Below are 66481 nucleotides of genomic sequence, written 5' to 3'. Positions count from 1 at the left end.
GCCGGCCACGCTCGGCTGGAGACGGTTGAGAGACAGAGAGGGGGGGGGGAGAAAGAGAGAGGGAGAGCCCTGGTGGTGTCGCCACAAGAAAGACCAGCGTCGAGTCCGCGGCGTGGAGGTCACCCTGGGGAAGCCCCTGGCACCTCCAGGGCCTCCAGGGCCTCCAGGGCCTCCAGGGCCTCCAGGGCCTCCGGGCCCTCCAGCGGTTTTTCTTTCAATTTTACCAATACTGCCCTACAAAAACACAATCAAAACCAACAAAATTTCACTTTTAAAGATATGTGTGCGGTTTTGCACGGTATGGTCAGAGTTTGGTATGCGACACTGTGCTAGTAAAAGTAACGAACTCAAACTACACTGAGAAAAAATACGCAGCCTCGTTTTTTATCCGTCATTTGTTTATTTCCACCCCCTGGCCAGGCCGTCTGTTCGTCTGTCGGCCCGCATCTGCCAGGCGACCCGCCGCCCCCGCCGTGCCCCGCGGCCGGGACACCGCGACACCGCCCCGCGTGTATCGGAGACGAGGTACGATCCGATGCCGACGCGACGCCGCGCCTCGACGCCGTGCCCTGGCAGCACTGTTGCCACCGCCACCGCCGCGCCGCTGCCCTGGCTGTTCGGCGGCAGTTGCAACGCACTTCACGCTCGTTTGCCACGCCTATTACTTACAAGCTACCCGGCACACTGCAGCGCCGCGCGCTGCGCAGCCGCCCCGACCGGCGTCCCGCGACGCCTAGCCGCCAGCCGCCCTCGCCGTCACGTCGCCCTGCATATGCACGTCCGCGGCGCAGCGGCGCAGCGCTCCACAGTGGGCCAGAAGACCGGCGGAGGCCGCGTTGGCTGCAGTGCAAACTGATTCCGAGAGTCGTTTTCGTCGCTCTGGCCTTCTCTCGCACCCACACGGGACGGCCCATGAGTGCGTGAGAGACAGAGCGACGGAAAGGACTCTCGGAATGAGTCTGCCGGATGGAGAGGGCCAGGGGGCCGAGCCTCGGCCGAGCCGGACTTGCCTCGTCGCTCGAAAGAGAAATGGAGTCGCCAGCACAACACCTTTTCGGCGGCTCCGTTCACTCCGTTCCACTCGGCCGCCGCCAGCGCGCAGCGCGCCGGGCCTCTCGGAGGGTGGGGGACTCTGGCTCGAAAATGTAGATCGGGAAAACAGAAATGATGCCTTTCGCAGGGTGGGGGATTCTGGCTCGAAAATGTAGATCGAGAAAACAGAAATGATGCCTGGTATTGTGTTAGAATGTACAAGATTTATGGCGTTTTTTCCACACATCTTGCCTACTTACAGGCGTTAAGCTGTTTCCCCCTCGAGTTCCGGCTTGTTCCTAACAAACTATTTTCCAGTATCACACTCTCTTCTGCGCGAACCCGGCCGGCCAGCAGCCAGCAGCATCGCGCTAATTGGGGGAGAAATTTGGCAGCGCGGAGGGAAAGAAGGGGGTTTCATTCCACTCCCTCGGCGTTTGCCGCGTTGCTCGAACAAATGAGACGTCTCCTGCAATTGCTTTGGCACTGCTTGGCGGCCGCGCCGCTGGGCCAGTGAGTCGCGGCGATGGCACTTTCCTTTTTTCTGCGGTCACCCCCTTCCCCCTTCCCTCCCCTCCCCCTTCCCCTCCAATACGCCCTTCGACGGCGGCGCCATCGCGTCGAGAACGGCGTCGTCGTCCTCCACCGGGTGGTCTCGGCGGCGGCGGCGGCGGCGTGGTCCAAATAGACGCCACACTTTCCACCTTTGTGGTCAACGTGACATCAAAGGCCGACTGATCTGTCGGATCGGCGCTTTTTTGGTAATGTTTCCTGGGCGTCTCTTATATGAGAGTTGAACAGAAAAATCGTGCCAACGGGTTGGTTGGTTGGTTGGAGTGGTAAATCATTTTTCAGAGTTCTTGTTTCGCGCATTGGCAACCCTTTTCTCCTCACTTTTTTTACGGGATTTGTTTTCCGCGGCTTTTCACTCGACGGTCCTGGACGGTCCTGGACGCGCCTCCAGGAGTTAGTGTCCCTCCCGCGGGGCCTTCTGCAGGACCGTGATTTCCAGCAGTCATTGTTTCTTCCGAATAATGGGGGAAACACAAAACACCATCAAGGAGCAGAAGGAGTAGCGCCTCGGCCAGCCCAGTGGGCCCTGCCTGCAGTGCCTTACAGTGCCTTCGCCCTGCCGCTCTCTCTGTCTCTCTCGCACTGCCGGGGCCTTCCGCAGGGGTGCGAGAGAGACGGAGCGACGGAGGCGCTCGGAATGAACTGCAGCGCCCTGGGGGGCGCTCTGCCGCTCTGCCGCTCTGTCGGCGAGCTCCTCCTCTCCCTCATCCCGGCGGGGATGAGCGGCCGGGCGACTCCGAAGATCGGTTTGTCGCTCCGTCTCTCTCGCACCCTTACGGAGAGTCCCTCGAGTGCGACAGAGACAGAGCGACGAAAACGACTCTTCTGAATCGCGACGTCGTTGTCTTCTGAAATCCTGGAAACCTCGTTCGGCGGGAGGCGTGAGTCAGCAGCGCAGCGCTGCGGCAACGTACTGCAGCACCCTTGCGCCAACGAAAACAAAAACAACAACAACAAAATGGGACGCCGTCGCCGCCGCAGTGCAACAACGCCGACAACGCTCTCATCGTGATGGTCCCATTTCTGTGCTTCACACGTGTGGGGCTTTCTGAGCCAGTGGCACGCCGATTAGAGTCCATTTCCGGGGCGCGGGGCGGCGCGGGGCGGGGCGGGGTGGGGCGGGGTGGGGTGGGGCGGGGTGGGGTGGGCAGCTGCCTCAGCACCTCTCGTCTCGTCAATGGGCTACTTCGATACCCGATCGGCGTCATTTCTAAAGATCATCCTCAAAGCGCCGCCAGTGTCAGGAAAAAAAATACATCAAAAAGGAAAAAAACTCCTCCCCTTTTTTTTCAGAGTAGGACGTATCGTTGGACGCGGCGGCCGCGGGGCGTCACGTACCACACGGCGGCGGCCCCACAGTGCGACCTGCACGATGGCGGTCGCGGACGCGGGGGACCGTCCGGACAGGCTGCTTGTCCAGTGACAGGCGGTGCAGCGCCCCGCCCCGCCCCGCCCCGCCCCGCCCCGCCTCGTCGACTCGTTCGCGGCGTGGCCTGTGGTGACGGCCCCGCCCCGCCCCACCGCGCCCCGCCCCGCCCCGCCCCGCCCGCGGTCCGTGCACCGCCATTTTCCGAACGCACGGACTGTGACGGGCCGCGCCGCGCCACGCCGCGCCGCGGAGGGCGTGGGGCGGTCGAAGGTTGTTGTGCAAGAATGTGTCAAGTCGCCAGGGCTGTTGCGCAGGGCTCGATCTTGTCTTTCCCTCGTCGAGGCTATCGATCCATCGACCCGCGGCGCCAGCGGTTCGATCCCCGGGACCCAGGACCAGGACCGACCGCGTGCCGCGTGCCGACGCGAGCGCGAAGTCCAAGCGCAGCATCGGCCGGCCGGAGCCCCTGCGAGGTAGGCAGCGCAGACGCACGCACCGCCAGCGTGTTGCCTGCGCCGCCCCTTGCTCGCCGCTCGCCGCGCGGAGAGAGTGAGAGGGTGAGAGAGTGCAGAGCAGGGCGGCGATGGAAAGAAAAAAGAAAAAACACAGCAAAATGGCCGCGGTGATGGAAACGAGTTTCGACGTCCGCGGAACGCCACGCCACGCCACGCCACGCCACGCCACGCCACGCCGCGCCGCCGCCTGGTAGGCGGTCTGCTTGATGGCGGCGAGGCGGCGGGGCGGCGCCACTTACAGTGCTCACTCCCCGTCGCTTCCTCCGCGCCGACAAGCAGTGCAGCGAGCAGCCCGAGCAGCGCGGCTTGCAGCAGGGCGGACTCGCCTGGCCCAGATTTCCCGAGGCGTTTCGACAACACCGACCGAGCTGCATTTGAGCGCATTTGAGCGGACTGGGCAGTGTGGCGTCCGGGGCGCCGCGGCCGGCGCTGGAAATGGGGCTTCCCTCGCGGGGTCCGCGGTACAGTGCGGGTACCTGGCACGGGCGGTGACGAAGCCCCACAGCCGCTGAGGCGGCACGTCCTTGGCTGCGTTGGCGAGGCCCGGGGCCCGGGGCCCGGGCAGGGCGGCCGGGCCAGGCCATCGGCGTGGCGCAGCACAGCCCGTGTTATGAAACCCGTCACACACCAATACGCCCGTCCCGGAGCCCCGGCCGTCCCCGGCCGTCCCCGCCGTCCGCGGGGGCGACGGGCGAAGTGGGTACGGGACGCCGCGCCTTGCTTCGCCTTGCGGTGTGCAGGACAACGACGCTTTTTTTTGCGCACGCCGAGTAAAGGCTGCCAACTTGACTGGAAATCCCCCGCGCGGCCGCGAGACGTCGTCAAATCCTCTCGAAAACAATAACAACGCGTTCGTTCGAACGCGCGGCCGCGGGGAGGACCTGGCGGCACCGCCATTGATGCCACGTCGGCGTCGTCCGGGACGCGCGCTCCGGACCGTGACGGCCGTGTATTGGTTTCCAGCGCCGCGGAGCCACGCGGAGCGCTATCACACCTCGTCGCCACCAATGATTAACAATTGTTGTTTTATTGTTCCATCGGAGCGGTGGTGCGCCCTGGCTTCGCGGACACGCCACACAAAACAAATTTTATTATTTTTTTTTTGAACGTCTTCTGCGCAACACTGGTGGAAAAATAGTCCAAGAAAAAGTACGGAATACTTTTCATGAGAACCACCATGAGATTCTGAGGTGCTACGGTGAACCAATACAGAAGATCCATGTACTTTTTCCGTGTGTGACCCCTTTTCTGTACTTTTACCGTACTAAACTAACCGAATTTTTTTGCAGTGTAGGAGGGGGTCGCGCAGTGTAGTAAAGTGGCCTAGACGGGCTTGGCGCTTGCTGCGCTTGCGTCCGGCCCGCCTAAACGGCTGCAATCGGCACATCCCGCAATACATCCTGTCTGGCGGGGCGGGGCGGGGCTGGGCTGGGCTGGGCAGGGGCCTACAGGACGGGGAGGGGGCGGTGGGCGCCGCGCCCGCACCGCGGCCACCCCGAACAACGCAACCCAGCAGCGCAATGTTGACAAGCACGAAACACCGAGAAACACCTTGGCGAGCTGACCGACTCGGCCCGTGCACGGCTAAAGAAAAGTAACGGCGGTGTAATCGGTTTGGAATTACGTACTGCAGAGCGTCAACCACAAAACGAAATCAAAGTCACACGTTGCGTGTTTCTGTTGGCGGCGGTCAAACGGGGCCCGGTGACTCACATGAGGTCGTCGTCACCGCTTCCTGGAGCCGACTCCCTAATTGTGGGAACCGCTACCTCCCCGGCCACGCCAAGACGGCCAAGACCCCCCGAAGGCTGCCGGGCTGCTGCCCCCGCGCGTTGAACGGCCGCGTCCAGGGCCACGGGGTGGCGCGCCAGCAGCAGGCTCATTCCGAGCACTTCTCTCCTCGTTCTGTCTCTCTCGCACTCATGGGGCGCCCCGTGTGGGTGCGAGAGAGACAGAGCGCTAAGTATTGTCCACTGCCGCACTGCCAAGCGTCGCGGGGGGCTATTATCGAGTGTCCGGGGTGCGTTCCAGAAAGCCATCCACCTGCGGGCTCATATTTTGCCTACCTACAGGGGCTGTGATGCTGGTTGCCTACCAGCAGGCGTTTAGGGAATATCACCGGGGGGAGGCGATCGCCCCCCCCCCCTCTTAAACCGCGCCTGCTCGTCGCTCCCCTCCAGGACGCCCTAGCAGTGCGATAAAGACAGCAGCTGACGAAGCGCGTATCGTGCAAGCACGGAGTGGACTCATTCCGCACATTCCGCACGGCGTTTCCGCCGCCTTGTCGCCGGCTGCTGCACACTGAATATCCGAGTCGTCGTCGCTCTGTCTCTGTCGCACTCATGGGGCGTACCGCACAGGTGCGAGACAGTCAGAGCGACGAAAGCGACTCTCGGACGGAATCAGTCCGCTGGCGACTCGACCCATGGTTGCGGTGCGGGGGTCGCGGGGCCGGGGAATGGTGGCAAGGGAAGGGGGTAGGGGGAATGGGAGGGAGAGATGAGACCCAACTGGACCCAACAACCACCCCACCCAACAACGCAAACGAACGCCGCGCAACAAGGCTTCGCGTTTTTACACGCCGTACAGCGTTATCCACACACGCCGCCATGAACCCAATCTATCTGCCCTGTATCTGCAACAGCCCATTCCATCCCGACGCTTCAACGCACGCCGCGGTAAAGCATGTAAGTTATAACATGGGCGCAGCCTAACCTCTCATCCGCTTGTCCATGTCCTCTCGTGCTACTGTGTGCTCTGTGTTTGCAGAGGCTGAACTCCGACCTGGAAGGCACCGGACTCGTGGCAAAGTCGCTTTACTGCAGTGTTTACCGCCAGGGCCAGGGGTCCATCCCGACGTACTGCGTGTGGAGTGCAATGCTGGCAAGTGAAGGGGCAAAACCAGAAGCCATCAATGATGTGGTTAAAAGAACCAAGGTTCGTGCAGTGTTTGCAATGTTCATTGTTGCATCGGTCTAGTTATTGGGGACTAACTGGCCGAGCAAGGGAAAGAGAAAAAAATGTGAAGTGATGTATCATTTTCCAAAATAACTCTGGTATCATGATTGTCTTTTGGTTTCTTGTTGCTCACCGTAAGATGAACTTTCAAACCCAAAGTTATGGCACCCACTGGTTCCTGAGTTATTGAAGTTTATAAATTGTCGCAAAGAACCAGAAAGTTGTCGAGACCTGAATTTTTTTTACAAGTTCTTAATTGATGTGCCTATCCTGTGGCAAAGCCAGATTGCCAATTTTTCTAAATTAAACAAGAGTCTATCTCAAAAAACAAAAAATTTAACCAAAATTTATTTCAAAATAGTAAAAAACAAAAAACATATTTTTGAAAACATTTTGCTAGCTATTAATTTATGTGTATTCTCAAATTTGGCTTTGCTAGTCTGTTTGCATGTCCACTGGGCTTTTAGATAAAAAATCACACACCCCCTAACTTTTTGGTTCATGGCGAGGAGAATATTTAGTGAACGACTAAAATCATACTTAAACCTCCATAACTTTAAAACGAATGGGGTTTGGGAGTCGTTAGGACCTTTAGGACACGTCTGCGGTTGTAAAATTTTTTCATAGTAAGCAACTAAATATCAAAAAACCAAAGCACTGCCACCAATACCTTGGATAGTTTTTTCACCATCCATATAGGAACCTTTATTTTGAGTGTTTGTTTGATGCAGGGACGGGGCTTGGTGATGCAGATGGGCACAATCACTATCCTACGAGTCAAGTGCCAAGCGACCTCTCCGTTAGCTGCCCCCTCTCAAGGGCTCTACTTTCATTAATATTGAAGATTACTTCAACTGCACCCGTCAAGTGATCTAGTGTATTTGTGAGTGCATCCCTTTAATTGGTGTTTAAATACAATGACAAATTATTGTTAATTTTGGTCTAGGTTCAAACCACTTTGAGGAGTTGATGAGCGGTCTATTGTGCCAACATACATAAATGCTTTCAATATTGTAATTATCCCGTTGCCCACTGCATTGTAGTGGCTGCGATTTTCATTCTTCTTGACAACGTGCCTCTCATACAGCTCTTGTGTGTTTTTATTTTATAACAAACACTTTTTTTGTGGTGTTAGAGATACTCTTTTTATTACCTCATTTATAATACACGTGAATCTAATTATACAAATTTACTTTCTGAAAATAATTATATGAATTAATTGTTTACTGCATTTCCAAAATTGGTTGTGCTTTCTGTACAGAAATTAATTATGCTAGCTAGAGGGACCGACGCACAGTCGGCCAGAAGACCGGTGGAGGCGGCCAAAATTCTAGACGCGTTTTGAGCTCCAGAGTCGCCAAGTGGGACCCGAACTCGTGTGACCCCACCGATAGATTCCTCGTTCGGAGAGCAATCCATTGGTGGGGTCATACGTTCGATTCGAGCCCCATTTGGCGACTCTGTAGTTCAAAACATGTCTAGAATTTTGGCCGCTTCTACCGGTCCTCTGGCCCACTGTGCGACATCGACGAGTGCGGGTTGAATCTGCCGGTCCAACCGCGGCCGGGTGCCTCGGCGTGCCTCGGCGCGTGCCGCCGTGTCTTCGACCTCCGCCTGCACGTCACGCCACGCGTCACGGCGTCACCCCGAGGCGGCGGCGTAGTGCCCTGTGCCTACGCCTCTTCGCGCCGCTTTGCGCCGCGTCACGAGGAGAGCTCCAGGATGCCGACGGCGCCACGGATGAGCTGCCGCCCCGCTGCAGAGTCGCTTTCGTCGCTCCGCCTCTCTCGCACTCATGGGGCGTCCCGTTGAGGCGCGAGAGAGACAGGGAGACGAAAACGACTCTCGGAACCAGTCTGCTCGATTCGATAGGTCGATGCTCGGCGGCTTGCGTAAGCGTGTGACTGACCCCACGCGTGCCTTGGTGCCATCCTGGAAGCGCACCAACCGGGGACGAGGACCGTGGTCACCTTGAAGGCGGACAAGACGCTGCCACGGGGCGTTCACCCTCGCCGTTGCGCTGCCCCGCTGCCTCGCGGCCTTGGGCTGTCCATCGCTAAGGGGATGCTGTTGCGAGGGGAGGGGGGCGGTCGCCGACCTGGTGCGGGGGAGGGGGTGGGGGTGGGGTTTATGGCCGTTTCGTCAACGCGTCGTCGTCCCAGGACATAATGCATGAAATGGGGACGCGGACCGCGCGGTGATGCGGCCGTGATGGGGCGCATTGTGCTGCGAGTACCGTCTGTCTCTCTCGCACTCGTGTGTAATCAGCCAGCAAGCCACGGCACGCAAGTCTCTCGATGGACCTGAGGGGCCAGGCCAGGTCAGGCACACCGTGGAAGCACATGTAGTTTGAATGTTATCCAACTCTGCAAACTCTCGTCCCGTGTCATCGCAATGCCTTGAAAAGCGAACTGCAACGTCTCTCTTCTTTTCCCTCCAATGGCGTTTTCGGCCAGAATCTCGGATCGCGTTCCTTTGGTTCCTTTCACTTTCGTCCAGGATTTCTCCTCCTTGGCTGGCCCGCCTGTCAAAGGCCGCGCGCTGCGTCGCGCTGCGTCGCGCTGCGGACTGAATGCTTTACAACCCCCGTTGTCTGGCCGTTGTCTCACCGTCACCAGGTCACCAGCGAGGCTGCTAACTAGCCAATGACGAGGTACACAGCCACGTACTACACAGCATTTGGCGCGACTTGCAGCATTCAGAGTGACTTTTCGCGGCAGAGTCGAATCTGCTCCCTGCACTGCAGCCCGATGACGTCACATAGTGTGTCAATGGCTCGATAAGCATCGCGGGGTGTGAAGGGTGTTTACAACAGGAAGGGTGCGAGACGCTGCGAGGCGCGATGAAGGCTGCGAAACAATGCCTCATTATCGCGCTGCTGTAAAATCGGCCGGCCACCCTTCTATCTATCAACCTTGGACGCCCCCAGCCCCACCACTACACCTGAAAAGGTGACTTCTTCGCCTCGCAGGGAGCCACCGGGCCGCGCGGGGCCCGCGTCGAAAAAAAATGGCTACAAAAAAAGGGAAACTCGTCGTCCTTTTGAGCCTTTTCATGAGGGCCCCGGCCCTGCCCGTTATATTGCCGATATTATGGGCCATCATTATGGAGGAAATTGCTTTTCAATCACGCTGCTCGCCCCCGAGTCCTCCGTAAACAATGGCCAGAAAGTTAAAACTTTTGAGAAAGGGGCTCCGTGGCACGCGGGGAGGAGGGGGTCGGGGAGAGGCCCTATTTGTTCTCTTGCGTGAATGAATGGTGCATGCTGCTTTGTATTAGTTCTACTGCACGTCCAGGCCAGGTCTGCCCAGTCCCTTTTCGATGTTAAACACCTTGCATTGTGCAGCGCGTCGCGTCGTCCAGGACGTCGTCCAGGGGTCCCCGGGGGCTGTCACTGTGTCCTCCTCGTTTTTGTGCCCCTCGATGAGGTTGTTCGGGAGGCTGCTGGTTGACAAGTTGCCGTTTTGTTCCGACTGGAGCACACTGGAGCGGCATTCCGCGATGTGTGCGTGGACTCCGTGGACTGCGTGGACGCGGGGGTCTTCGCCCTGGCGTGGCCTCGTTTCGCCCGGGCCTTTTATATCGCGCTGCATCATCGCGTGAGGAGAGGAGTCACTGTCCGACAAAATCAGTCGAATTTCAGATAAATGAACTCCCTGTTTTAATTTTGTTTCGCCCCTTGTCTCTAGTTCGATCCGTAGATCCGTTACAAATAGAAAGAAGTTATGACTATTTTTGCAATCTGGTTTAAAGATATTTTTTTTTAATTTAAAGGTTCAAATGATAAAAATTTATTTAATTCATGCTTTAATTGGCGAGCTCGTCCTAATGAGCGAAGGAGGCGGAGGGGTGGGTCCAGAGGCGGGCTCAGGGGGGACAGAAGTCGCAAGAGTCGACTTGGTGCAAGAGCGACTTTTTGCCTACCTCTCAGGTGGCTTCTTCGGGGGGAGGGGGGGGGGGGAGGGGCTCGTCCGGAGTCGCGCACACCGACGCAGCGGCCTGTCGGCTCGCGCCGCGGGGCGCCGTCGGCACCCCATCCAGCGGCGTGACTTGACTGCGTGCCGGGCTTCTTGCCTGTATATCTGCCGCCGCTGCCGCCGAGCCCGGGCTACCTGTTACACTCTGATGCACTGTGAAGCAGCTGTCCAAATCGAGATGCAAATTGAAGAGGATTTTGACTAGCGACTGAAACTACCGAGCACTCAGTCTGCTGCGGTGATAAACGGGTCATGTTGGATTGTGCCCGGCAATACCTTAAAAATGAAATCAGGAAAATTTAGGTTTTTGTGAAGTCTAAGAGCCGGTATTCCAACCCACGTCCGCTTCAAAATGCACGGGTCTGCTCGGAAAACACGCGCGTGGCCGCGAGGCGGGCAGGACGCCGTCAGGCCGTGGATCGTGTTTCTGGCGTCGCGACGCCCCGGCAGCCCGGGCAGACGAGCGCCATTCGCTCCGCTTGTCCGCGCGTCTCTCTGCCGCCCGAATCCGCAGGATCGCCTGTCTCTCTCGCACCCCGACGAGGCGTCGCATGAGTGCGACGGAGACGGAGCGGCGAGGCGGTCCGTCGGAATGGGGCGGCCGACGTCGCGACGCCCCGCGCCGCGTGTCCCGCGGCGGCGACGGCGATTTTGAGGCGCTTGGCGGGGACGGTGAAGCGCCGAGGGTCATCAGGGTGACGGGGCAGCCCGGGGGCAGCCGCACTGCGCACAGTGGACCAGAAGACCGGCGGAGGCGGCCAAAACTCTAGACGCGTTTTGAGCTCCAGAGTCGCTAAACAGGACTCGAACCGAACGTGTGACCCCACCAATGGATTCCTCGTTCAGAGAGCTATCCGCTATCCATTGGTGGGATCAAACGTTCGGTTCGAGTCCCATTTAGCGACTCTGGAGCTCAACGCACGTCTAGAGTTTTGGCCGCCTCCGCCGTCCTTCTGGCCCACTGTGGTGCGCGCGCAAATTGGACCACTACACCGTATTTAGGAGGCTGGAGCGCTGCTGGAGACTTGAATGCGGCGTCCGTTCCCACATCGAGGGTGCAGTGCTCTGCAGCGAGGGTCGCCGTCCGAGCCGCCCCGGCGGAAGCAGCAGAGCCCCGCCAGCGCCCCGCGGCCAGGTGCCCCACAACAGGCAGGGCGCTGCTGCAGGCCCAGCGCGGGGTGAGCCACCCCGCCAACCCCGTCGAGGCCCTCATGGCCTGCATCCCTTCGGTCCCTTCGGCCCGGACTTCCTTCCGATACCGACACGTACTTTTTTCCCTTCCCGCCCTTCCTCGTGCCGTCTCTCTCGCACCCAACAGTGTGCACCCCGCGGCACGGCGCGGCACGGCGGGGCCCGGCGGCACTTCAAAAGGCTGGCGGCGGCGCGGCGCTGTTTTTTACCACCCCTTGCGCCCCCTCCCCCTCCCCCTCCCCGTGCCCTCGCCCTCCGCCGCCGGGGAATCAAGAGTCGCTTGACATAGAGGACCGTGGCGAACCGGGCCTGCCTGTGGTGACATGTGTACGTTTTGGTGCCCCGGCCAAGATAACTTGCGGCGTGCGCCGCGCGCGCGTGTGTGCGTGTTTGTGAAATAATAATAGCGCATGGTTAGTGCAGTATATTTTTAACCCAACCCTCCTGTTTCCCTGTTTATTCGGATTCTGTGAAACAATTTGCAAAGCAGCTTGAGGTGCGCGTGGTCGCAGCCCCGCCTGACAGGTGTTGCCTCGTTCGGCTTTGGTGGCCGCGGGTCTTTTGGTCCAGCCCGTTGAGCCGGGTGCCCCTGGTGGCCGAGGAGGGGGTGGATCCTACCCCACTGCAGTATGGCCACTCTGGCGTTGCAACCGGCCCAACTGGCGCGACGAATGCGTTTGGCGTGACATCGGGCCAACGGGTGCAGCTCTGCCGAGCTCTGCTGCCGCGCGCCCCGGCGTTCCAGCTTCTGCGGGTCGCGCTCGGGCTCCGGTGTCCTTTTAGAACAGCAGGCAATAATTACACTGCAATTCAATTGCTGCACACTCTTCGTTCATGCAAAGTTCCAAACTCGCGGCCGCGACGCGCAGGTACGTACTGGATTGGCTGACGTCACCTACACTCCACGCCACCATTTTTATTTGTCATCCTCACGCTCACACACGCGCGTTCACACACACGGAAAGCACCCGCGCATACGGTAGCGACATGACCGGTAGCTCTGCCGCCCCCGCCCGCCCCTCCCCCGCGGGCCGCCCCCACCCCCGGCGCGTCGGGCACTGGCGCGCCGTGGTTGGCCGCGCGCCGCTGGAGGCGGAGCAGGCCGTGCCGCCATTGGCTGGCTGCGCGTCGCTGCGCCGCCGTGGCGGTGCGGTGGCGGTGCGGGTGGAGGGGCGGCGGCGAGGAGGAGCCCCGGCCGCTCGGCCAGGACGCCGACGCCGAGGACTCGCCAGTCGATCGCAGCCCCGCGACCCTCGAGGACGTGTCGGAGTGCCCCGTCTTGGACCTTGGTGCCCTGTGCCGCCTGTGCCGCCGGTGCCGCGCGACGGAGAAAGTGACCCGCGACGTGCTAGTGACCGCCACCATGCACCGCAGCGCCGCGTGAAGGCCAAGGATTACCGTGCACTGCTGCAGCAACCGCAACCAACCCCAACCTCTATCCGTGCGACGCCAGCATCGCCGCGTGTGGACGCAGTTGGAAGGACGGAAAGTGAAAGAAAATGACAGTGACCAATTTCGGCATGATGAGGCCGTGTTTCACAGGATACCCCTTCCAAGGTGAGTGTAAGTGTACTTGACATTTTCTAAGCACGCGGGTGGAGGGAGGGACCGGGGCGTCCTGGGATCGGAGCGGCTGATTAGTTCGGCGCCTTTCTGAGCTTGCTTTTGCGTGAATATTGTCTCATTCCTAACGCAAAAGTGGACAAGTTTGTCACACGAACTGTTGTTATTTTGTGCAAACGCAATGCGTACCAAATTGGATCCTTCTTGTCGAATTTATGTCCCCATTGCGTACAAAATACCAACAGTCTGATGAGCAAAATTGTGGTTTGCTGCTACTTGCACATGGGATTCGCTTTGTACGTAGTTGTCTATTTGACGTGCTTTGTTTCATTCATTTCTTGACGTAGTGCCATTGTTCTTGAATTTCTTTGACGCGATTCGATTGCGGAAAAACGTTAGAAATTTACTTTAGGATAAAGTTTACCACGTGCCACGAGTAACACTACCAGTAGTGCATGCTTTTCAAATTTTCAAACAAACAAATTGTGACATTGCTCGTTATCTGTAGTATTCCGGATTATCATCTTCATTGCGTTACGCGGTGGTCACAACATCATGGAGTATGGATATATGGGACGTGATAAACCTGGATGCCACGGAGGGGGTGGGGGTCGCACTCTGCCCACTTGTCTCCATTGACGAACGTCAATATGCTAAACTTTATAGCTCGTTTGAATAGGTAATGTTGACAGGTCAACGAGGGGCGAGGGGTGGTGGAAAGGGGGGGGGGGGGGGGCTCCTTTCAGGGCGAAGGCACGATGAGGGTCGGAGGCACAAAGACGGCCTGCCCGATAGACAGCAATGCATGGAATTAGTGATTTGTAAACGCGTGCTACACTGTCTGCCCGCGCACCAATGGGATGAGAGCCTAGTCCTGAAATTGAGGTTGAATCAAAATCGGGAAGACCGAAGACGAATGAAAAACGAGACTGCTATGCGTCCGTCGCGTGAAATTCGAAATTCGTTAATGTTGTGTCGTGTCTTACATTTAGTTGGTCCCCTGTCCGCTGCGCTGAACCGACTCGAAATATTCAATTCCCTCGTGTCACGATATCCGAGATCACACACACGGATACACTCTCTCAAACTCACACACTCACACCTGTTGCGACGACAGCCGCGCCACATGCGCAGCAGCGCAGCCCCCCTTCCAATTCATCTTCCCGATTCGAAAGGCGGGTCCGTTCCAGTGTCTCGACGGTTCCGCCGCGCTGCCCGCCGTAAGTGACCATGTCTGACCGGCAGGCCCGGCAGGCCCGGCACCATACACTACCTGGAGTCCTCGGTGAACGCGCACGCACTCGAGGGACACGGCGAGACATGATAGGTGCTGGGACCCCTCGCGAGCGTCCCGAGGGGGCTGTAGACCGTGGCGGCCGGGCGCGGCGCGGCACGGCACTGCGTAGCGGTACGCATGTCACTTCACATGTCTGCGGCGCGACAACCGAGCTGACGTTTATGATGGATTGCTGTGACAGCAGTTGTAAACAACACGCCTGCCGTGCCCTGCCGTGCCTTGCCGTGCCGTGCAGAAGCCCCTGCCATATACACCGCAGTGTCCCGCTCAGTCCACCTCAGTCCGAGGAACTGCTTCTGTGCTTCGACAAGTCCGTCACTTTGTCCTGATTCCGGCCCAGCCAGTGTGCCGTTGCCTCCGCGTGGAAACTTTGACTCAGCAAGGCAAAAAGAAGAGGCACAAATTTTTCATAACTGGCAAGTCGATAATTTACCTCGCGGCGCGCGCGGCGCGTTTGCCCACGGTAGTCACGACCGCGTTGTCGTCGTCCGGACTCGACTGTCGGCGAATTGTTTTTCTGGTGGCGCGGGGAGCGGGCGGCGCACGACGGGAGCCTCGCGAAGGCGGAGCAAAGACGAGCAAGACGAGCCCCCCGTGGGGCTGGCGGGCCTGGCGGCGGGGGGCGCGAGTGACTCATCGGTGCTAAACGGTAGCCTGATCGGGGGCACTGCCAGGCACGGCGACGACGGCACCCCCGCGGCCTGCACGGCCTGCTCGGCCACCTGCGGGGGAGAAAGTCGCGCCCCGGCCGCGTCGCTCCGTCTCTCTCGCACCCACACGCAGCGCCCCACGAGAGAGACGGAGCGACGAAAGAGCGCGCGCTGAAAAGAGGCGTGGAATCTCTGCGCGAGGAAGACTGCAGAGCGAACATCGTCGCTCTGTCTCTCTCGCACTCATGAGGCGGGCCTTCCAGGTGCGAGAGAGACAGAGCGACGAAACGCTACGCTGTGCGGAGTCAGTCAGAGAACCGCGCCAAGGCGGCGCGTCGGCGCGCGGGGAGCAGCGCGGGGAGCAGGCCAAGCAGTACCAGGAACACGACGCCCGCGCGCCTACTGTCGCAGTGCAATTAGCTTTCTCAATTAGTCAATGTCCAGTCTGCGACGACGACAACGACGACGAGGTGGAAGGTGCATTTCTTCGCGATCGGGCCGCCAGCCGCACTCAATGTTGTACCGTTAGCTTCACTGCAAAAAATCTGCAGTGCAACTTCCAATAACCGAACGTTGTAACCCTACCATAAGGATTGCTCTCCGGATGAGGAATCCATCGGCGGGGTCACACGTTCAGTCCGAGTCCTGTTTAGCGACTCTGGCGCTCTAAACGCGTCTAGAGTTTTGGCCGCCGCCACCGGTCTTCTGGCCCACTGTGCGCCGCAGAGAATCACTTTGGGCGGGGCGTGCGGCGTGCGCGGCGGGGGCAGGACGCGCGCCTACACTGACTACACAGACTTACACGCACGCGCGCCGCCTTCTTCGTTTTTGTCGCGCACCGCGTCGCACCGCCACGTACTAGATTAGACGCCTAATGAAGGCGCGTGACGGCATGGCTGCCGGCTGGCGCCGAACAGTGGCTCTGCGCGTCTCTGTCGCACTCATGGGGCGTCCCGCGGCGGTGCGAGAGAGACAGACAGAGCGACGAAGCGCACTTCGGGAGCATCGCTCTCCGCGGCGCGGGGCGCGGCGGGGCGCGGCGGGCAGGGCATGGCGGCAGCGTCAATGGCGCCCCTTCACCGCGCGTGCCGCCGCCGGGCCCAACGCCCCGCCCGTGAAATAGTGCACACTGGAAAAAAAGGCTCTCGCCGATGACGCGTTTTCGTGACGATTTTGAAATACTAACCATCCCGAGTGGCACGGATCACAATGCATGTTCAACGGGCAGGTCTGTGTCTTGTTGCGCTTTGCTTCCGCTGGCATGTATTGCATGTTCGAGGGGCAGGTCATGTCTTGACCTGTGCTCTGCCTCGGTTATGCTGTAGTTTGTCAGAGATCTGCTAGGACGCACATTGGGCCAGAAGACGGGCGCCGGCGGCTCTAGACGCGTTTTGAGCTCCAGAGTCGCTAAACAGGACTCGAACCGAAGCGTGTGACCCCAACCAATGGATTCCTCGTTAAGAAAGCTATCCATTGGTGGGGTCACACGTTCGGTTCGAGTCCCATTTAGCGACTCTGGAGCTCAAAACGCGTCTAGAGTTTTGGCCGCCTCCACCGGTCTTCTGGCCCACTGTGCGCCGGTCCATGTTCATTGCGCTAACACTCGGCGACTCCTGTTGCAGGCCAGGGGCGCGTGAACCAGCTCGGCGGGGTCTTCATCAACGGGCGGCCGCTGCCCAACCACATCCGCCTCAAGATCGTGGAGATGGCGGCGGCCGGCGTGCGGCCCTGCGTCATCTCGCGCCAGCTGCGCGTGTCGCACGGCTGCGTGTCCAAGATCCTGAACCGCTACCAGGAGACGGGCTCCATCCGGCCGGGCGTCATCGGCGGCTCCAAGCCGCGCATCGCCACGCCCGACGTGGAGCAGCGCATCGAGGACTACCGCCGCGCCAACCCGGGCATCTTCAGCTGGGAGATCAGGGACAGGTGAGAACAGGCACTGTGAAAGCATCGCCACTCTTTGAAACGCGGAGGTGTGGAGGATTTTGTTTGTTTGTTTACTGTTTCACGGAGCTTAAATTTCTACTCCGCCGTCGGCCGCGCGGCAGTGTGGGTGACTCCGGGTGCCGTGTGCGTTTAAATCTCCGAACTCCAATGGGGGAAAAGTGTTTCGGTTTTGAGACCCGTGCTGCCAAAAGGTCCCTCTAATGCACCGGTGGCGACAGGGTTGCCAACCTCCGCCTGTCTACCGAGCTTCGCTCTCGAGAAGTTTGACCACGCGCTGAAGTTGGCAACCCTTTCGACACTGGTGCGTCGTGGGTCCACCTGAGCAGGCCGTACTGTAACACTGTTCGTGTCTTCTCTGCCATCGCCGCATTACAATCAGCTGTGCTGTCCTTGGAGGTCAGTGTGTTGTCAGTGACTCGTCACCGAGATGCAACACAGACAAACGGACACAGGAGGAATGCCTGGGAGAGGGGAAGAAGGGAGGCAGCGAAAGAAAAAAGGCAGTCAGTGGACCACCGCTGACCTCCTGTACCAAGGTTGAGTCGTAGTGTGTTCATTTATGGCAGTTTATGCGTTTACTGCCGGTCGCGTCCGAGACTCCGAGGCTGTTCGGAGACTCGTCGGAGACACGGCGGAGACACGTCGGAGACAGGGGTCATTGTGAGGCGAGGCTGGTTGGAGTATGATTTACAGGGGCCATCGTCCAGCCAGTCAGGGTCTCATTGTGCGCGGGCACGGTCCCAGCAGTGTACCAGCAGTCCCGGTGGGGTGACTCTATTTCAATTGCTTTTCACCTGTTTAGTTAGCAGTGTTCGCGGTAAACGCGAGCGGAGTGTCGTCCAAAGAGGAAGAATTTCGGTCCGTGAAACGCGCGCGTCTCAAATTTCAGGCGCTCACCGAAATTTGGCGGGAAATTGTTTAGGCGATGGTGATTCCGAGGAGTGGTTGGTTTCGTGGCCCTGTCTCCCTCACACCTTTACAGGACGCCTCACGAGTGCGACAGAGTCACATCGGAGTCTGCTGAATCCGTTGCTGACAGCGGCAAGGGCTTGGATCGACGGCAGTGACGTTGTCGGCCGGGCAATAAAGGCCGCAAAGGACACTTTACGAGAGCATGAGCGCTGTGCAGGGCGTGGCGGGGCGGGGCGGGGCGGGGTGGGGCGGGGCGGGGTGGGGTGGGGTGGGCGGCGAGGCGCGGCGAGGCGCGCTCAAAGGCCGGCCGCGCAGGATAAGCCACGTCGGCGGTCCCCTTGGACTCCAAATAATCCTTGCGTTCTTTTCCAGGCTCATCAAGGACGGGCTGTGCGACCGGACGTCGGCGCCGTCCGTGTCGGCCATCTCCAGGCTCGTCCGCGGGGGCTCCGAGGACGGCGACAGGAAGCCCGGACTCAGCGATCTCGACTACTGTAAGTATTGCCTTTCCTTTTTGCCGCGTTCGGCTCGGAGAGTAATCAATGGCGGGCTGGACGGCGCGATCGGAATCGCCCCGAAGGCGGACTCCTTTTTCGGTCGATGAGACGAACATGCGCCGCGCCGCCATGTTCGGGGCGCCGCCATGCCGTGGCCATCCAGGCCGTTCCCCACGATGATGGGGCTATAATAACTGCGGCCGCCGAGCGCGCCGCGCGCCGAGCCAACCAGGACGACCAGGCGAGGGAGGGGGAAGGGGGGCGGCTGGCTTCTGGCGCGGCCTATGCCGCGGCGCCGCTAAACCCGCCAGGTGGGCTGCCTGGCTGGCTGGACGGGTTGTATCCATCTCGAGGGATATCCGGCACAGCCGGGCCCGGCGTGCCGTGCCGTGCCGTTGCCTGCATCCCATTGGCCGGGGGGCGTATCCTCACCTGCGCGTCTTTCCGCCCGGCCGCGCCGCCGCCAACGAGACCCTGTCCGCGGACTGGTTCTGCGCTCGTCGCTCTGTCTCTCTCGCACCTGTACGGCAGGCCCCATGAGTGCGAGAGAGACAGATCGGCGACGTGCGCTACCGTTCTCACCCCGCGGCCAGGTGGCAGCCACCCTCCGCGACCGGAAACAGAACGGACAGCGATTCGTCGCGAGGGTGGCGCGACCCACTCCGGACTCCGAGTGTGGGGCACGGAGCACAGGCCGGCCCGCCCTTCCCAGACTTGTTACCCCGCCGCACAGCAGGCTGAGTCGTGGCTCTGCCTCTCTCGCACTCATGGGGCGTCCCGTACAGGCGCGAGAGAGACAGAGCGACGAAAACGACTCTCGGAATCAGTCTGCATAGACGACTATTGCGCTCATGTGTGGCGAAAGGCGCGGGGAAAAAACGGGATCCAGTCCAGGGAGACTGGGCCGGGCTGGGCCGGGCTGCCGTCGCGCCATGTGCTGCGCAAGGCAGGGCAAGGCAAGGCTAGATAGAGCATGCTAGAGCCGAGGGCGAGGCGCCGCCCCCCATATGCCGGCCTGCGCCCCGCGGCCCTCCCCGGCCCTGCGGCGCCGTGCCGGCTGCTGCCCTTTCGTTCTGCTGCTGCAGACTGATTCCGAGAGTCGTCGCTCTGTCTCTCTCGCACCTCGACGGCACGCCCCATGAGTGCGAGAGAGACAGAGCGACGACTCTCGGACAGTGTGCTGCCGACGACGTCGCGGCAGAGGCCTGGCGCTGGCGGGCCGCGTCCCGCATCCCCCGGCGACTTCCCTTCGCGCTCTGAAAGCTGCCGCGCCGCTGGCCTCGGCTCGGCCCGCCGCGCGGCCCTGCAGGTCTCTCTCGCGCCCCAGCGCAAAAGCCGCGTGAGTGCGAGAGCGACGGACCGTCGAAAGCGCGACTCTTCGAAAGCAAGCTTGCTGGCCGGCGGGCTGGGGGGTAATTTGGTCGCCCAGTGATGCGCGTCCTATTGGTATACACCGCCCCCGCCGCCTCCCCGCCGCCCCCGCCGACTCTCCCTGTGGCCACGCACCGCCGATGCAGCGCGCTGCTGTTGTTGTTGCTGCCGCACACACACCGATACCGCCTCGTCGTTACAGCGGCTGTCATAAAGGTTTTTAATGCTGCTTCCGCCGCCGTGAGACCCGCACACTCACGTCTCAGCGCGCAGGCAGGCCGACTCGCAGTGCCGCACCAAGCACTCGCGGCAACGTTTCAAATTTCTCGATGGCCAGCAGTTTTGCACTGCAGCCGCACCTGCGCCGGTCTATTTTCGTTGCGTGTCGGGCAGACAAATGAGTTCGCGGCCGAGGCGAGTGTGCTTTTTCGTGTGCTTTGCGGCTGCGCCACTGGCAGTGGCCACTGCCTCGCCGACAAAAGAGATGAGAAAGGCCGCTAAAGGCGGCCAGCTAAATTGTTTGGGGGATGCAGCGTGCAGGGCGCGCAGGGCGCTACGAGGCGTTTGCCCCGTCCGAGCCGAGGACGCCCCGCTGCGCGCCGATCTCGCCCTCTCGCTCGCACTCGTGGCCGAGGCCGCTGGGACGGCGGCGGTGCGCTCTCTCTCTCTCTCTCTCTCTCCCCTGGGAGCGCCGAGGACGAAGATTAATGAACGGCTCGCCCCCGCCCCGACACTGCAGCCACGCCGCCGCGCTGCCGGGCCAATTTGTGTGTGGATACTCGTCTTCTGGAAACGGTGGAGAGATAGATGCTAACTCACTGTATTAAGAGCGATCCGGCCGCTGGGATGCGCTCCCATTAGTGCGAGAGGCGATCAAGACGGCCTGCACGGCGGCGAGGCGGCGAGCGCGCACCCCGCTGCAGTGTAGCTGCAGTGCCGCGGCCCCAGAGAGCCGAAAGCCGCCAGGGCGCAGTCATCCGGGCACCTGTTGCGGCGGCCAACGCCCCTCGCGCCCCCATGTCCCCCATGCTCCCCGCGACAGCACCGCCCTAGCTGCCAACGCCAACACACCTGCCTGGCAGTGTGGCGGCTCGGGCGCAAAGCTCGCCTAGCGCTTCCCACAGGCGGACGGACGGCGGTACGGCGCACAGTGGGCCAGAAGACCGATGGAGGCGGCCAAAACCGTAAACACGTTTCGAGCTCCAGAGTCGCTAAATGGGACTCGAACCGAACGTGTGACCCCACCGATGGATTGCTCTCCGAACGAGGAATCCATTGGTGGGGTCACACGTTCGGTTCGAGTCCCATTTAGCGACTCTGGAGCTCAACGCGTCAGGAGTTTTGGCCGCCTCCACCGGTCTTCTGGCCCACTGTGCGGCGGCGGCCCCTTCTTTCTCCCACTGCGAGGCGCGAAAACCCCCGCCTCAGCAATTTGTAACTGTTGGCCTGAGCCTGCCGGCCGCTTCAGCAATATGGGAAAATGGTGCGTCGGTACCGCCTCGGGCAGCGGGGGCCCCCGGCCGCCCCGGGCCCCTGCCCCGGCGGGGGCACAGCGGGGACCAAACCTCAGGCGGCACGGAGCACGGACTGAGGGCTCGACCTGTCCGGGTCTCGCGCCCCATTTGTCCACGTTGCGGCCCAGCCGGGCCCAACATCCCACCGCCGCCCTGCGCTGCCCGCCGACCGGGATGATCCGAAAGGGGCCGAAAGGGTCCGCAGGCTGATTCACTGCTGTCTCTCTCGCACCCCTGCGGGACGCCCCTGGAGTGCGAGAGAGACGGAGAGCTGTCTCGGGAGCAGGCCGCTGACAGCGCGATGCTCGTTCTCTGCGGGCGACGGCGGTTTGACGTCCGCCTTTTTGATTGGCTCCGTTTCCGGCTCCAGGCAATCCAGGTTCCAGAGTTCCAGACCGCTTGGCGCCTCGTCTTGGGGATAACGCGGATCAAGTGCTAAGTCGGTTGCAAGTGAAGCGACGCCGTCCATAACGACGGCCTCCATAACGACCAGCGCTTTCCGCGTGACGGTCCGCTAAACGGCTGCTCCGTGCTCCGCGGGGTGCCTGCAGAGTGATTCCGAGGGCCCTTATCGTCGCTCTGTCTCTCTCGCACTGGAGCGTCCGGGGTATAGGCGCGAGAGAGACAGAGCGACGAAAGCGACTCTCGGAATCAGTCTGCTCGCGGTGCTGGTGGTGGCCTACCTCGCGACGGCGCTCGCCGTCGCACCGCGGCGCGGCTGACCACACCTGCAGCCTCCACCGCAGGGCGTAAAAATACGCTTCCCAGAAGAGCGGGCCCGACGTGTGGCTGCGTTCGAGGCACCGCGAAGGCACTGTGCGAGCCACTGTGGGCGCTACAGTGCAGGCCACCTCGCACGCGGCTCCGCGGCCCCGCGGCCAGGAGCAGGGCCTTCTAGGCCTTCTGTGCGAGGCAGCGCGGCGTGGTTTATCGCCCAAGCTTATCACGGACTACAAGACCACCGTGCGCTCCGATAGCGACCGCCCCCGTCCCCTCAAGGTCGCAGAGTAGAGTCACCCGATAGAGAGACATTTTCGTTTCGATTTCGCTTTGCGGGGGAAAGAAGGCGGAGCCGCGCGGCGCAGGCAATGCACGGCAACGCCCATGAAGATGTTACACCTGCTGGACCGCAGGCCGCCAGCTCGGGCTGGCCGGCGCTGCCGCCTGCTCGCCGCAACGTGCCGCCTTTGTTTTGCCCCGTCTATTTTTTGTTTCGAACGAACGTAATTAATTAGCCGACGTCAACGTTGGCCGGCATCCCCGCCACATCCCCGCGTCATCATCATCAGAGTCGCACCTGGAGGCTGAAACAGCGTTCCGTCGCTCTGTCTCCCTCGCACCCACACGCAACGCCCCTCGAGTGCAACAGAGACGGTGCTCGGAATCGCTCTGCCGGGCAGGACTGTGGCGGGGCCCTGCGTCGCTAGCCGGGCAGGCGCCGAGCGTGATGCTCGCTGCTTGCCACTGAATTGCCTCCCAGGCGACCTTCGGCCACCTTCGGGCCGACTGTCTTACCACGGTCTTATCCAGTGCGCACACGGGAAACGAAATCGGGTGGGCTTAGAGTGTAGTGACTGGTCGGCCGAACGGAATAAAGCCCGCCGGGTCCGTCCCATGGTCCTGCCGCCGGCCGGCCGGCGAGTGAGAAATTGTTTTAATTATTTGGAGCGATCTCGGAGTAGCCGGGCGGCCGGGCCGGGGGGAGGGCGGGGCGAGGGCACTGCCGGCACTGCTTCGCTGCTCCGCCGCCTCAATGCTCGCTGGACGCCGGCGTGCTCTGTGCCCTACCCGGCGTGCCCCGCTCCGAGGTGGCGAGGTGGACGGCGCGGCGAACAAAGGCGGCCCCTTGGGGCCCAGCGGCCAAGCCGGGCCAAGCAGACTGAGAGTCGTCTCTCTCGCACTCAAAGTTCGTCCTGTACAGGAGCGAGAGAGACAGAGGCGATCCTTCGGCATCGCGCGGCAGCGGTGCGGCAGCCAGGCAGTGTGCCAGGCACCGGACCGGAGCCCCCTCTGGGGCGCAGGCGGCGCAGGCCACCCAGGCCACACCCAGCGTTCGATTTGAGCCTTGAGGCCACCGCGACGTCGCCACCTCAACGCGCCACTTCACTCACTCGACGTTCTTTTTGCTTGCAGGCGGCAAGGGGTCGGACGCCTCGGACTGCGAGTCGGAGCCGGGCATCCCGCTCAAGCGCAAGCAGCGCCGCTCCAGGACCACGTTCTCGGCGCCGCAGCTCGACGAGCTGGAGAAGGCGTTCGAGCGCACGCAGTACCCGGACATCTACACGCGCGAGGAGCTGGCGCAGCGCACCAAGCTCACCGAGGCCCGCATCCAGGTGTGGTTCAGCAACCGGCGCGCGCGCCTGCGCAAGCAGATGTCCAGCTCGTCGGGGTCCTCGTCGTCGGGGTACGGCCCCGTGCCCGGCATCCCCGTCGCGCCCATGGCCATGCCGCCCATGTCCGTGTACCCGACCTCGTCGTCGGCGTCGTCCTCTCACGCGCCCTACATGGGGGAGACGGCGTTCACGTCGCCGCCGTCGGGCACGCTGCCAGACCAGCATGAGCAGGGCCACCACGGCCACGGCCACGGCCCCTGCGCCACGCCGCCCGAGTACATCCCCTTGTCCGGGCTGTCTGACGCCCCCGCCGCGGCCTCCGCACAGTCCGAGGGCCTCAGCCAGGACGAGGCCGGCGAGCAGACGCAGGCCTCGAGCGGCACGGGCAGCGCGGGCAGCGGACGCGGCAGCGCCACCGTGTCCAGCGCGTCGAGCGCCTCCAGCGCCTCCAGCGGCTACGGCAGCCTGTACTCCACCGCCACCAGCATGGTGAGTCCGTAGCCCTTTGCGGTGTACCCGCCCGGCCCACCGCGTCGCGCCACAAAGGCTTGCGGTGCGTCTCCGGCCTTAAAAAGTCGCCACCTTTTTCTGAGCCCGTTCTGGAATTTTTAGAAAGGAGAGCTAACGGTGTCCTTCCCTATGCTTGCAGATGGGCAACCTGTCGCCGCCCTCGTCCGAGTCGGCGCCGTCCGAGAGCCACTTCGGCCACCACCAGGGCCACATGGACAACGGACCCAGCTCGTCGCCGCAGTCCATCGCCGCCACCGGCTACCCTAGTCCCAACTACCCCAGCCCCAGCCACGGCTACCACAGCCCCACCCACGCCTACCACAGCTACCCCAGCCCCGGCTACAGCCCGGGCAGCAGCCACGCGCACTCCGTCAGCCACTCCCTGAGCCAGGGGCTGTCGCACCCCGCGTCGTCGCTCATGAGCTCCTCGGGTGAGTGCCAGTGCAGACAGCACTTTGTCGCTCGGAAACAAAACCAGTGACTAACGGGAATTTCTCTCGCCCTCGCAGTCTCCAGCAACGAGTCCGTGCTCTGCCCGACGCCGACCGCCGCCTCGTCCTCCGAGCTGGCCGTGCTCAGCAACAGCGTCACCCTGTCGGGCGGCCTGGCCAGCTCGCTGTCCGGCTCGCTGTCCGGCTCGCTGTCCGGGCCGCTGCCCTCCGGACTGGGCGTGTCCGGGCCCTGGCAGCAGTTGGCCTCGCAGCAACAGCTCGGGCCCTTGACCGGGCGCAGCCTCAACTCCTCGCCGACGTCCTCCCTGCTGGACTCGCACTCCAGCGCCATGGCGGCGCCGAGCTTCGGCCACTACGGCCAGAGGGCGCACCCCCAGCCCTTCTACTCCTGGTACTAGCGGAGCTTCGTGCCGCGTCGAACCTCCAGCCCTCCAGAGACATTATTTTCGCTGCATTTTCATATTTCTCAGAGCCAAGGTGTGTGTTTCGCACGAGCTTCTAGTCTAGCATGATGATTGTCGTCTCGACCGGTGAAAAGTGTGAGGCTTCTGCTCAAGTGTGGGATATTTTTGTAAGAGTCATGACGAAAATATGAGTCAAATCGTCCTTCTAGTAAAAATAATTATAGCTTTAGCTTGATGCTTTTTCCTGGAAATATTAAACTAAAATTGTATATTTTTGTGAAGAATTTTCAACATTTTTGTAGTTAGTCGGAACTGGGCCGTAGACGTTTTGATTTGGGATTACCACGCAAGATAGGCACGACGGCAAAAGTCACAGGTAGAATAAATGAAAAAATGAATGAAAAAGTACTGCATGTAGATACATATTGATTTATTGTGATTAATTTTAAGGAAAGTGATAAACCAGATTAGTTTTGATAGTGTTAATGTTTAACGAGTATCGGTGGTTTGCACAATGTTCAGTTGTCAATAATTAGGTTAAAAGAATAATGTGAAACCGATATTTATCAATAAATGTTATTTTGTTGTTACACAGGGACCAGCCCCTCCCACTTCACATTGTCTTCCTCAGCTGTACTTAGATAGAGCGTGGTTTAGAATAGTGTATTGTAAATATATTTTGTGCTAAGATAAAATGGAAAATGTAGTACTGTATTTTCTTACGTGCGCTCAGCCACGCTATTTTGTCAGACATAATCAGACGCCTTGAGTGTTCAGTAAGATTATGCTCGCCCCCCGCCAATTGTACACAGCGGAACTGGCGAAATCATTCTTCTAAAGTTGAATAAATTGTTGACAAATATTAAAAATTCCGTTTATTGGCCAAACCGCAGGGTGCGGGGTGCTGAACTAAAAGTGTGAGAAGTCCTCGTCGGGCGGCGCGGCCTCCGGGATGCTGGTGAGCAGCGACTTCCTCAGGTCGAACAGGCTCTTGTGCTCGTCGTCCAGGTCGGGCACGCGGGCCGGCCGCGGAATGCCCTCCTCGGACATGTTGGCGGTGAGGCCCCGCGAGGTGGTGACGGCCACGGCGTAGGCGGCGGCGTCCTGGCCTTCAGTGGCACGGTCGGCGGCCACCCTGGACCGCGAGGACATGTCCAGGTTGAGCGTGGAGCGCGCGGGGCACGGGGCGGCGGCGTACACGGCCGCCTCGCCGGTCATGTTCTCCAGCGTGCACGTGGCCGTCGTCCGCGTGGCGCGCGGCAAGCCGGAGGCGTCCTGCGCCAGGAACCCGGCCGCGCCGAGCACGGCGTCAGCGTAGCGCCCCGCGTCCTGGCCGGCCTGGGCGGCCGCGGAGGGGAACTCCACCGACCCGCCCTCCGAGAGCAGCCCCTTGCTGAACACCTTCATGACCTTCTCGCGCTGCGGCGCCGCGGCCTGGAATTCGGCCTTGGCCACGGCGTGCACGGCGTCGACGCGGGGCAGCGCGAGGGCGCTGCGGTGGTGCGACGGGTCGGGCCGGTCGGGCCGCGACTCCGGCCTCGGCTCCAGCGACAAGGACCGGCTGTCCTTGAGGCGGAGGCTGGGCACGACCAGGCCGGGGATCGGGAGGCCGTCGGTGGCGTTGGCGAGCTCCCTCAGCAGGAAGCGGGTGCCGCTGAAGCGCCGCACGAAGCTCAGCAGCGAGGACGACGGGTTGAGCACCGCGTTGTCCGAGACCGCGGCGTTGGGGGTGGCCGAGGCCGTGGGCGTGAGCGGCGCGGACGCTTCCGGGGTGTGGCTATCGTCCAGGCGAGGCGTTCGAGGGGCAGCTGGAGGCTGTGGGTCGTCGTCGCTTGGGGGCAGAGCCTGGCCACGTGGGTCCAGTGGACGTGGGTCCAGGGGACGGGGGTCCAGAGGTTGCACCGGCTCCTCTGGCTGTTGGAAATCCTGCATGAACATGGTCAAACACAATAAAGCGACGGAAAACGTGCTGAACTCCATGGCGTCGCAACACTGTCACACACCTCCTTGCCGCGACGCACCAGCTTCCAGTCGTCCTTGGCGTCGGCCAGCGAAAGGCCGCCGCTGCCCTCGGACACGGGCGCGGACATGGTGGTGCGGATGGCGCCCGCCCTCTGCGTGCGCACCGCCACGGACAACTCGTAGGCCAGGGACAGCGCGCGCCGCCCCTCCTTGGTCAGGGAGGCCAGCTCCGTGGAGGGCAGCGTGGCGGGCAGCGGGGGCAGCGAGTGCTGCGGCAGCGGCAGGAGGCGCGGGCAACGCGGGGTGGCGTTGGCGGGCATGGGGATGGGCTGGCCTAGAGGCTGGCCGTCGCCCAGCAGGTCCGCGCTGGAGCGGTCAGCCTCCATGTTGCGCCCCCGCACCTCGCCACAGGCCTCCAGGTTCATCTGCAGAGCAATTTTTAATGTTTGTTTTCCATAGAGCGGTTGCTGTGGTTTGAACCCGTGAATGAAACCGAGGGTACCTGCTCGCGGATCGGGTCCGTGCTGAGGTTGTCGAGCCAGCGCTTGACGCGCTCCTCCTTCTCGATCCTGGACGACACCACGCTCTCCACCACGGCGTCATCCGCAGCGCCCGGCTCCGCCTGCGGGTCCGCGTCCGCGTCCGCCTCCTGCGACGACCACCACGCCGAGCTGCAGACTGATTCCGAGAGTCGTTTTCGTCGCTCTGTCTCTCTCGCACCTATGGGACGTCCGGTATAAGTGCGAGAGAGACAGAGCGACGCAAACGACTCTCGGAATCAGTCTTCTGCCCTCCAAAGAGTAGCAAGCGGCGAATAACGTCGACGCCAGCCGGGAAGCTGACCTGCTCGTCCTCGTCGGCGTCCTCGGCGTCACGAAAAAACCAGCGGCTGAGGGTGGCGTGCGCGGCCAGGATGACGCAGCCCAGCGCGTAGACGCAGCCCAGCGCCAGCGTGGCCTGCAGCAGCAGCCAGGCGGTGCGCGGCGACAGCAGCGAGCGCGGCACCAGGCCGAGCAGGCCGTGCACGCCGACGACCAGCGCGCTCAGCGTCAGCACGGCCACCTCGTGCAGGCGCACGCTCGGCGCGTTGTCCCACACGTCCGTCACGATGCTCTCCAGGGAGGTGTAGTTGTAGGCGGGCGGCAGCAGCGCGCCGGCGGCCTCCTCGGAGGACATGTTGTCCCCCTGCGAGCAGAGGGTTGCCGAGGGTCGGTCGCAAGTCAGCGCGCTGACACGCTGTTTCCAACTCGGTGCCATTCATCCTCACCGAGTCCCCGATGAGCATGTCTTCATACTCCGTCGTCCCGATCGTCAAGGTGTCCACGTCCATTTTTGTTACCGTTTCGTTTCTCTTTTTCGTGAGGCCGCGCTAAAGGGATGAGACCGTCGTGTTCTGTTGGACGACTTGCATGTTGCGGTGACTTTAGGATTCCACTTTGAATTTAGAAAACATGTTTTTTGTGTTTTTGTTTTTTGTGCTTCCCCCTACATTCCGGCACGGGAAGTTGCCATGACTCGTCCAACAATGGTTTCGGCCGGGCCTGCCAACTGTGCGGGGCCCCCGCCCCGAACACATCGCGCCCGCCGGCCACACTGCTACACTGCTCACGGGCTTAGTTCGGCTTTTGTTTCCGCCAGTCACGCTGTGACCCAGGAAGTGGCGCGAAACGCGGAGGAAATGACGAATGACGCCACCGGTGTGGCCTTGGCGGCGCCACTGTGCGACTCAAATACTGAAACCACTGAAACACTGAACGCCGCGTGCGGTGGTGTGGCAGCACTGCCTTCCCGCACCGCCCCCTCGCACGCCGCGGCGCCAACCCTTCAGACTGGTTCCGAGAGTCGTTTTCGTCGCTCTGTCTCTCCCGCACGCATGCGGGACGCCCCATGAGTGCGAGAGAAACGGAGCGACGAAAACGACTCTCGGAATGAGTCTGCTGCGCACTGCTGCGCCGGCCGCGCGCCGCGGGGTAGTTGTTCCCGACCACGCCGCGCCGATAGACTCCCACGACGTACAGTCTCTCCTCCCTAGAAGGGGTCGCCCCGACCTCGGCGTCGCCCAGGCCGCCGCCCAGCCGATAGCCCGCCAAACTGCGCACCTCGCAGACTCGCGGGGGCACCGGGACACCGCGCGCCACGCGGCCCATCACGAGGAGTGCGGCCACGTCGGGCCACGTGGAGGTTAGGGGTTCGGCTGTTCGGCTTCGCGATTCGCAGTGGCGTGGGCCGGCGCCCGGCAACCAGGAGCAGCCAGCTGACATCGACAAGCGGGAAGCGCGACGTACTTACGGCCCGCGGACGACGGGCGGCATGTCCGCGCTGTGACGTGACACGGGCGGCAAGACAGCCTGGGAGGTAGGCCGCCCATCGGGCACCACTGTGCGCTCGGCGGCCTGGCGCTCAGGCGGCTGCGGCACGGCCGGCCGTCGGCTGTCGAGCGATTCAAAACAGCGGTTCGTCGCTGTGTCTCTCTCGCACACTTACGGAGTGCCCCATGAGTGCGAGAGAAACAGCGACGAAACTGGCTGGTCGCTGATTGCCGCAATCGCCTTGTCTAATTGCAGGAGTCATGAAGAGGCTTATCGCGTACATTGCGCGCCGGCCGCGGGTTTTCTTCAGGGGAGTTTCCGACTTGGCCAGGGGCAAGCGGGCTCGCGACAAGAGGGGGTTGTGCAGGTGCCAAAAGCAAAGACATGCAGACAGGAAAGTTTCTCCGAGTCGGCCCCCGCGGGCGCGCTCAGACCGTTACCGTGTGATTGCAGGCTGATCCCGCCGTGCTCGACGAGTATTTTTTGGCGCCTCGCCTGGCGGCGGTTCGAACACCCGCGAGGCCAGAGATGGCTGAAAACGGCCCCTACAGTGGTGGAGGAAGAAGTGCCTCAGGATGCAACTCGCGAGGCCAGCGTCGAGGAACCTGGAGCAGTCGGAAGAGACGCAAGCACGGAGGAACCTTCCGTGGTGGCAGAAAAGACGCAAGACGACAGCGACGCGGAGGTTGGAGCCGTCGGGGCAGACTCGGGTTCAGACGCGCACTGCGTGGCTGCCGAAGAACTTCCAGAGAGCAGTGCGCTTCAGTCTGCTCCCGACGCAATCTCGGAACTAGGGACACTCCCCCAGGGCGAGGATCAAGACCAGGACCCACCGACCAACAGTCCACAGGATGCTGATGAAGTCGCGCGAGACGAAGTCGAGGCTGATGTTGCCATGCCGTCGTCTAGCTCGGAGCAGGTCGACCGCGCGGCTTCGGCCTCCGCCTGCCGCAGCCCCGCGCTGAGCCCTCGCAGCAGCAGGACGGAGGTCTTTGACGAGGCCGGGGCTGCGACTGAACCAGCCGGCAGGGCTCGCTCCGTCAGCACCCACCAGCAGGGCCAGCAGGGCCAGCAGGGCCAGTGGCACGTACGTGGCCTCGACGCTGTCCTTGGCGTCCGCGGCGAGCCTGCCGCCCAGCACGCGCAGTGAGGGCTTCGCGTCCACGCTGTCGGTGTGCACGGCCAGCAGCGCGCCGCAGCCAGCGCGCCGCCGGTCGCTGCTGCCTTTGCGGATCGGCGCGCCGCCGCCCTCCCTGGCCAGGGCCACGCCTGCGGACTCCATCATGTCCTCCAGGTGAGGCTCAGGATTTCTCCACAAAGTCCGCCCCTTGACCGCGCTCTAAATGGATTGGTCTTCAGGCTGTCCCTGCCCTCGCTGAGGTCCAACGCGTCCCCCGTGCGGCCGCGGAGCTCCCTGTCACTGCGCGCCGAGGCACGCCGTTCTGCCGAGCACGTAGCCGTCAACGCCGCCATCCCCGGAATCCGACAGCCCGCCCGCCTGCGGCCACCCGTGGGGCCGAGACCGCCGGTCAGATAAAAATGCCCATTCAAACCTGCCGCGATGCGATGTGCACCCATTGGCCGCGATTCGCAGAAGTGATTCTCGTTTTTATAGACCCACGGCGGTGGCGACGTGCTTCCCTCCGCGGCGACCCCCGTGCCCGCGGCCCTGCCGGGCACGCCCGGCCCGGCGGAGTCCGGCGACGCGGAGTCCTTGGCCTCGCGGCGGGGGTTGGGCCCTCCCACCGCCTCCTCGCCGTCCGCCTCTCGCGGTGCCGGCCACAGCACTGCAAGTGTCGGAAGCGCCGCGCCCTCGCCGTCGACGCCTCTCACGGACCGCGTGGCGCGCTCCTCGGCGCGGCTGCACTTCATGAAGACGGCCTGCAAGGCGGGCGCCGCGAGCACCGAGTGCGCGGCCGGCGCCGGCCTCCACGGCGCGGACGTCGGCCAGGCGCGCCGCGAGAAGCTGGACCGCCTCCTCTACGGCGACGTAATCGAAGCAACACGACGTGATGCTCGCGGTCCTGCTGACCGAACAGTGCTTTCGTCGCTGTCTCTCTCGCACTCATGGGGTGGTCCTTAGGGGGCGACAGAGACAGAGCGACGAAGCAGTGGTCGGAATCAACCTGCTGTGCTGTTGCTCCAGATGCCGGTGTGGCTGGCGGTGGACCCCGTGGCGGTGGTGCTGGGCGTGTGCTGCCCCGGCCTGTCCTACACGACGGGCTTCGTGGTCTCCAACCGCGGCCGCGTCGCCGTCTCGCTGGTCGTGTCGGCGCCGCGCGAGCTGCGGAGGCACGTCGCCGTCAAGCCCGGCGCGCTCAGGCTGCGGCCCGGCGAGCGCCGCCGCGTGCAGCTGCACCTGTGCGCCAGGTGCGTGGTGCCTTACCGCCGCCTAATCACGCGGTGCAGCAGCAGACTCATTCCGAGAGTCGTTACTGTCACTCTGTCTCTCTCGCACTCACAGAGCGTCCCGTATGACTGCGAGAGAGACAGAGCGACGAGAACGACTCTCGGAATCAGTCTGCAGCCAGACCAGCCAGACGGGCAGCTCGTCAAGGAGTGCCCGTGGTGGCCGCTGCACGTTCATTCCGAGGCGGATCGGGACTTCCCCGCTCTGCCTCTCTCGCACTCGTGGACTCTTCGCGCGGCTGGTGCGAGTGCGAGAGAGACAGAGCGACGAAGCCGTTTGGGAATGAAGCCTGCTGCCACGCGGCCCTGCTTTCCCTTCACAGACAGTCCTTCTCCCGTGATGCACAGAGGTTCACCTGCCGGCTGTCGAGGGTCACGCAGTTCGGCGTGCAGGTGGCCCCGCTCACCAAGGCCGTGCGCGGCCTCGGTGGACATGGCGTGCTCTGCGTGCAGGTACAGGAGGATACGCACAGTGAGCCAGAAGACCGGTGGAGGCAGCCCGCGCGTTTTGAGTTCCAGAGTCGCTGATTGGGACTAGAACCGAAGGCGTGACCCCACCTATACATTGCTTTCGGATGAGGAATCCATTGATGGGGCAACACGTTCGGTTCGAGTGCGTCTTGGGTTTTGACCGCCTCCACCGGTCTTTTCTGGCCCACTGTGACACGATCGCCGGCTCGGCAAAGACAGTGTGGTTACGTGTCGGAGTGATTGGAACGCCTTGTGTTGGAGGTGCTGGTCGCTGTGTCGCCCCCCGCGCTGGAGATACGCCCCGCCAATCTGCAGCTCGGCCACGTGCTCTCCGGCGTGAGCACGGCCACGGCCTCGTTGAAGCTCGCCAACCGCTCTCTCATGGCGCAGGAGTACGGCTTCGTCAACATTCCCGAGGTGCGCGTCGACTCCTCCGAAGTTTTAACAAAAGCAATATGTGATGGACTTGAGCCATGATAATCTGGGCCTTTCCGGCTTGCAGGACGTCCGCGTCGAGCCTGGCGGAGGCTTCGGCAAGCTGCGGCCCGGCGAAGTGGTGGACCTGAAGGTTGTCTACAGCCCGGTCGGCGCCGAGGGCCGCCGTGAGTTCCTCCTTGACGTAGACACGGTCCTAGGGCTGGCGGCGCGGTCGGCTCGCCTCCACGGCCGCCGGTCCAAGAGCAAGACCAGCATGGCGTCCTCCGCCTGCTCCGTGCAGGTCACCGCCGACGTCCTGGTGCCCAGGCTGCAGCTTTCGGCGCACCGGGTGACCTTCCCGACGACGTCTGTCGGCGCGCACGCCACCGCCGACATCACCATGGTGAACATCTAAAGGAGCGCCACGCCGCGACCGCCATGACTGAGTCACTGAAGTTCTCTCTGCCGTGCTCGATGTGCGTAGACCTGCGCCGCCGCCGAGGCCCAGTTCTCCTTCGAGTCCCCCGACTACCTGCAAGTCATCCCTCCGGCCGGCTCGCTCGTTCGCGGCCAGGTACGCCGTGAGGCAGGCATCCCAACGCACTCCACCTGCGGCGCGACCATTACCATTACCACTACGGGCTAGGCCACACATGATCGTATGCCGTTTCGGGCCCGACACAAGCTCGCCACACTCTGCCGGCTCGGCCCGCCCGGCCCGGCCCGGCCCGCACCACCGCAGGCCACGCAACTCAGCAGTTTGTCAACTAATGCGACGAATCTTCCTTGTTGCGTTGCTATTTTAGTGCCTCAGAGTGGTGCTGCTGTTCCTGCCGCGACCCGGCGACTCTGACGCACAGGTGGGCTTCCTCATGGCCAGACGCCGCGACCAAACAACAACAAAACCAGCCCTCCCCATGTCCTCAACAAATTGTTGTTGTTTCCAGGACGACTACGGCGAGACGCGGGAAGTCAGCATCGTTTGCGAGGCGGAGACTAGGCTCGCCGAACACGACCAATGGTGGGAGCAAATGCTACACTGGTGAATCAAAGGCATTAAAATTTTGCCCATTAAGGGCGTAAACGACGTCAGTTCACGAAGCTTGCCAAAAGTGGATCATCCCCCCCCTTTCTCGTGACTTCCCTGCACTCGTTCGCAGACCCGATAGTTGTGCTTTGTTTACACACTTTCTGATTCCGATAATCGGTGCCGCGCAGTTCCCGTCCGTCACTTTTTTCGCCTCTGTGCGGTGCCGGCGCCGCCCCGCCGCTCGTGCAAAATAAACATTGGCACACGGGTCACTGGCGCCCCTACGGCGGCCCGGCGGCGGCCGCGGCGGTAGGGCCGCGGCGCTGCATTGCCTGGCATTGCCGCCACCGACGTCATCGTGACGTATCTCCAGGAGACGTCACGCCGCGATCCGTAACGGCAGTCGGTCGGCAGTGTCAACTCTTGGATAACCCCGCGTGCGTTGTGCCGTCTGCCCCCCCCCCCTCTTTTTCCCCGGCGACCGGTCCACTAAAGCATTATGCACGTTCAATCACACTTTTTGTCCCCGCCGAATGGGACCAGAGTCCGCAACACGCACTCTCTTTCATCCGCACCAGGGTGGATCAGTTTTGACCTACCTCTCACTGAGTTCTACCCACTAGAAACAAGGAATAGATATAGAAATATCTCGATTCATTATTTCTATTGGGTAATTTACATGAGGGGTAGGTCAACTCATAGACACCCATCCGCAGGCGACGGGAGTCGATCCCGGTGCTGGCGCAGTGCCGCGCGGAGCCCGCCTCGCTGCTCCCCGTGTCGCAGGCCGTGGCGTTCGACGCCGTGGCCGTGGGCTGCAGTGCGAGTCGCGACGTGGTCCTGGACAACGCGTCGGCGTCCTGGCTGCGCGTGCAGCCCGCGCCGCTCCAGGACGTCCAGGACGCCTTCTCCTGGCCGGTGGCACCGGTGTGCCTGCCCCCCGGCCACCAGATGAGGCTGACGGTCACCTTCGCCCCGACGCGCGAGCAGAGCGAGGCACGTAAGGGTATTTCTCTCCCCTATCTCTGATCACGAGAATGCGTGTTCGAGTTCAAGTCCCGGCATTTCAGTTTGTTTTCCTGGCGCGACTTTTGCAAGCGAAAATGGGGGGCATTAATGATCTGCTGCGGTGTGGAATGTGGAATGTGGGGTCGCGACAGAGGCACTGCACTGCCCCGTCGTCATGGCAACCCTCGTCCCTCTCGCCACCACCCCGAGCTCCTCGGGCAGGGGCGGGCGTCCGTCGGCATGAAGCCGAACGGGCGGAGGACCGTGCGCGTGCCGCCGCCGCAGACGTCCGAGATGGTGCTGAGCGCCGTGCGCCACCTCGTCAGCTCGGAGGAGGGCGCGGGGGCGGCGGGCGCGCGGCCCAAGGACGTGGTGCGCTACATCCGGCGGGTGTACCACGTGCGCGCGCCCTGGGTCAAGAGGGATGTGAGCAGTGCCCTGCGCTGGGCCGTCGAGTTCGGCCTGGTGCACCGGCCCAAGAGGGGCGTGTACGTCCCCGTCGCGGACGCCGCGGACGCCGTGCAAGAGGACGCCCTACACGACGTCGGCGCCGAGGCGGCGCGCCGGGACCACCTGCTGCGCCGCGCCGTGGACAACTTCCGCATGGCCGGGATGGCGGCACGCCTGAGGGCGGCCGCGTTGGAGACGCAGCACCGCGACGACGGCGCGGGCCCTTCCGGAGTGCACTTCCGCAACGTGTACGACGACGACCTGCCCCCCGAGGTCGAGCTCGACGCGGAGGACGACGTGGCCCTCGACGACGGCGGCTCCTGCAGCTGACCGTCACGTGTGTGTCCGTGGTCGCGGACAGGGTCTGGGCCGCAGTGGGAGACTGATCGCTACCCTGCTGCAGCAGGTGGTGCGGGTGCTGCGGCTGCAGTACGAGGCCGACGACGTCGCCGCCGGCGCGGCCTCCGTACGGCTGAGCGGCACCGCGGTGGAGGCGCAGTACCGCGTCGTGCCGGACGCCAGGGCGGTGAGGCTGAGCGCGCGCCGGCGGCCGCGCCGGCAGCAAGGCGGCATCGCGGCGCCGGACCGGCCCGACGTGGCCACCATCCAGGTGAGCGGCGTGAGCGTCGGGAGGGAACCAACGGCCAGCGTGAGGACCCAATGAGCACCGACTCGATGTTCGCAGATACGCAACACCTGCTCCGCCGCCCTGGACATGACCGTCGCCAGCCTGGCCGAGTTCGACCTGGGGCCTCGCGTCGGGACCCACGGCCTCCACGACGAGGAGGGCGCTTCCACCGCGGAGTCCTCGGTCGCGCCCAAGCTGTCCAAGGCCATGACCTTGTCGGAGCAGGCCGCCGTGCGGCGCTGCGAGGCCCTGGTGCCGCTGGGCGGGGCCGTGCACTGCTTCGTCGTGGTGCCGGAGCCCGGCCGCGTAGTCTCGGTGGCGCCAGGGGAGCAGCTCTGCCTCGGCGTGCGCTTCGCACCGCCCTCCTTCTCCAGGCAGTACTTGGCCGTCCTGGAGCTGCGCCTCGGTGGCGGCAGCAACGCCAGCAACGCCTGCACTGCCCGGCGGTTCACGTGTTTTGGAAACCTCAGCCCCTTGCAAGAGCAGCAGACCGGTACGCTGGACGCCTTGGACCAGCCCGGCCCTCCCGGCCCCGGCACGAGCTGTTGTTCCTTGCCAAAATAAAGGACCGCTCAGCATGTCTTTGCACTGCATACTCCCAGTCCCGAACAGCAAAATTGAATAGTGCTTGTGGTTTACTCAATATTAGTTGAGCATGTTCTATACATCAGTTAGGCACTGCCTTCTCCTCTCATAAAGAAAAATAAGGGCTGAAAAAACAAACAACAATAAGACATTACAATATTTTTTTAAACAAATAATTTTATTTAACTCTTGATGACAAAACAATGTACAAATATACAAAACAAGAAAGAAGAGACATGTGTAATTGCAATTGATTTTAAAATAAAAATGATGACAGTCCAAGTATTTTTCTACTGGTGGGATCACAGATAATTTGAAAAAAAAAAGGAAAACAAATTGTTTAAAACAATTAAAAAACAAACAAAACAACCATTCTCAATTATACGTGCTAAAACACTGATAGAGGGAAACAACTTTCAGACAGGCTTAAATTAATTGATGTCTTTATATAAACACAATGGAATGGCTGTTGTGAATTGATTCAGTCGTACAGACAGACATAATTAATAAATCATATACATATATACATTTTGGAGAGAGATCAGGAACCAGGTACATTCATCTTACTTAATCTTAAAATGAAATCTAGTAAGAACATTTGAACTTTAATCTCAGAACTATTCATGGTAACAAAAAAGCCTGGAAAACCAGCCTGCTGAAGAGTTTCTTGCTGTTCAGCAACCTGAAAATTTCAAAACAATAATTTTTACTTCATATTAGACGCTCAAACAAAGTAAAATAACTATGGTCAAACGATCTTGCCTTTGTATCAAGTTGTTTCACTAATTTCATGTCAACGTCAACAAGCTGTTTCCTGTGTTTGGCAGCCATCGCAGCACGGATAGTGTCATGTTCATAAATGGATGCTCCTTCTAATGCCTTTGTGGTTTCCGCTATTTAAAAAACAATGTGCGCATTGGATGTCGTGTAGCCACAAAAGGTTCCTGGCCAAATAAAATTCACACACACTTACCTTGCTGTTTATTTGTAACTTTTAGTCTCAAATGAATGAGGTATTTCTCAGTTACATGCTGAATATCCATCAAACCTTTGACTATTTCAAAGTTGATACTGTTTGTTAAACATTGTGCCAAGTTAGAGCAAAGCTCTGGAGAAATTTTTTTCTGATACTTCCTGTAAAATGAAAAATTGATATCACATGTTGTAAAATCTGATGGTGAGTTCTAAAGAATTCAATTTCAAAGACAATGCTGTCAGAAATAGACAATACTTGGGAATCTCTGAAAGCATAGTGTTTAGCTTTTCCAAAAAGAAGGCGTATTTGACTCCATCTTCGTCTGACACCAAAGGAGCTTCTGCTGTCACTTCTTCGGAGATTTCCATTTTGTTTGAAAGAGCAACGACCATTTTTCACAAAGTTGACATACTTTCAGGTGTAGAACATAACCAACTTTCGTAATGTTTTGATGTTTTGGTCTAGATTTAAGGTGACATGTCTCTGCCGATAACGTGGCCGACTGTGGGGTCTTATTTGCACGCCTGCTTCTCATTGGTTCTCCACAGCTCACTCCCAGCCAATGGCAGGAGGCGCGGCATGGCGCTGTGTTTGAATGGACCGCGCTTCTGGCAATCGGTCTGTTGTCCACTCACCGACCGAAGGCTTCCCTGCTAAATGGTTGTTCGGCACCGTCGGCCTTTCAAACAGTCAGTAGGGTGTCAGTGGGCGAATGTCAATTTCTTTCTGACGGAAGGCCCGGCTTTTTGCTGAAATGCCGCCTGGAAAGGTTAAAGACCTTGTTTACTGCGGAACATTCCGCCGTGCCGTGCCGAGCCGAGCCGTGCCGTCCCAACAAGCAACCAATTTGTCCCGACCCGAGTGAGTACTACATGGTGGATCGCGCGCCCTGCCTGCCACTTTCGCCTGGCAAACGAATTGCAGAGACGAGAGCGCCGGCGGCAGACATCTCTCCGTTGCAGCCGTTAACCTATCCGCTGCCCCTTTCAGTGTGCGACCGCCAGAACCGCCAGACGATAGGCCCGCCACTATATTGGAGCGAATCAAAGCAGTGGTGGCGGCGGCCCCCACGGTGTGGCTGCCGAATCAGTCGACCAACGGTCCCGTAATAATGCCTTGATTACCGCCAATTAGACTATCGAGCAGACATCAGTATTTCGCGGTGGCGTAGACGGGGAGCGCGGAGTCAATCTAACGAGTTTCTCATGCTCAAGCGAAGATTTGCTTCGGCCGGTCACACGCCACTTTGCGGACCCAAAGGCAAACCGCAAGCAGAGCATATTTCTGTTTACCTCTTTTCTGTAATCAACGCCGAATTGGGTCGATAAGTGATGACTTCGTGGACCCGATCGCCTTTTTTTGGCGACTTTTGCCGAAGTCATGTTTGGTTCTATCACCCACTCAACGGTGCAAAAAACTTGCACCACCCCCGTAGTCATGCTACAATGTCAAACTTTTATCAGAACACTGTGTGGCTACCGCTGTACCATACGTCAGAAAAAGTGCTTCAAAAATTTAAAATTAATTTCCGTCTCATGCAGTGAAGTACTCCTTTATCTGGCTTAGAGTCCATAGGGCGTTTGTTCGGCAACACGCTACTTTGTCAGAACTAAAACCCTGTACAGTCAGCACTGATAATATCGTCTTCCATGGCTTCGAGAAAAAAAATGAGACAAAGCGATAGTGACAGAGGAAAATCATGCATGGGACACCAAAAACCGAAAATGGTGATAAGACGATTTTTTTGTGTGTTCAGCCCGAGGGGTGCAACTGTCCCCACCTCATCACACAGCGGGCCGCGCGTGTGCACCTATATGCGTTGTAGCCCGAGGGAAGTCCGCGCCAGCGAGCCGTTACATCCGATTCAGAGAAGATCGACCAGATTACGAGCAACGGCATAAAATGGACCCCGAGCAGTAGGAATCACGATATAGGAAAGCCCCGAGCGTGCGACTTACTCCGTTGTTTGTTTGTTTTGCGCCTTTTCCTGGGCGCGTGCCGTACGGGCCGAGCGCAGCGTCATTTCCCTTATTTTCTGTGTCAACGTTTCTCTTTTCGGCGCGTGGCAAAATACGCTTCAAGAAGGAGGTAATTCAACCTGCGGCGCCGCGAGGCTGCGCGACGCACCAGGACCAGGCTGTTGGAGTCGGGAGGTCGACCATTTGAAATTCGTTTGTCCTCGCGCGCTGCGGCGCGGTTCCGAACATCGTCGCTCTGTCTCTCTCGCACTCACGGGCACCGCGTGGCACACGCCCCTTGAGGCTTTCAGAGTCAAGGAAGGCGAGGCGCGTTTTGGCAAGTCAAGTAGTGCTAGGCCGAGCCAAGGGCCGAGCTAGCAGGCCTATCGCGGCCCGGGCATCGGCATGGCGTTGTCAAGGAAAGCTCAGAACAACGACCCAGTGCCTAGCCCAGCCCAGTCTGGTTCACCCCAGCGGGAAAAAATACTAAAAAAAATCTGCAATTTTGCAAACACGAACCTTAAGGTGTTGCGCAGAAAAACTACGTTCCTGCAATGATTGCACCATTTCCTTTTTATTATGTGAAATTTCCTCGAAACACACCCGAGCGAACTACGGTGGACTCTCCTGAATTTTTGCCGAAACGGGAAGTAACCCCCGCCAAATTTGTACACCAAAATTCATCAACCTTGTAAAATTTAATAAAATTCATTGAAATTCATCAAAATTTGTTAAAATTCTTCTCAAAATTCAAAGGATTTTGCCTGAAATTCATTAAAATTCAACTGAAATTCATTGAATTTGTATACTGAAATTCACAGTGATTTCCCCTTGGGAAGATGTTAATGAAGTGTGCATTGTTTAAATTGAAGTGGTTTGCCGCTCGGGGTGCTGCCTGTGACTGCAGCGACAGTGGGTCGCCAGCTGACTCAGGCTGAGTCACGAGGCGTGGGGCCCACCGGGACCCATCCCGCCCATGGGGGTTTGATTGTCCATCATGTAGTGTAGGCCCAGGGCAGACCAGGGCGCGATTCTTTATCGCGAAGCGTCTCGCCACAAAAACCGCCGTGCAGCGAAGCAGCGCCCGTGCACGCTGCCGTGCGCACACTGCCGAAAAGGAGGCACTTTGTTCTGCGGCACACCTGCGTCGTAGACCAAGCAGTTCAACGTATGAATCATCGTGTCGACACCAAAAACACTTCTTTTTTAGGTGATAAAATTACGGGGGGGGGAATCTATGGCGCACAGCGGGTCAATTTATCCTTCTCAAGATTTATTTTCCAGTGGAGCATGGTCTAGAAGCCACGACCACGAGGTGACGCCTTGGCGACGTCGCCATGGTGCCCCTGCCAAACCAAACCAAGCTCTGCTCGCCGCCTGGCTTCGGCCTGGCCGCACCCCGATGCCCTGCCTAGCAACAGTTCGGCACTCTCGCAGCGAAAAATGGCTCTCCTCGACCGCCGTTTCGGAGTAAAGTCTAAGACGATTTCAGCATTTGCGGCGCGAAGCGTTTGACCCGCGTGCCCGACATGTGCTCTACTGAGGCATGACGGACGGGTGGGTGCACTTGCAGTGCAGTGCATCACCGAGTCCGCACGAGGCATCGCACGTGTTTGACCCTACCCGTCAGAGATTTAGCACTCCACCCACTGCAAAAGTGATGTGAAAAAGCATTGTTTCCGCCTGCAAGTGGGAACAGTCAGGGCTTCGGCGTGCAGCTCACTGTGTGACGGTGTGACCCGGGTCGACTCGGCTGGCGGGGGCGAGGGCGAGGCGGGGGCGCGGGCGGGGCAGGCGGGGCGGGTGGCCTGGTGAAGGGTGGCGATACGCGGGGCACCGACCCGCGACAAAGAGCAGCTATTCCCTTCCGGCACCGAAATAGACCCCACCTGCTGCACGCCCGCCATGACGTGTCCGCGCGTTTGTCCAATTTGACGGTGGTGTGGCGGCCCTTCGCAGAACGGAACTCCGCCCCGCCCCGCCCCGCCCCGCCCCGCCCCGCCGCGCGCTCCAGGGTGGCTGAACTCGGGAATGCACCACGCGGCACCGCGCGCGCCGATGACCCCTTCAACCGCGTCTTTCTGGGAAGCCGCTCCGAACCCGTTTAGTCATTTTGGGTTCGGTGCGGCTGGCTGGCTGGCTGGCAGAGTGGCCGCGAACCCCTGCGAGCTAGCCGATGCCGAGATGCAGCAGCAGACTCATTCCGAGAGTCGTTGTCGCCGCTCTGTCTCTCTCGCACCTACACGGGACGCCTCCTGAGTGCGAGGGAGACAGAGCGACGAAAACGACTCTCGGAATGAGTCTGCAGACCGCGGCCGTGCGTGGACGGCGTGGACGCAGATGGCGGCGGCGCGGCCCGCTACCCAGAAAGACACTATCGCCGACGAGGGAATGCAGAATCCGATCGTCTCGCCGCGTTTCGCGTTGCGGCGGCCGGATTAAAAATGAGTGTGCTCTAATTGGGGCGCTCTGTCTCTCTCGCGCGCCAACGGGACGCGCCGCGGACCGCGATCGAGCCGCGAGTGCGAGAGAATGCGCCAGCATCATCAGGTGACCGTTGTGGGGTGGCCGCGCCGCCGGCCGGGGGTGCGGTCGCGGGGCGGGGCGGGGCGACTGTGGGACCAGCAAGTGCCACGGGGCCAGATAGAACCGCCTTCGCGCCACCAATGAGGGGCTTGTCATCACGGCAATTAATCGGCCCGCAGAGCCATTCCGAAAAACGCTTTCGTTTCTCTGTCTCTCTCTCGCGCTCATGGGGCTCATGGGGAGAGAGACAGCGCGACGAAACGTCGTGTGCGGAATTAGTCCGCAGCTAAACAGCGCGAGAAGAATGGCGCGGAACATTCGGGCAATTTCTCCACTAGCTGCGCGCCTTTTCTAGACTCCAAGTGGAAGCTCTGTGGAAAAGTGGAGTCTTGACCGAATCTGTCGCAAATGACTTATTGTCTTCGCTTCTAAACTAAGCGGGCATGCAGACGGAGAGCCCGAAGCGGTCCACTCCACTCACTGCCCCCTAGGTGGGGTGCGATTGCCCTGTTCAGATTTGACTCGTTGACCCCTCAAAATCAACCCTTTCCCGCTGTTTTATTGGTTGTTGTTCACTATTTCAACCAAGCTTGACTGCGCCCCCACTGCTCGGAAGCGCAGTGACGTGCATGGCGCACGGGAAATGGCCCTATTTTCACTTTCAGCTTTGAGCGCGAAGCGGTTATCACCACGATACGCCTTCCCTGGCTCGGCTCGGCTCGGCTTCGCGTCGCGCGTCACTCGGCCGCCCTTGATCCTGAAACCTGACCCCTCCTCTAATCTGAGAAAGAAATTTTTAATTTCTTGGAGCCGGTCGCCCGATTTTGCACCCTTATGGAACGCCCCGTGAGTGCGACAGAGACAGAGCGACGAAAACGACTCTTCAGAATCTACGTTTCGGCTCAGATCGGCAGGGGCGGCGTGCTGACGTGACGCACACACTCAGCTGGCTGTACTTCGCACCCACCCACTGCAACGCGTCGAGCGGGACGCCCCACAGTGGATTTGCCAGAAGACCGGTGGAGGCGCCCCACCGCGCCATTCACGAATCGATCGCATTATTATTTTGCAATTAAAACGGTGGGCGGGGTGATTGAAAAAATGCGCAGAGAGAAGCATAGCGACACCGGCCGGTCGGTATCTTTACGACTCGATACGGAGGCATCAATAAATCGCCTCGGTGTTTACGTACTTCCCTCCCTGGCAAATACTTGGCCCTAAGCCGCTGCACTGCCCATTGATGCCATTGACAGAGGCCGTTTTACGGTGGAGGCTCGCCTCGCCGCGGACGACCAATGGGCGGCCGCGATTCGCTTGGCCGTGCATCGCGCACCGCCCCGAAGCGTGTTCGGGACGGAAGCGGCCGTGGTCTGCAGTGTGTGTGTGTGTGTGTGTGTGAGAGAGAGAGAGAGAGAGAGAGAGAGAGAGAGAGAGAGAGAGAGAGAGAGAGAGAGCGTGCCCCCTCTCCCCAGCTGCAATAATACGTCCGGCCGCTTTTCGTCAACAACACCTGCGGACCACGTGAAGGGGTTAGTCACATGCGTTTTGCTTCGCGTTGCTTTCTCTGCGTGTCGGGGGTTGCACTCACACACGCACTCACACACTCACGCACGCACTCACACCCAGTCGCACTCACACCCACTCACACTGTCGGGCGGTAGCACACTCACGTTTTGCAGCCCGCGGCCCCTAAACAAGTCATGAGACGCGTCGCTCTGGTTCTTGCAAAACACTGCCTCTAGGGTTTTGCTGACTGACTAAGACTGACTGTCTGTCTGACACAGGCTCGATGATTCGTGCGTTTTAGCGCTGCGGCTCTATCTTCACCTGTCTGTAGTAAGCCGAAGCTGGTGGATGACGGATATGACTCGCACCGACTATTCAAGCCATTTTATGTTTTCCCGCAAGAACAAACCCTTGGTTGTGAAATACCACACTGGTACAACTGAAGCGTATACTTCTACGCCTTTCTTCAAGCGTAGTTCTCCATTTCGTCCCTCTCCCACCTATCTAAATTTGAATCTGATTTTCATCGTCAAGCGTAGAGTCTTCAAGTAGTTGTATGCTTGAATGAAGAATAAAACTGCGCTTCAGTTTTACCAGTGCGCCGCGTTAGATTTTCCAGATTTCTTTTGCTTTCCGCACACAACTTCGTGTCCCCTGCCTGCAGCCCCTCCTGTGCCGCTCCTGCCGGCCGGCCTGAGCGTGACCTGAGTTGAGTTCAGGCAGGCCGACAGCCTCCGTCGGGGACGTGACAGCAGTCAGGTATGCCCACGGACCAAGTGCCGAACTTAACCAAGTTTTCTGAGCCGTAACAAGCTGGACGGAATGTCGAGACGAGGTTTTCCGAGAGTCGACTGCAGCCGTCATCTCCACCAGTGGCGTGCGCAGAAATTTTGAAAAGGGAGGGGGGAATCGGGCCATGCTTTTTGCCTGCTTACAGGGGGATTGTGACGCAATTTGCCTACCTTACAGGTGGCTGTCAAGAGGCCAAAAGGGGGGAGGGGGTCATGACCCCCCCCCCTCCCGCACGCCGCTGATCCCCACACGTCAAAACGTGGAAGTGAAGTGAAAGTGCGGCGGGTTGGACCACGGGTGAGGCAGGGTTGGACCACGGGTGAGGCAGGGTTGGACCACGGGTGAGGCAGGGTTGGACCACGGGTGAGGCAGGGTTGGACCACGGGTGAGGCAGGGTTGGGCCACGGGTGAGGCAGGGTTGGACCACGGGTGAGGCAGGGTTGGGCCACGGGTGAGGCAGGGTTGGGCCACGGGTGAGGCAGGGTTGGACCACGGGTGAGGCAGGGTTGGACCACGGGTGAGGCAGGGTTGGACCACGGGTGAGGCAGGCGGCAGGCGCTGTTGGCGTGTCGCTGGCTATCACCGCGGTGCGTGGGGGCGTGGGGCCCGAAGTGAAGCTATCGGGGCAGGCCCGGCAGGCCCGGCAGGCCGTGCTGATCGGGAGGGAGAGATGCGTGCCGGGCCGGGCGGGCCGCCTTGGCGGGGATCTGCTTGAGCCCTCGGCGCCGGCTCCGCTCACGCCGCGACCGATACACACGAGAAACACGCAGCTAGATAATACGCCTCATCTGCATTCCCCGCGATGGGACGCGATGGGCCCGATGGGCCGATTGCCGCGTGGCGTGGCGGCGTGGCGTGGCGGCGACCCTGAGGGCCACGTCGAAGGCCACGCGCCAATGAGTGTTACTGCCGAGCGCGCCGCACTTTTCTGTGAATCATTTTCGGTTTTCGGTTTCGAAACGACTGCGCCGCGTGCATCGTCGCGCAGTGCAGATGGCGTCCCCGATTGGAGATGGCCGGGGTCACCACCACAGTCACTACAGTCGCGGATCGCCAGCTGTGCCGCCTTAACTCGGTCGGCTTCGACGAGCGAGACGGCGAGCGAGGCTAGCCGCGTGACCGGATGGATGCCAATTGGCTCTTATCCTGTTCTTTTTATTCCTCTTGTTTTTGTTTTTCAATAAAGTGCATCTTTTTTTTTTCTTTTCTTTTTTTGGGTATGTAGTCGAGTTTTTCTTTTAATACTCTGATTATTCTCTGTTCAGTCGCCTCTTTGTATTGAGTAGACAGGGGGTTAAAAAAGAAGAACGTTGGGTTTAATTGTTCTACAGAATTTGTTTTATTATTCTGCATACGTCATTGTCAAATTTTACTTACAAAGGTATGAAAAAAAATGTCATAGAATTTCATGGATATGAATTAACTTAATACTGATGAGAAAATGCTCGTTTGTACAAAAACACACACAATCACAAAAATACACAATTGGCAAGAAAATAAATACGTATTGGCTCGTGATACAAATGTATAGGAACGTAGTTCAGGCACGAGTGACCGTTGTCCCTCTCATTAAATACAACATTAAAAATAGCTCAGTTTTGCGCGTTGGCTCTCATTCTCAGTCCTTTACCAACATCCTATGGCACGCATCAGTGACGAGATCAGTACGAGTTTTAAGTAGATAAAAGATAAAGTAGTCTCAGATTTAGTTGGAGAGCTTTTGGAGAGGCCAAGGATATCAAGGAGAACCAACAGTAGATTAGCGCAACGCCCAAAAAATACAAAGCCGATTGGGGAAGTAATAAGACAATGCTTTTTCTTTTAATGCGGTCGCTAGCCATTCACGACTTTCTATGAAACGAGAAAGCTCGGTGGAGTGTCACAAAAAGATCAAGAAAAGATTGCTTAAAACAAACATTTTTTTTTTGCACGGCGTGCACGGAGTGATGAATCCTCTGCACTATCAGCTACAGGACAAGAGCAGGTGCAAAAACTTAAGGGGGGGCTATCGGCTTCATTCACCCTCGTGGCGAGGTGACAGGGCAAGATCATACACCTTCTAAGAAAAAACGAAATACAAAATGACGCTGCGAACGAGGTGGCTGTCGAATCCGCTCGCGTCGTCGGGACTAGATTGGCATATCACTTTGACGGCGAGTCTGTCCAGCGGTCGATTCCTTGACGGGACGTCGAGGACGCGTGGACGCGCTGCACCGCGGCACCGCGGCAGCGGCAGGCCGGCCGGGCTGGGCTGGTCCAACTGGGCTGGTCCAACTGAGCTGGGCCGTTGCCACCCAGAGTCCGCGAACTCTGGCCCGGCCCCCGGCCCCAAGTCCCCGGCCGCAGGGCAGCGGGGCGCTGGGCGGGGCGGCCGCCAGACCGCAGAGAATACTGATGTGGTAGAGACGTGGCGTCGGGCCGGCGGGCCGGGCCTAGAACACCTTGATCCTCTTGACGGACTCCTTGGGCGACACGCAGGGCGACTCCAGCGGCCGCCCCTTCCTCTCGGCCAGGCTGCTGGCCAGGCTGCTGGCGGACACCGGCACCCAGCCGTTCTGCTCGCTGAACACGAAGGCGGTGGCGGCCGTCTTGGGCCTCTTGGGGGACTCGAGCTTGTGGAAGGACACGGTGGTGGTGGTGAGCTCCACGCTGCTGGCCGAGCAGGCGTCCGAGTCGCTCGAGTCGCCGGCCGCGCTGGCGGAGCGCTCGACGTGCGCGCGGAACTCCTCGCACACCACCATGCGGCGCGCCGTGGAGCCGAAGCGCGACAGCCAGGTGGACAGGCGCAGGCAGTCCTCGGCGAACACGGGGCTCACGTCGCGCAGCGTGGCGCCGCGCTGCTGCTCGAACACCAGCACCAGGACGTGCATGGAGTTGCGGCGGCAGCACGGCGGCCGGTACGGCGTGCACACGGACCCGGCGGAGATGTCACCGCGAGCGAAGGCGGCGCCCTGCAACAACAGAAAGGGAACGTCAGCACACTCGAGGCTCTTTGGGGCGTTGGCACCACTCTCCTAGTTTTTCATTCCCATTAGGACCCACTACTTTGTTTCAGAGTACCCCATCATTCAGTATTTCGATTTCTCTCTCTCTCTCATTGATGCCTGCCTAATCCGACCGTTCCTCGAAGAAGCTCAAGAGGCATCGCAGATAAAAAGGTCGCGCGATTAAAGCAAAACAAAAAAAGTAAACCCGCGATTTGAGACGAGTGTTATTTTTTCGCAAATCCGCGCAGGATTTGCGTCTGCCCTTCCCGTCCGCCAGGGCTTTTTTTTTCGAACTTTCGACCAAAGACAAGACGCGTGTTTCCTTTCCGCGCGTGAACGGCCGATATCGTCCGGCCGGCCGGCGAGCACGGCGGCCACGCATTCCGATCGCCACTCGATCTGCCCGGCTTATCACCCCGAGTGGCTGTTGCTATGCGAGGACGCGGCGCGGCGGCGCGGCACGCGCGGGGCGTCGTCGGCGTGCCGTCGGCCTGCCGCGCCTCCAGTGTGCCACCGCCAATCGGCGAAAGTAATGACCGTAACTAGCTGCTCGCGGTGCGGTGCGGTGCGGTGCAGTGCGATGCGTGGCTCGCCGGGGCGCGGCGGCGCGGCGCACGCCCGTGTCGCTGGCCGGCCAGCAATGCGACCGCCGCCATGCCGCACAGTGGGCCAGAAGACCGGTGGAGGCGGCCAAAACTCTAGACGCGTTTTGAGCTCGAGAGTCGCTGAACAGGACTCGAACCGAACTGTGACCATTCCAATGGATTCCTCGTTCGAAGAGCTATCCATTGGTGGGGTCACACGTTCGGTTCGAGTCCCATTTAGCGACTCTGGAGCTCAAAACGCGTCTAGAGTTTTGGCCGCCTCCACCGGTCTTCTGGCCCACTCTGTGCCGGCCGTGCCGCATACCGGCAAGCGGCGCCACACTGGGAGACCGGGAGGGAATCGCCCATGTTTGGCGCCGGACTCGTGCGGGGCAGAGTGGTCCTCGAATTGACCTCGAATCAGACGCATCAGGGGGCCAATGGATTGCGCTTCGCGCGAGGAAGTCATTGGTGCGGTCACGTGGTTGGTATCGAGCCGTTTCGGAGGCACCGTAAAAAGGAGCTCTGGCTCCTTCCTCTGGTTGAGCGCGCGGCGGCAAGAGCGCCTGCGAGGCAGGCAGCACCGCTGCATCCGTGTCCCGCGCTGGCCTACCTGCCAGGCGCTCCGAGCAAGGAAGTCGGCAGTTGCTATATTGCTATCGTCATTGCTATTTCCATTGCTATTTCCATTGCTATTGCTCTCTCCACTGCTATTCCCATTGCTATTGCTATTGCCATCACTATTGCTTTTGACGGGAGTAACCAGCGATGCTCACCGGAATATTGTGCTGGACCCAGGCCAGGCGGTGACTCTTGGCGTGCAGGCTGTTGTGGCCCTTGAGGTCGACGAGGAGCATGGAGTACAGTGAGCCCTGCAACAGGCAAAACAAGGCACGGTTAGTGGAGGGTTCGGTGGGGTGGTCAGTGCCGAAAACGAATGAGGCACACTGCGTATTTTTCTTATCGCGTCGGGCGCCAGGAGCTAATCTTTTGTTGTCGAATTGTCGTTCGATAATTTTTTTTTCGGCCGCTTCTTCGGACGGCTTGTTCAATCCGCCCGCCGGGTCCTTAGCCCTTCGGCTTGGGCGACCCAGACGACACCTCGAGTCGATCCATCAAAGCATCGAATCCTCTTTCGATAGCGAGGACGCGGGGTGCACCGCGACACGTGACGGTCCGACGGTCCGACGGTGTGGCGGTCCGACGGGCCACGAAGCAGAAAAAGGGGGAAGCTACTCGCCGTTCTTGCGCATTCCTGCCGATAAGGCGGCTAGATAGCATCGCCTTTTGTTCCATCCGTTCATGATGACGGTGCACCACACCGTGAGGCTCCACACCGTGCGAGGGGACGGCGGGCGAATTCAAATCAACGCGCCGCGCGGTATCTTATCTCGCACCGGAGAGGAGGAAGAGGAGGAAAGGGGGGGGGGGGCAGCCAGCGCCATGCCACACGGCCCAAGGTGCGTTACAAACAAAAATCGCGCCGCCTTTTTTGACAACTTGATTCCCCGCCTTATCGCGGCGAGGGGCTGAAAACAAGCTGCAGTCCGGTGGCACCAATAACAGCTTCGGACGGGGACAGTGGGCCAGAAGACTGGTGGAGGCGGCCAAAACTCTAGACGCGTTTTCAGCTCCGGAGTCGCTAAACAGGACTCGAACCGAACGTGTGACACAGGTGCGAGAGAGACAGACCTACTCTTGGCGGGCCCATGAACAGTGTCACTCTGAAGGGAGGATGACGCGGCGGGAGACGCGGGAATGCGCGGCCGGGCAGCCAGAGCGAACCGGTGGCGGTGACACTCCACCTTCAATAAGGACGTCGCGGAGATATCGCCGCTATTATCAAACACATTGAACCTGTGGCCCTGGCGGGGCTGGCGGGGCTGGCGGCCGCGCTGCCGCCGCCCTGCAGAGGCGTATTGTTGCACCACCTGTCTCGCACCACTGCAGCAAGTGTTTTCATATATAAGCCCAGCAGGTAATCTTCGAGTCACACCACGGTAATATGGCGCCGCGCCTTGGGCCTCCACGGGGGGAGGGGGGGGGGGGTAGATTCGGCGCAGACTGACGGTTACATAACGACCTCCTTTGCAAACGCTATCACATTGGTGATCGGGATCGCTCTGCCAGGGGTCTGCCCTGCCAGTGGTCTGCCCTGCCAGTGGTCCGCCCTGCCAGTGGTCCGCCGGCCGGTAGGGGCGGGACGGGGAGGCAGGGCAGGGGGTCCTTGGGTCGGCAAGGGCTTTCGGTTGGCGGGGCCGGACGGCGACCTTCATCAGTACGCAGTCGCCGCGACGCAGCGTGTGCCCCGGGCCCCGGGTAGCCGGCGTCCAGCCTGCCCCCTGCCCGCCACCCGCCGCCCTGTGGTCCGTGACTCAGCTCGACTAACATTGACATTAACTAGTGCGACACGACGCGAGCGAGGCTGATTAAGACCAGCGCGATCTGGAAAACTCCTCTCGCCCTTGTCGAAACGAGGTGCCTCCTCGTTGAGGGCGGACCCTGCGGGCGGGGTCCGGGAGCCGGTTTCGTCGCCCTGCGTCCTGTATGGGTGCGAGAGAGACGGAGACGACCCTCTATCAGTCTGCCGCCCAGTGCCCACAGTGCGGCCGTTAACGCGGTCCCTTTGGCGAGCCGCTTAGGGCGTTTAGGGCGGCCGGATGAATGTGAGGACGGTTTCGCGAATTGAGTGACGGAGTGGCAGAGGCGGAGCAAGGCCACGGCGGCGGCACCGGACAGATAAGCCGTTTAGGTGAGGCTGGCCTGGCGGGGCCACGTTATTTCAGGACCAGCAGGCCGATTCCGAGAGTCGTTTTCGTCGCTCTGTCTCTCTCGCACTCACGGGGCGTCCCGTACAGGTGCGACAGAGACAGAGCGACGAAAACGAATCGCTCGGACTCACAGACAGGCCGAAGGAGCACGCCGCCGGCGACCTCTCGCGGCAGTCGGTGACATGGCCGCGTGGCCACTTCATGACGTCCGAACACCAGGGCGAGAGCGAGAGTGAAAGTGCCCCCCCCCCTTTCCATCTCCGCGGGGCATTGTGCGCTATTTGTTGGCCAACAGGCCGACGCTGCACATTTGGGCCGTCGGGCGAGGCCCACGTCATGCGACACTCATTATTTTTTTTTTTTGTATTTTTAGATAGTGAGATAGTGCCAAACTGACGCACGGCGCAACCTCTCAGAACGGGACGGGCACCTGGCGGTTCAAGTGCGAGAAAAAGTTTGAATTGGTTTTCGGGTGCCCGCGCTTCTGACTATTGACGCAGCAGACTTGTTCCGAGAGTCCTCGCTCTGTCTCTCTCGCGCCTGTACGGGGCGCCCCATGAGTGCGAGAGAGACAGAGCGACGGAAACGACTCTCGGAGTCAGTCTGCCGGACAAGTCGATTCTGCTCTCCTTCGCGGAGTCAGGCCGCGACGCCGGGCCCGGCGACACATGTTTTGCGAGCAATTATTAATTAGGAGTTGGCCTCCGCGGCCTCTGTGGCCTCTGGCGGGCTCCACTCGTCGTTGGCCGGCCGTGGGGCCGTCCGACCGTCCCACCCAGGCGGAATCTGCCGCAGTCGACTCCACAAACGGAGCATTAGCAATGGAGGAGTAGTAATCAGTGAATGGCGGCAAGGGGGAGGGGCACTTTCACGCGCGTCTGTGTGAGTGAGTGTGAGTACGGCGTGAGTGTGTGTGTGAGTGTCGTGTACGTGTCACTGACTCGCGCCCAGTCGACCAGCGCAATTGGTCCGCGGCAAAAGGGGGAACACACACACACTGGGTCATATCTGGTCGTCAACAACCACACCCACACACACCGACACACCCACACACGAACGTATTCCAAGACACGTGCGGTCACAACGGGCGGCGAGTACCTGCGCCGTAAATATATTGTTATTATTATCCGTGGCCGTGGGAACACGCCCAGGCCGACCTAGATATGGGCCGCCTTGTACTTCGGAGCGACGAGCGACGCATGCAGGCGCTGCAGCGCAAAAACGGCGACCTGCCCTCGGCGGGATTCGAACCCGCAACCCGCACGTGGTGCGCGACCCGCAGCAGCCTTGGCCGCGTGTCCTCGAAGGCGGCACTCCAGTGGCGGTGTTCCTGATTCCGGTGACGGACCCGGCCTTCCGGTGTGCCGCCGAACTGCGCCGATCAAGTGGAGCTAGCCGTTCCCCCACCGCGCCGCCTCGCCGCGCTCCGCCGCGCGTGCCTAGATAATGGCAGCGGCATGATGCATCAGGGCGACGACGACGCGTCGCACGGCGCTCTGGAATATGCAAGCTTATCAGGAGAAAGAAAGAACGCAGCGCCGCGGCGCAGCAGCGCCAACGCGAAAAAACTCTACTGCAGTGTGGCGCCGACGAGGCCGAGTCGAGAGGTACTTCTTCTGGCTATTGACTGGCTCCTCGACGACGTCACCACCGCGCCGCACTCGCTGGAGCCGCGCGTGACGTCAGCGTCGGCGGCACCGCGCCGCCAATCACACGTCACTTTTTTGCGGCGGCGACGTCACCGACGCCTCGGTCTCGGCAAACACACACACACACACACACACACACACACACACACACACACACACACACACACACACACACAGAGGTGGAAAGGTGGAGGGGGAGGGGGTGTGCGGAAAAAGTGACCCGAGCCAGACTCCGGCGGAACGGCGACGTCGCCTCGTCTCGCCTGGCCGGCCTGGCCTGGCCTGGCCTGGCCACGCCGCGCGCGCCGGGACGGTTATGCAACAACAGCCGCGGCGGCTGGCTCTGAACCGACGCCTTGACGCTGTCTCTCTCGCACTCATGCGGCGCTTCGGAAGGGTGCGAGAGACACAGACGCGCCGCGACGCCAGTCCAGTCGAAGCACACTTAGCTCGCGCCGGCCGGCCGGCCTCTGACTCACCGCCCGGTTGGCGCTTCGCGCTCCGCACCGGACACATCGTGACAGCCGAAGCCACGGCGCCCGGCGTGTCAACCGTGTCAACGTCCCGCCGCGCCGCGCCTCCTCAACAAGTATATAAGTGCACGAGTCCGGAGACCCCCCGAGGCTGGGGGTGTGTTCTGCTATCTTATGCCGGCAACATTAATGTGACCGACTCGGAGCGACTGGCCGGGGCAGCCCGAAGCGGCCCTCAGGGCGCGCGGCGTGCATGTTCACGGAGCGCGGAAAGTTGCCCGGCGCCCGCACCGAGCGCAGGGTCACTGCCGACGGTGAAAATAAAAATTCCCCTCGCCGGTGCTTGAACCCCAGCCCGCCAGCCCGTCGCAGGCTCGGCCGATTCCCGGTAATCACGCTGATCACGCGCCCTTCGCGTGATAGCGGCGAGGCAGGCCATGAGGCGGGCAGCGATCGCCGCGCCTGATCTACATTCCCGTCCGCCGCGGATTTCCGCCTGAGAAGGCGGGACACTTATTATCGGGCAGGCATTCCGATCCTCATGGCACCGGCAGGACAGCGCGGTGGAAAAGGGGGGGGGGGCAGCGGCCGTGGAGGGAGGGGACGTCGCTAAATATGTGTTCTCGGAGATAAGGTCGCACAAAGAAACTGACGAGGTAAAGGGGCCTTCGAGGTAAAGGAGCCCTCGGGGCCTCTGCCTGCGCAAGCAGGGTATTTAGCAGGCTGCCCCCGCGAGCGGAGCGCCCCAAATACCGCGGTGGCACTGCACTTGATGGTCCAGGCAGGGCCGGCCGAGCGGTCAGTCTCCCCGCGGCCTGCTCCTCTGCGGTAAACAGCGGCGCCTTCGCTCCGCTTCCGCGTGCGCCCCCTGCCGCCCCCCGCCGCCCCCCGCCGCTTCCGTCAGAAAGGATCCGGTGTGACATTTGGCAGGCCAAGGTGGACCGTGTTTACAAACTCGCCACGCGGCGCCACGCGCCAGCGGTGCCACGACGACCACCCGCCAACCGGGCCGACTGCCTTGCCGTCCGAGAATAGGCGCTGGAAAGCTTCCATGCAGCGCGTTGCTGCGCGCAGCATGGCGGCCCATTGTCACCGAGGCCCCGGCGGCGCGGTGCGCCCCTGGCCGGGCCTACAGCAGCCTAGAGCGGACTGCTACGCCGCGCCCCGGCCAGCTGCGAGCTGCGCAGGCCTCTAAGTCCAAAGGCTGGGCGTGCCGCGGCGTGCCGGGCCAAGACGGCGTGGTGCGTGCGGCCCGCGCCCCGCGGCCTGCCCGACAATCCCTCGGGCCCAAGCGCCCTCAGGCCTCGCCCCGGGCCGGCCGGCCGGCCCCACTAGGCCCCACGCTACGCGCGCACAGCCTCCATGACCCCGCGGCGGACGGGCCGGCGGCCAACCCGGCGGCCAACCCGGCGGCCAACCGGGCAACGGGGTCGGCCGGCAGGCCAGCGGCGGCGGACTCGGACTCGGACTCCCGATCGGAGTGTTGAACTCGATTGGGCGGCCCTGCGGCGGCCCGTACGAGCACGCCGTCAACGGCCGCGGGCGCCAAGCAGAGCGGTGCATGCAGTGAGTGTCAAGGACTTCCCTCTGCACGTGCCGCCGCGCCGCCGCGCTGCTGCAAGCTAGAGGTCGCCGGGGTGCTCAAGTGCGGCGCTGCGGTGCCGGGGGGCGGGGCGGCCGGTCGTAAGGATGGTGCCTTGCGGCGGCGGCCCGACCGCACCCCCACGTGCGAATAATGGGCACGGCGTCGAGGAGGCGTCCGAAACGCAACGCGGCGGTGGCGGCCAAGTCCTTCGCGGATGCGCGTCTCGACGGCGGCGACCGGGGTGCCTGCACCGCCTGCACTGCTCCAAACAATGGCACTGAATGACACTCACCTCTCGTGCCTTGGGGTAGGCGATGGTGGGGGGACACCTGAAGTCGTCCTCGGTGAAGACGCCGACGCCGGGGGCGGCCTCCTCCGCGAGGCGGGGCGCCGACGCCGACGCGGCCGCCGACGTCTCCATGCGGGACTCCTTGCCCACGATGCGGCGCCCGGTGCAGCACGTCACGTCCAGGCTGTTCCGCGGACGCTTGCGGCTGGAGCGCCGCGACGCCGACATGAGCGACAGCGAGGACGCCGTCGACGACGGCTTCCTCTGCGCGGACGGCAGCGCGCCCATCGGGTGCGGCGCCTCCTTGGTGCGGGTCCGCTCGTGGAAGAACACGTTGACACTTTTCACTAGCCCCTCCAGGTACTTGGTGAAGCAGGGCATGGTGGCGGCTTGATGTGAAGTAGTCATGCAGAACACAGTGAAAGCACTCGCGGGTTCGCGGGGCGCTCGGCTGGCGAGGCGCTGGCGGCAGAGAACGCGGCACGGCGGTGCGTCTGCTGCGGATCGCGAGTCAAGCTCGTCTGGCTCGACCGAGGCACGGACCCACCAAGTCCCCCGCCGTCAGCTGCTCCGCGTGGGCCCCCGCCGCCCCCCGCCGCGCCCCGCCGCGCCGCCGCGCCCCGGCCTCCCCGCCGCCTCCCCGCCGCGCCCCGCAGAGTCTAGACACTGTCATGGCGAGGAGGAGAGGAGGGGCCTATCTGCCACTGTGTGGTTTCATCGTGGCACTAAAGGTGTCCGACAAAAACACACACTTGCGCAGGGGACATACACACACATACACATACGCAATGCACATACGTACACGCAATACACACATATATACACACATTCACAGCGCATGTACACTTAAACGGAGACAGACTTACATATACACCCACACACGCACAGTGCGCCTATCGTTGCCTAGCTGTGTTGTCCACTTAAATAAAGGCTCGGATAGTGACATTAGGATAGGTGATTCGCAGGTTTTCACTTTGATTTGCTTAATCGAGGTGATTAAGAGCTTCTTGGCCATAGTCAGCCGGCAGACAGGGAGATAGATGGAGAGACGCAACGGGATTAGGTCAGAAAGAGAGAAATGTTGGGGAGAGAGAGAGAGATGCAGTTATGACTAGGTAGCATGACCGAACATAGAATCTCTCTCGGTTTGGTGTCATTCGACGCTGTTGCAGCAAGCTCGCACCCAGGTCATTCATGAGGACCCATGGTCTGGCAGCCTACGGTACAGTCCGCCTGGGTGAGGCAAACCCTCCCCAACGACGACCCTCCCCCTGTGAACAAACCCTGGGTCCGCCCCTGGCGCTGTCAGCATAGTGCACGGAAATGGTCGAGGTAGCGACGGAAGGTCGCGAAAGGGTCAAAATGCGGGCGAAAAATCCATCACGCGGCTCATGAATGGCGCGCTATCGCTGCACACACCCCAAACACAGGCGGCGGGTGGGCTGCTGGCTCCTGCTGGCTTGGCCCTCGGCATGCTGGCCCTCGGCCGGTGCATGTTTTGTTGCGACTCTGTTTACCCAGCCGACCCTGCAGGCCCGGCACGGCACGGCGCGGCCCCCTTCGCCGGCCCGCCCGGCCCGCCCGGCCTGCCCATACGTTTCCATGCGGCCTTCATGACCCAAATTTTCCGAGGAAAATCGGCAGCCTGCCAACAGCGGGCGGACCACCGGTGCACGTGACAGCGATGCGCTTCGCTTTTAACGGGCGACTTTACGGTGATTGGGCCGAAGGCCACCCGCGTCATGTCCGGTACCGGCTGATTAAAAAGGTGAAGGTTCACTTCGGGGGAGGGACACCTATCGAGGTTCGATAACTCGCCCATAACAATCGATTGGCCAAATCACGACCGAGCCGGGCGTCAAATTACAGAAAAAGGAGAACGAAACGAATCTCCCGGTGAAAATAATGAGGTTCATTATCGGGTCTTTTCTCATACGTTTTCTTTCGCGCGTTTTCTCTTTTTGTCGGGCAGATAAAAATAGTCGAAAAAGTAACGCGAGTGGCATCGTCTTATCGCACTAACTCGACCGTCACGGAGCGGTGACCAAGAGCCTTACCTATGCCAAACTTGCCTTGCCACTCCGACCAACAGTGGGCCAGAAGACCGACGCCGGTGGCGGAAACTCCAGACGCTTTTTGGGTTCCAGAGTCGCTAAGCAGGATTCGAACCGAGCTTGTGACCCCACCAACGAAAAGCATGTCTAGTGCCGCTGGCACCGCTGCTTGAACAGGGAAACATCGCCGTTCTGGGGAAATGTCACAGTCTGATAAATGGCGGGTAAAAATGAGTCAGAGTCGCGAGGCTGCTGCCCTTGACTGACGGCCGTTGATAAATTGGACAGGAATGTGCAAACGGGACAAGTCCCCCTTTCTGGGCCTTTTGGCCGAGCCTAGCGTGTAAAAATAAGCGGCTGCTGTACACCAGCACGCCGCGCTGCCGCCGGCCCAGGCCGAGGCCCAGACGCCATGCAGACGCTGGCCCCGTGTCCGTTCACGCCCGTCTGGCCCGCTGCGTGATCAACCGCGCAGCCGTGGCAGCGGTCACCCCGCTGCGCTGCGATGCGCCTCGGGCGTCTGGTGCAGCGGGCACGGCACGCCACTGCAAAGCACGGCACGGCACGGCACGGCACGCCACTGCAAAGCACGGCACGGCACGGCACGGCACGCCACTGCAAAGCACGGCACGGCACGGCACGGCTGAATTGCAGTTTGGACGTCGGAAGCCCCCTACCCCATCCTTGCTGGCGGGTTGCGAGGGAGGGGGGAGGGGGACGTCCCAGCCGAACGGGTCAGCCGCCGAACACTACTTCACATTCACATGGGGTAAGCCGGGGCCAAGGCTCCGTGATGGATTAGGGTTAGGGTAGCGGCGGGGCACAGTGTGCCACACCAAGGCTGCAGTTTGGCGCAGCAGTCGCGCGAGGACACAGGTGTCGGCCACGGCAGGCTGATCCCGAGCTCTTCGTCTCTCTCACACCCCTACGGAACGCCCCATGAGTGCGAGAGAGACAGAGCGACGTGGCACCGTTTTAGGATCGCACCCTCCTGCAGACGCGCCACGCGTTGTGGCAGCAGGAAATTATTCTTCCCGGCTTTTCTCGGTCTTTCTTTGCGTCCCTATTTGTGGCCACAAATTTGAGGAGGGACTACTGGTGGCGTTGCGACTTCGAGAGCATTTCTTCTCCGTTTTCTGTATCCATAGCCGCCGTTCTGCCGAAGCGCAGTTTGCTGGGAGACAGGTGTGGCCACAAACAGGGCCGTAGCTGCTCGTGCTGGGCGTCCTGGTGGAGAGCGCCCGGCAAGTAGGCAGTCCCGTTGCGCCCGCCTGTTTAGCGGGACGGCGGCCGTTGTTTCCACGGCGCTTCAGCGGGTCTGGCGGGGCACAGTGGGCCGGTGGAGGCGGCCAAAACTCTAGACGCGTTTCGAGCTCCAGAGTCGGTAAACAGGACTCGAACCGAACGTATGACCCCACCAATGGATTGCCCTCCGAACGAGGAATCCGTTGGTGGGGTCACACGCTCTGTTCGAGGCCCATTTAGCGACTCTGGAGCTCAAAACGCGTCTAAAGTTTTGGCTGCCTGCGCCGGTCTTCTGGCCTACTGTGCGGGTCCTGTCCAGGCTGCTGGGGACTGGGCGGGGGCCGCCGCCGGCCGGCCAGCTCCAGAGGTCGACGTCGAGCCGCGTCGCTGCTGGTGCTGCTGCAGTGTTGTTGCCACCAACCTGCCGCCAACTTTATCTGCAGAGCTGACACGGCGTCTTTCGGTCTGCCGACGCGGACTCAGCAGCAGCAGCCGGCCGGTCGCGTCGCTCTGTCTCTCTCGCACTCATGGCGCCTGCCGCTGAGGTGCGAGAGAGACAGACACTTTCCGGAATCGCTCTGCGCGGGGCTCCCCGAATAATCCCGGCCACTCGATGCGAGATGCCGTCACGCCGTTCCAGATTATTTTTGAACGCGGCGGAGGCAAGGCGGCCAGCGGCGGCGCAGCGCGGTGTGCGGCGCGACGCAGCAAAATTTGGTTGAGGCAGGCCGGCAGGTCGCTGACGTCACCGGGCTGTCCACCACCTGGACAGCGTGGCCGGCATGGACGGCGTGGCCCAGCGTTGCCCAGCGTGGCCGGCCGGTCGGGATGGGTTGTGCGGGTCGGTTTTGGTTTACTTGTCAAGTGGGTGAGTCAGTGTGCGCGTCCCCACACGCACGCACACGCGCACACGCACACACACACACACACACACACACACTCACACGCACACACACACGCACACACACACACACACACACTCACACGCACACACACACGCACACACACACACACACACACACACACACACACGCGCGTAGGGCCCAGTCCGGTGAGCGACCTGACTGCACGTGTGTCGGTGGGGGCCACGGCCCGGCCACGGCGAAACCCAGCGTGGGAGAAAAAGGGACGAAGGCGATCCGATCCGCGACGTTTTGCCGCGTTTTGCCGCGTTTTGCCAAGCACAGCAACGCGAGAAGGGCACTCCGAGAGTCGCTCGGTCTCTCTCGCACTCACGGGCGTCCCGTATAAGTGCGACGAGGAGCTTATGACTCCGAGCTCGGGGCCGCGTCGCCGCCGCCTCACCACGCGGAGACGTGGCGCTTTCTTTGAAGTCTCAAGGTTTCCTGCCGCGAGGTGGATCCGTTGCCGGGGAAGCGAGTGAACTCCGCCGCGGGAGCGTCACACTGGTCACACACGGGCCGCCCTGGCCGTCCCGCGGTGTAGACTTTCATCGTCGTTACGCGAAGAGTATAGTGCGCTGGGAGGAACGATGACTTTCTCGAGATTTTTCAGGGAAACACTATCTTAACGCAGCGCTAATACTTTCGCAGTCAAAGGCTGGCGTATCTTTTTCCTTCCCGGAGGCGTGTGATGGTTTTCAATTTCCACTCTGTTGACTGACACCTTCCCGAGAAAACGTCCAACTCAGACAGACTAGACGAACCCCCGAAAAAGGCGAAGAGGAAAGAGACTCATTTTGCGGCGGCGTTTCTCTTTGTCCCTGTCGATGGGCAATATCTCTCCCCCCCCCCAACCCGTCTCTGGATCGGCCCTTGCCTATTAGTGTTTCCCGCGGCAGACCCAACACGGCGATGACCCACATTTTCGGCCTTATCGGAACCGACAGAGACAGAGGCGCGCGGGGCGCGGGGCCCTTACCGGGGCGACGCCGCGCAATGACCCAGCTAGCGCGGCTAGCGGCGCCACACCGCCACACGTGCCGCGTGGGTTCACGGTCCAACGCGAGGACGGCGTCGACGGCGTGCTGCGTGTTCAGCGCGATGCTCTAGGCCGCCACGGCGCGAGTAAGTGGACACCACCTGCGGACTGCATCCGAGAGTCGTTTACGCCGCTCCGTCTCTCTCGCACTCACGGGGCGTCCCGTATGGGTGCGAGAGAGACAGAGCGACGAACACGACTGCTGCATCGGGGTGCTTCCGCAGTGCATGGTGCAGTGCGTGCAGTGCGGCGCCCGGAGCTGCTGCCGTAGCGCCGCCCTGACTCGCACACTGGAAACACGACGCTCGCGTTGCAGCACTCGCCCTACACCGTGTCGCTCAGCGCCTCGGCGTCCCCCATTCGATGGGCGCCACGACCGGCCGCGACACAGAGACACACAGACACAGAGAGGCGCGCCCGCATTGCGTTGACCCTTGCGCCTCGGCACCACCGTGCACTATCCACGCAACAGTGGGCCAGACGACGACCCGACCGGCCATGACAGCCACTCTAGAGGTGATTCCACAAGAATGCGAGAGCTACAAATTGACCAAAACATACGAAATATGGTAATACCCGAAATTTTCGGAGACTTTGTGGTCTCTGGCTCAAAACGGGTTTTCCGGCCCGTGTTTGATCTAAGCAGTGTCCGTCTTCTTCCTTGAGACACTGTCCACACTGGGCTGGTATCTCCCAGAGCTGTGCGTTTGCTTTCCTTGTGGCACTCACACGATTTGGCCGTCGCGTCGTTTTCTCCTCTCCGCGCGGAGTGTTAGTGCTCGCTTTGTATGTGTGAGCACAAGTGCGCGTGTGTGTGGGGGGGGGGGGGGCATGCGTGGCTATGCGTGCATGTGTGTGTGTCCGTGCGCCATTTTTTGCCTCACGCACTCGAAAGGATGTTTGTGAGAGCCGAAATAAGAATCACGTGCGGGTGGGGCGGGTTCAAACACCAGAGTACACGCCCCCCCCCCCGCCCCCTTCTCACTGGGGCGATGGATGTGCAGCTTGTGCAGCGGCGGCGCGGCGTGCAGTGCAGTAGGCCAGGGCCGGGTCAAGGTGGCGCAGGCGCCGCAGCCTCGCCGTCAAAGTCTTAACGCTGCGCCGCGGGGCCGCGGGCTAAGAACGATAGCAACCTGCAGCCTGCAGCATCAACACCGCCGTGGCGATGGCGGTCCAGCAGACTGATTCCGAGAGTCGTTCTCGTATCTCTGTCCTCCTCGCACTTTTAAGGAACGCCCCGTGAGTGCGAGAGAGACGGAGCGTCGAGAAAACGACTGTCGGAATCAGTCTACAGTCTGGGGGTGCACCAGGCTGACCACGCGGCTGAGTCATGGGAGGTTCTCCCCAGCCCCCGCCCCGCCCCGCCCCGCCCCGCCAACGCCCGTTGTGCCAGATCGAGCCTTCGATCAAGGCGCCAAAGTAGCAGCGGAATAAAATGAACGAGTCCAGCGCCTTGTGTTTGCACGCCGCGCGCCGCGCCCGCCCGGCCCGGGGAGGAGTGTCGTGTTTACTTTGCCGCACTTTGGCTGGCCGCGGGGAAGTCCAGCTCGGCCCGAGGAGCATGCGCGACCCCGCCGGCCGGCCCGGCGAGGCAACAACAAAAACAGCATTAGTAGGAACCTTGGCGGTAAACAAAGTAACCCAGCATCGGCGTGTGGCACCGGCTGCTCTAGATACGCGCTGCGCGATGCGCGTCCGCGGAACCGGCCGCGACGCAGTGTTTTTGCGTCCGTTTATCACTGGGCGGTGTCAGGCCGCGCTGCCTCTGCCTGCCTCTGGCTGCGTCCCGACGCGGACGCCCTGCGTGCTGCGCTACGCCCCTCCGGGCGTGGCGCCCCGTCACTGGTACACTGGTACGGCGTGCCGCGGACCCAGACCCGCTGCGCAGCGGGGCACGCGCTGGGCACGCGCCGTGACACGGCGTGGCGTCGCAGCGCGTCGCACAGTGGGCCAGAAGCCCGACACCGGCGGCTAAAACTCCAGACGCGTTTTGAGCTCCAGAGCCGCCAAATGGGCCTCGAACCGAGCGTGTGACCCAATGGATTGCTCTCTGAATGAGGAATCCATTGGTGGGGTCACACGCTCGGTTTGAGTCCTGGTTAGCGACTTTGGAGCTTACAACGCGTGTAGAGTTTGGCCGTCGGCGCCTGTCTTCTGGCCCTCTGCGCGTCGCAGCGGCGCGCTGGCGAGGCAGTGGCCGGCGGCCGCGGACACCGGTTTAGGCGGACGCAGGCGGACGCCAACAACTCCGAGAACGCGTTTCGCCCGGTAGAGTTCACGGCTAAAGCAGTCCCTGGGAATCCCAGGCCAACCCTGGAAAAGGGTTATATATTTTCCAGGAGCCGTCAGGGAATCCCAGGTGCTGTTTTTGCCATGTCGCGAAAGGGACTCAAGTCGAGCTCATGAGGGTACCAGTGGATGTTGCTCTTCGGACGCGGAATCAATTAGCTCCACCCTCGTATAATTAATTTGCCAGATTTTTGAAAAAAAAAATCAATGACTTTAATTTTGAGGTCAAAACTATCCTTGTGATTCAAAAGCGAGCTCCTACCTCAACCCCGCCCCAGCCCCTGAAAACGGGAAAGTTGAAAATAAATCCATTTCGCGCGTTGAACCTTGCAGGTAGTTGGCTGATTATTTCGAGCTTTCCTTCCGTAGGCTTTATCAGTCTGTCACCGACACCTCCACCCCCACCCCCACCCCGTCCAGCGTCATCCTTCTTGCCACGTTTCGCTCTCTGAGAAAGGGGTACACAGCAGCGCGCCCCACTGCACGATAAGGAGACGTGGAGGTGAGAGAAGCGTATCTCGGCCTGCAACGCGTCGGTAGTACGGCCTGTCTCCGCGCGTCTCCGCGCGACTTCATTTTGCAATAATCGCTCCCCCCCCCTTTCTCCACCTGCACACTCACCAACTCACACACACACACACACGCCTCCCGCAGACACACTGGCGCAAATCTCGCGCACACACACATGACGGCTCACGCGAGCGGGAGTGGGACGGACGGGCGACGACAAAAATAGCTCGACAGTCAGTTTCTAAATGCGGTAAGGCGAGCCTCTTCATTTTCTGCCGCCCTGGTGCGAAGTGTGGTGCAATTAGCACAACACGCCGCTGCGCCGTGAGGAACTTTGGCCCCTCTCTCTCGCCTCTTTAGAGTGTAGTGCCGCTCGGAGTCCTGCATTGCTTCGCGAAGCTACGGGACTCTAGTGCACCAGGCCCGCCCGTCGGTGATCACGTGGTGGCCGCCTGGCGGCGGGTGAACCGGACAACCGGCCTGGTCACGTGGTGACAATGAAATTGCTCTTGGCGTGCCTGGGTCCAGCCGACGATCGCTTCGTCGCTCTGTCTCTGTCGCACTCGCGGGACGTCCCGAAGGGGTGCGAGAGAGACAGAGCGATACACGACCCTTCGGGGCCTTCGCAGTGGCCCGGCCAGTCCAGGCTCCATTGTGCCGTGCTATAAGCAGGGCAGCACGGCGATAGGCCGCTCCAAAATAGCCGAGCCCATCTTCGCCTCACGCCTTGGCCGCGACTCCATGAGCTTCGCTCTTCGCTCTACGCCAGTGGCGTGGACCGCCACACCGTGAAGGCGCGCGTCGCGGACGCGTCCCGCGGGGCAGCCCGTCCGTGCTCCAACACGCACTTCGGCACTTCGCTGCGTCGTCGTCGCGCCCCGGCCGGCACCGGACAGAGCTCTCTGTCTCTCTCGCACTCGTGAGTGTCGTCGCTGGCGCGAGAGAGACACAACTACAGAAAAGACTCTTGGTAGGAGGCCGACCGTTTGCTCGAGGAAAGTCCGAGCCCCCGAATTAGGCCCCCCTCCCTTTCCCCCTGGCCACTGACTTGCAGCTTCCGACGGGCTGCTGCAGCGCGGGGGGCGCAAGCACTGATACACTGATAGGGCGCGGCACCGCGACGCCTCGCCACGCCCCGCCGTGCCGCGGCGCCGAGGCGTCGCGACGCTCCCTGTCACGGTCACGCGTCTCGCTCGGTTCGTGTGTATTCGGCTTAATAATGAGTGTACCGGGTTTCGGGCATGCGACGCCCTCCACGGCGGGTCGTCCAAATCTAACGGCGCACGAAGGTCGAAAAATTTATTCCCGATTCGTTAGAGTCCTTTGGAAGGTTGTGTGCCCAACTGAGCTGGTCTTTCTAAGCTAGCCGGCTGAGCGCCGTGCGTTTTCTCCGAGCACGACAAGGACCCCATCAAGAGAACGACCTCCTGGCGAGCGATGTCTCTCTCACACCCCAACGGGACGTCCCATGAGTGCGACAGAGACAGAGCGACCGAACGACGCTTCGAAATGAGCTCGCTGTACGAGGAATGCAGATGACGGAGTCAAAGACGGTTTTACTGTCGGCAGTGAGGCACGCTCTGTGCTCTGCTCGGTGTGAGTGTCTCCAGCAGACTGTCCGAGAGTCGTTTCGTCGCGCTGTCTCTCTCGCACCTATAGGGGACGCCCCATGAGTGCGAGAGAGACAGAGCGACGAAAACGACTCTCGGTACGAGTCTGCAGGTGAACGGCCGCGGCGTCCGCCTCTTCAACGCGCTCCTCGTCCTTGGCCGCGGCTCCGTTTGGCGGCGGGCCGCTCCGCCCAGGACACTGTCGGCGCCGGCCCGGAGGACGACGAGGACACCGCGTCCGTGGAGGCGTCCGGGCGCGGCGAGCGCTGCGAGCGCCACCGGGCGCGCTCCGACTCCCAGGCGTTCGTCGCGGTGCGCTCCGTCTCCTCCTGGCGCTCGCGCCGCTCCTCCTCGGCAAGCTGCTGCCGGACCGCGGGGGGCGTGTAGCTGTGCGTCAGCCGCCGGTACACGCAGCCGTCCGTCCGCATGGCGTACAGGAACACGAACAGGAACAGCAGCATGCCTGGCGCGCGCATCGTGACAGTCATCGACAAGTGTAAGCCGTTCCCGCGAGTGAGTGAAAACGCCTGCGAACGGCGGGTAGGCAACCCAACCGTCGGCACGGAGCTCGCCGCCGTGCCCGATGGGTTGCCTACCCACCGTCTCGCAGGCGTCCGCAGCTCACCGATGGACTCTACTCACCGATGGACTCTACTCACCGAAAGTCCATGGCAAAGTGACCGTCAAGAAGTAGTCCGGCCTTCTCTCCGCGTCGGCCTCCCTGCCAGCCTGGCCGCCAGCCTGGCCGCCTCCACGACGCTTGGGAGGCAGGGCAGTCGCCTTTTCGCGACCGAGGGCCCTGCCGAGGTTGCCTGCGTCTGCCGAACCCCCAAAAACACAAAAGCAGCTGAGACTAACCGTCGACCTACTGGGCCTGGGCCTTCCCTGTGCCGACGTGCCGACCGAGACAAGTCAACAATGCCCGTGAAATCTTACAGCATCAAGCAAGCGGCCGAAAGGGCCAAACAGCCATGCCTCACCGTGCGGGGGACCCTCTTGTATCAGTTCATCGAGAGTTTTCGCAGTGGAGTTCAGGACCCAGTTCTCGTTGTCGTCTACTGCAAAGCCGGATACCTGTAACGCCACCTTTGCATGGTTACCCCACCTCTACGAATCGCTCGTGCGTTAATTTCATCGTGCTTTGCTGCATGTGTACCCCAGGCGCAGTGCTTCCGTCTTGAGCTCCGTGATCTCCGTAATCGCTTGTTTGAGCGACAGTGAGCTTGCAGTGGATTAGCACCACTGAAGGACAGATGCGCCAAAGGGAAGTTATTGGTCTGTTTTTTTTAACGATCATTTGAAATTTTGAAATGTCTGCACGCTTCTCATTCTACGTGGGTACTCACACCATAACGTGGAAACTAGGGCGAGTAAAGTGAGTCGCATATTTCTGTTGAAAACTTCGGACTGCTTCGGACCCGATACCGATAAACCGATCATGGCCGAACATTTGAACAGTTTTGAGTCAACAGAAGGCTTCTTATAGGTGGCTGTGCCACACAGGGCTGCCCGCCCGCGCAGCGGCCAGCGGGCGCCGCGCAGAGTGCAGACCGGTGCAGACCAGGTGCACACTACTACACTTGCCAAAATATGGCATAGGCTAAAAATTTGATAGGAAATAAGGAAGACAACATGGTTCGGGTCCCGATTAATTTTACTTTATTTTCAGTTTCAAGAACAGTTCACAAGACAAGAAAAGATTTGAACAGTTCTGAAAGCATATCTTTGACATAGGCAGTGTTGTGACAGGTGATAAATTACACAACACGTGATGAAAAAATAGGTAGAAACTACAATAAAAATGATCAAGAGTGGCGTCTGTGGAAGTGAAAGAAGGCCACACATAGAAATACAGTCAGAAACAAGCAGGATTAGCAAAAATATACATGCACTTCAATTAAAATATCAGTCATCAAAGACACAACTTCAGATTTTTTTTTTTGCAATGTCAAGAACTTCTTGGACAACAACAACACAAAAAAAAACAACCTTCAGTTCAGCTCAAAAATTATTACAAGTGATGAGAAATTTAGAACAAAGCAACACGTTTATTAGAAGAATTTTCTTGTTGAATATTATTTTAGAAAGTAAAGGAAGTAACCACCAATTACAGAGATAATATTCTAATAGCATAACAAGTCAACTTTAAAATTATATCACAGACATTATCACCTCGACCAAACAAAAAAAAAAAAAAAAAAAGGATATTGTGAGTCAGACACACTCCTCAGAAGCATTTTGATATCAAATAGTAATCATAATTTTTGTTTACAAACAGTGCATACAAAACTTCTGAAAATACATCGTTTGATTTCAGGTGAGAAAACTGTATACATGGAGACAAGCATCCCGTCTATAAATAAAAGCTGCAGGGTCAAGGATGTGGAAAAATGTAGAAATTA

The 66481-nt window shown here is 60.6% G+C and overlaps 9 protein-coding genes and 1 long non-coding RNA gene across 11 annotated transcripts in view; 4 read left to right on the top strand and 6 right to left on the bottom strand.

The window, feature by feature from the left end:
* Positions 1–5958: 5958 nt before the first annotated feature.
* Positions 5959–7464, top strand: LOC117643453. 2 transcript variants are annotated; one of them, XM_034382370.1, is made up of 3 exons: positions 5959–6176; positions 6259–6372; positions 7179–7464. In XM_034382370.1, exons 1-3 carry the CDS (start codon positions 5976–5978, stop codon positions 7281–7283), a joined length of 420 nt encoding a protein of 139 aa, XP_034238261.1. In that variant the 5' UTR covers positions 5959–5975; the 3' UTR covers positions 7284–7464. The 2 variants fall into 2 exon arrangements, with proteins under 2 accessions (XP_034238261.1, XP_034238259.1); XM_034382368.1 differs by having other exon boundaries at positions 5966–6176; positions 6259–6426.
* Positions 7465–12860: 5396 nt separating this feature from the next.
* Positions 12861–24089, top strand: LOC117643994 (protein gooseberry-like; the record flags this gene model as incomplete). Its single annotated transcript, XM_034383180.1, has 4 exons — positions 12861–13172; positions 16748–17051; positions 18357–18478; positions 23500–24089. Coding segments are annotated over exons 1-4 (1074 nt in total), but the record flags the coding sequence as incomplete, so codon positions are not given.
* A 44-nt stretch (positions 24090–24133) lies between these two features.
* LOC117643993 (prisilkin-39-like) lies at positions 24134–25059 on the top strand. The gene is made up of 3 exons (XM_034383179.1): positions 24134–24188; positions 24349–24640; positions 24719–25059. Exons 1-3 carry the CDS (start codon positions 24186–24188, stop codon positions 25057–25059), a joined length of 636 nt encoding a protein of 211 aa, XP_034239070.1. The 5' UTR covers positions 24134–24185.
* An 866-nt stretch (positions 25060–25925) lies between these two features.
* Positions 25926–28839, bottom strand: LOC117643992. Its single transcript, XM_034383178.1, has 5 exons — positions 28295–28839; positions 27871–28212; positions 27530–27649; positions 27069–27452; positions 25926–26991 (listed from the first exon to the last, which is right to left on the bottom strand). Exons 1-5 carry the CDS (start codon positions 28355–28357, stop codon positions 25975–25977), a joined length of 1926 nt encoding a protein of 641 aa, XP_034239069.1. The 5' UTR covers positions 28358–28839; the 3' UTR covers positions 25926–25974.
* A 2643-nt stretch (positions 28840–31482) lies between these two features.
* Positions 31483–33486, top strand: LOC117643990 (cilia- and flagella-associated protein 74-like). The gene is made up of 6 exons (XM_034383177.1): positions 31483–31706; positions 32069–32198; positions 32478–32633; positions 32719–33036; positions 33118–33274; positions 33440–33486. The coding sequence occupies exons 1-6, from the start codon at positions 31483–31485 to the stop codon at positions 33484–33486; spliced, it is 1032 nt and encodes a 343-aa protein (XP_034239068.1).
* A 2995-nt stretch (positions 33487–36481) lies between these two features.
* Positions 36482–37822, bottom strand: LOC117643442 (gonadal protein gdl). Its single transcript, XM_034382353.1, has 4 exons — positions 37566–37822; positions 37308–37468; positions 37097–37227; positions 36482–37016 (listed from the first exon to the last, which is right to left on the bottom strand). Exons 1-4 carry the CDS (start codon positions 37700–37702, stop codon positions 36876–36878), a joined length of 570 nt encoding a protein of 189 aa, XP_034238244.1. The 5' UTR covers positions 37703–37822; the 3' UTR covers positions 36482–36875.
* Positions 37823–45407: 7585 nt separating this feature from the next.
* LOC117643743 lies at positions 45408–54940 on the bottom strand. The gene is made up of 3 exons (XM_034382811.1): positions 54434–54940; positions 48440–48535; positions 45408–47043 (listed from the first exon to the last, which is right to left on the bottom strand). Exons 1-3 carry the CDS (start codon positions 54836–54838, stop codon positions 46525–46527), a joined length of 1020 nt encoding a protein of 339 aa, XP_034238702.1. The 5' UTR covers positions 54839–54940; the 3' UTR covers positions 45408–46524.
* A 9276-nt stretch (positions 54941–64216) lies between these two features.
* LOC117643989 lies at positions 64217–64778 on the bottom strand (the record flags this gene model as incomplete). Its single annotated transcript, XM_034383176.1, has 2 exons — positions 64217–64542; positions 64739–64778. Coding segments are annotated over 2 exons (366 nt in total), but the record flags the coding sequence as incomplete, so codon positions are not given.
* A 17-nt stretch (positions 64779–64795) lies between these two features.
* Positions 64796–65321, bottom strand: LOC117643917. The gene is made up of 3 exons (XR_004587653.1): positions 65236–65321; positions 65060–65153; positions 64796–64897 (listed from the first exon to the last, which is right to left on the bottom strand). It is a non-coding gene; the product is annotated as an uncharacterized LOC117643917 (long non-coding RNA).
* A 394-nt stretch (positions 65322–65715) lies between these two features.
* The window catches only part of LOC117643623 (vam6/Vps39-like protein), a 5900-nt gene continuing 5134 nt past the window's right edge, over positions 65716–66481 (bottom strand). Inside the window, exon 16 of the mRNA XM_034382611.1 lies at positions 65716–66481. This exon is cut by the window's right edge and continues 677 nt beyond it. The gene's annotated coding sequence lies outside the window, so the exon portion shown is untranslated.

Source organism: Thrips palmi, unplaced genomic scaffold, assembly GCF_012932325.1.
Source record: "Thrips palmi isolate BJ-2018 unplaced genomic scaffold, TpBJ-2018v1 HiC_scaffold_17, whole genome shotgun sequence".
Classification (NCBI taxonomy): domain Eukaryota; kingdom Metazoa; phylum Arthropoda; class Insecta; order Thysanoptera; family Thripidae; genus Thrips; species Thrips palmi.
Note: the sequence above shows the minus strand (reverse complement) of the source record. Positions and strands in the feature narration are given on the sequence as shown.

Coding starts and splice junctions, on each gene's coding strand:
- LOC117643453 (XM_034382368.1), top strand. CDS start 5,976: ATGGGAGGGAGAGATGAGACCCAACTGGACCCAACAACCACCCCACCC. Junction 6,177..6,258: donor CGCACGCCGCGGTAAAGCAT/GTAAGTTATAAC, acceptor CTGTGTTTGCAG/AGGCTGAACTCCGACCTGGA. Junction 6,427..7,178: donor ATGTGGTTAAAAGAACCAAG/GTTCGTGCAGTG, acceptor TGTTTGATGCAG/GGACGGGGCTTGGTGATGCA.
- LOC117643993 (XM_034383179.1), top strand. Junction 24,641..24,718: donor GTCGCTCATGAGCTCCTCGG/GTGAGTGCCAGT, acceptor TCGCCCTCGCAG/TCTCCAGCAACGAGTCCGTG.
- LOC117643992 (XM_034383178.1), bottom strand. CDS start 28,357: ATGGACGTGGACACCTTGACGATCGGGACGACGGAGTATGAAGACATG. Junction 27,650..27,870: donor ACGCCGACGAGGACGAGCAG/GTCAGCTTCCCG, acceptor GCGGACCCGCAG/GCGGAGCCGGGCGCTGCGGA. Junction 26,992..27,068: donor TGGTGCGTCGCGGCAAGGAG/GTGTGTGACAGT, acceptor ATGTTCATGCAG/GATTTCCAACAGCCAGAGGA.
- LOC117643990 (XM_034383177.1), top strand. CDS start 31,483: ATGCCGGTGTGGCTGGCGGTGGACCCCGTGGCGGTGGTGCTGGGCGTG. Junction 32,634..32,718: donor GCTTCGTCAACATTCCCGAG/GTGCGCGTCGAC, acceptor TCCGGCTTGCAG/GACGTCCGCGTCGAGCCTGG. Junction 33,275..33,439: donor CATTACCATTACCACTACGG/GCTAGGCCACAC, acceptor TTGCTATTTTAG/TGCCTCAGAGTGGTGCTGCT.
- LOC117643442 (XM_034382353.1), bottom strand. CDS start 37,702: ATGGTCGTTGCTCTTTCAAACAAAATGGAAATCTCCGAAGAAGTGACA. Junction 37,469..37,565: donor ATGCTTTCAGAGATTCCCAA/GTATTGTCTATT, acceptor TTCATTTTACAG/GAAGTATCAGAAAAAAATTT. Junction 37,228..37,307: donor AGTTACAAATAAACAGCAAG/GTAAGTGTGTGT, acceptor TTTTTTAAATAG/CGGAAACCACAAAGGCATTA.
- LOC117643743 (XM_034382811.1), bottom strand. CDS start 54,838: ATGACTACTTCACATCAAGCCGCCACCATGCCCTGCTTCACCAAGTAC. Junction 48,536..54,433: donor CCTACCCCAAGGCACGAGAG/GTGAGTGTCATT, acceptor TGCCTGTTGCAG/GGCTCACTGTACTCCATGCT. Junction 47,044..48,439: donor GGGTCCAGCACAATATTCCG/GTGAGCATCGCT, acceptor CTGTTGTTGCAG/GGCGCCGCCTTCGCTCGCGG.